Raw genomic sequence first — 71,032 nt, forward strand, 5'->3', positions numbered from 1 at the left:
CGCGGAATCGATTTTGAAAATTATTTTATCAAAAATATCAAATCAAATCAATATTTGTGAGGGTATATAGGCTATATTTTATCTCTGTATTCCCACAGAAACTGTAACTGTCACATACAATCAACGATTCATTGCATACAATGCAGTAATTTGAAAGCTGAAAGTGTGTTCTATAAAGTTGAAAGGGTCAGTCTACGCAGGCAACGTCGCGTGTGTCTGCTAGTACAGTAGGTACATTTATTACTGGGTATTTCCCGTTACCTATCTCAGATAAAAAGAATTGAAACACTTATTAATATAGAACACGTGCACTGTAAATAAATCATTTTATTTCCTGTTTTGATTTATTATTCAAAACCAAGTTACGTTTGCGGTGTTTTCAAATGTTATGTATGAAATTTAACGCATATCTATATTGGTTTTTGCATAGATAATAATTTTAGATATTTCTTACGTGATTGATCGTTACCGGATGTCATAGAACGTACCATGAACGTACTACTATAGTCAACACGTCATAATATAGTCTCCAATGGCTTACAAGATGACAAATACTTCGTCACCAGCCCATGGGCATCTACACAGGTTGTTAAAAACCAAAAATCAAAATGAAAATTCATGTTGCCTGGAAAAAATCGCTATGTAGCGATAAGGCCGCCTTTTGTATCCTACTTCTGTGCTATACTTTTTTTTCTTTCTTGTTATTTGTTTTTAACCGACTTCCAAAAAGGAGGAGGTTCTAAGTTCGGCTGTATGTATGTTTTTTCTTATGTTGTGGTGTACAAATGTGTGTGTTATATCTAAATAAGCTTTTAAACATAAATTAAAAAAATATTTAATAACTAAGCAGAAACAGAATTTTTGATCATAAAGTTCCAACATTTAATAGAGCTAAGTAGGCAGTTTTTTATTTTTATATTTTAGTTTTTAGTGTAATTTAGTACTTGTAGTGATTTTACTATTTTTAGGCATTGTTTATTTAGTAATATTTTATATTTTTGTAGTTATATTATTTTATGTCATTTTTTGCTTTTACTTATTTTATTATTTTTGATAACTGTTGTTTGCGCCCGTGATGTCACCCTTTTAAAGGCTTCCACTGAAAACCAGCGCTGCAGCTAGCTGCAGCTTTAAGCTGAGTGGGAGACCTTTATTTGGTCAGTGCTCTTTTACTTTCACTTTTCTTGTTCTTTGTAAAATATAAAAGCTTAGTTTTAAGTTTACTGACCAAATAAAAATATTTTTCTTTCTTCATTCTTTCTAAATAAAGTATAAATTATGTGATTAAGAAGTTACATCAATCAATTTTGTTTTGGTGCATCCAGATCCATCCGGATGCTGTAATCTGCTGCAGTGTCAGTATAGTATCTCGTTTTCGATGAATTTCCATTTCCATCACGTGCTTCGTGGATTAAATATGTAACAATGATAAATTCATTAAATGATGGACGACAATAACAAATTTTTCAAGGCCAGTGTTAGAATGTCGGACCGGAAATGAATGATATCTTTCTTATATCACAACGGAAATTACTTACTTATGTGTATTGAAATATTATGTAAAAATATTTTAATACGTATTACGTATACGTGTGTATTTTGACGACTCCGTGGCGCAGTGGTATGACGGTGGATTTACAAGACGGAGGTTCTGGGTTCTATCCCGGCTGGACCACTTGGAATTTTTCTTAATTGGTCCAGTTCGGGCTGGTGGGAGGCTTCTACCGAGGCTAGTTACCACCCCACCAAAAAGACGTACCGCTAAGTGATTTAGCGTTCCAGTACGGTTTCATGTAAAAACCGAAAGAGGAGTGGATTTCCATCCTCCTCCTAACAAGTTAGCCCGCTTTTATATTAGATTGCATCATCACTTACCATTAGGTGAGATTGTAGTCAAGGGCTAACTTAAAAGGGTAAAGAATAAATAAGAAAAAAACATTATGTAATCTATGAGATTAACATACTAATACATGAATACTTAGCACCTTCTACGAAGAACAAGTAGCAGAATATGTTCAACCATTAACAATATTTAATTTGTTTTTCTAAGAGTAGTGTACTCCTAAGAGTACAGACCAATTTGGGCTCAGCGCGTACCAGAAAAAAAAATACGAAAAGTCATAATTACCAATAATAACTAGAATTCATTTAGTTTTTATTTTGAGTTCCACATAGGTAATCCGAAACTACTAGTCTAATTTTTTGACCATTGAGGCAGTTTATTTTAATATACTTACTGGTACCTAGATAAATATCATAACAAGAACAAAAAAATATATTAAAACTATAAATATTTTTAACACATTTATTTTTATGATAAGTTTTACTCAAAATCTTATGCTAAAGTTATGATAATCGAGCCTTGACAAATACTGCCAGTTTGTTAGATCACACTTCTCAATCTTGCAGCCAGGTGACCCCTCAGTGCTCAACCAGTTAAGCCTGCAACAAAAAAAAAACATAGTAGGTATTATTATTTTTTGAAAATCGGTAGGGCTTTCAGGAGAATTTATGTTTTTTTTAATAAATGCCATATCTTTTTAAGTCGTGATAGCCTAGATAAATGCCATATTTTTTTGAGCCATGATAGCCCAGTGGATGTGACCTCTGCCTCCGTTTGCGGAGGGTGTGGGTTGACCTTTCGGTGGTTCAGGCAGGTGTTCACAACCTATTGGAAACTTCATAATAATCTTGAACTTTCAATAATTATACAAAGTATTAGTTTGTAAAACTAATTAAATGCTTGAAATAAGTAAGATGGGTTAGGTATATTCATGTAGTTAACTATTATAGCCCTCCTCATAGTGCGCAGGTGATCGATGACCACCAAGCGTCAAAATGTTCTTGACAGTACATAGTATATTGCTAAGATCCAAAAATACCTAATTAATTGAAAATGAAAGCTAAACATCAACCTTACCTTAACCTTAGATGTACCTTGGATTACTTCCAAATCTATTGATAACGTATAGATATTTACGTTCACTCACTAATTGCCTGTCAACGGTGCACGATAAACAATAGACAAGCATACCTATCTACATTATGTAGACCTTTACTCTATGGTGTGGGCGCCAGGTTGTTGTAGCAAAAAAAAATACGCGTCGATTTAGAAACCTCCTCCTTTATTTGAAGTCGGTTAAGAGCTGATTTCAGACTCAGGTAAAGGTAAAGGCATCTAGATTAACAAATGTAAATGTGACGTTTACTCACTTAACTTTTCTCATCCTTACTGTCAAGATTAAATAAGGCTTGGATAAAAAAAAACTAGTCCGCCATCTTAGATATGCCGCCATTTTGAATTTAGACTCACGTCACTTTATTTTTCTAATTATTCTTAGAAAACCCTTTATTTTGATACCCATATTGTAGAAATGCATTTAAAAAAATTAGTCCGCCACCTTACCACACCTTACATCCAGATACGAGTTCGATACAGCTTGGCATGATGGTAAAGTTGCTGAAAGAACATCTCCTTCCAGCAACTTTGTTGTGAATTATGTGAATATGTGTTGGAAGATAAGAACAACTTCAGACTGTGGAATTTCATGCTGTATTATTTTCATAATACAATTTAATAACTGATTTTGTGACCATGAATAACTTTCTGCACAGATTTTATGATAGATAGCTGTCTTCGATTCGGAGGCCATAGGTTCGACTCCGGTCAGGATGCACCTCCAACTTTTTGGTTATGGGTATTTTTAAGAAATTAAATGTCACGTGTCGGTGAAGGAAAAATATTGTGAAATGATTGTGACACGTGACGCATATAATTATGTGTAGCATATAATTATGAGAATTTTGTTAATTCTCTACCAATCCTCATTGGGCCAGCGTAATGGACTATTAGCCTAATCCCTCTCATTCTGATACTCTGATACGAATCTGGTTCGTGCTCAACAGTAAGTCCAATATGGGTTGTTAATGATGATAATGATCACTGATTTTATGAGATTTTAAGGCAACTTTTAGAACACCTAAATGATGGTGTACCTACTCAAATTTACGGCTTAAATATTTTTTGTGGTTAAATCCTTATTTGACTGGGGATGGGCTATATTGTCAGTAAATTAGTTGTTTTTTGAGTAAAATAAGCCTTATTATCTAAAAACAGCAATTCACTTTTTAGTCTTGCCCCATCCGATAATAAAATAAGAAAATTACTTACATAATATCAACATTCGCTTTGCAGCCCTGTATCTTGCCATAGATTGTGCCTCGTTTGGTATTCTTTACCCACCCGGTGATGCCGAGACTTTCAGCCAAATCTTTGCAGTACTTTGTGAAGAAACACCCTGGAAACAACAACATAAATCTAGGTATATTATGTTATTTAGGATTAGAGCTGGCACCAAACAAGTTGTTTATAACAACTAGCGGATCAAGCTTCTTCAATGTGCACGTACTTCCTTCCTACCCCTAACCTAAAACTTACCCTACCCCTACCATACCCCTACCCTACCCTACCCTAAAACGTACTCTACCTGCCACTACCCTACCATATTTTGGTGCGATTTTGAAGTCAGTTGAATTTTTTTCTAACTTTATATTTCCCTTTTAATGTTATTAAACTAATTAAACTTATCTACACTCTATATTAATATACAAAGCTGAAGAGTTTGTTTGTTTGTTTGAACGCGCTAATCTCAGTAGCTACTGGTCCGATTTGGAAAATTCTTATGGTGTTAAACAGCCCATTTATCGAGGAAGGCTATATATTATCCCCGTACTCCTACGGGAACGAGAACTACACGGGTGAAACCGCGCGACGTCAGCTAGTGTTAGTTATAGCGCTGCAACTATGATAATATTGCAATCATTCTAGATTGCCTAGTTGTTTTTAAGGACTGAGCTTGTCTATTATCGAAGTCACACAAAGAAAATAAAAATGGGGTCAACAACCTACAGCCCGTGCGAATTTACTTGACACCTGGATGATGATGTTGTTTGTTCGAATGAGTACTTTAGTTTGGTAGCCAGGTGTCAAGTTAATGTGCACGAGTTATAAGTAGTAGTCAAACAAAAATTCATCAAAATTGGAAAGTAGATGCTATAAATATATCTGCGGGATTCTTTAAAAAAATGATAAATTTAGAACCTCCTCCGTTTTTTTGTTGGTTAAAAATGAGTTTCATTTTTATTCATCGTTTTCATGCCCATGATACGACTACCGAGGTTACTACAAGCAAATCCATCAATTTTCGTAGACTCTGTTGGATCAGATCCAATTTTTAATCACATATGACCTACGAGAACATTCTACAGTGTTCTAAACAATATTAGGTAATAGAAAAAGTAAACAATACTTTTTATTCGTTATCAACCCATATTCGGCTCACTGCTGAACTCGAGTCTCCTCTCAGAATTACAGGGGTTAGGCCAATAGTCCACCACGCTGGCCCAATGCGGATTGGCAGACTTCACACACGCAGAGAATTAAAAAAAAATCTTTGGTATGCAGGTTTTCCTTCACCGTTAAAGATACGTGATATTTAATTTCTTAAAATGCACACAACTGAAAAGTTTGAGGTGCATGCCCCGGACCGCATTCGAACCCACACCCTCCGGAATCGGAGGCAGAGGTCATATCCACTGGGCTATCACGGCTCTTTATTTATTGCCATGGCATTATTCATTAACATTACAGTTGCTTTGTGTTTTAAGTTATTCATCACTAGCTAACACCCCGCGTTTTTACTCACTTAGTTCCCGTTCCTGTGAGAATACGGGGATTAAATATGACACTTACAAATAACGTGGCTTTCTAATAGTAAAAAAAAAATTAAAATCGGTTCAATAGATCCAGAAATTTCCCCTCAAACTACACAAACTTTATCATCATCATCATCATATCAGCTTTTGGACGTCCACTGCAGAACATAGGCCTTTTAGAGGGACTTCTAAACATCACGATCCTGAGCCGCCTGCATCCACAAACTTATAGCGCCGTGATAGTCCAGATATACCTTTGCCTCCGACTCTAAAAATGGACGACTTTCCATACAAACTTTCAACCCCTATTTCTCCCCCTTCTCTTCACATACATAAACCAGCATTGAAGCGGGAGCAGGGGAGGCTTGGCTATAATGGATCACTCAATCAAATGGACTGGCAATGATAAATTATGTAAATGTTTTGTTAAATAATAAAGTAGAATAAGGAAATTAACATTATCACACTTAATTGCCAATATTTAGCGACGATAGATATAATTATTAATATTTAATATAAGCTTCTCGATAAGGAACTTCCGTTTTGCAAATATATAAAGCGTGAGTCATCTATTTCATCAATACAATAGATAGGTGTCTGTGGACTTTATCGTGATCTGTTTATCTTCATAAGGAAATAGGTATATCGTCGCTAAGCCCAAGATTTGTGTGATCAATTCTGTTTTTTAACCTTTTATTGGGTGATAAATAAGTAATGGGATAACACTTCCGTCTTGGTTTTTTAAGTACATATTTTAAAAGGTTTAAATAAGTGCCTAAAAAATAAATAACAAGTTAGCCCCCTTCCATCTTAGACTACATCATTACCATCAGCTGAGATTGTAGTCAAGGGCTAACTTGTAAAATAGCTAGCATGTAAAATGTAGTTATAAATAAAACCCTATTTATACGGGAAGCAAAAACGACGTTAAACATACAAAAGTAATTAGACCCATTTTTTGGAAAATACTCAAGAATATACAATAAAATAAAAAAATCAATGTTTTTTTTAACTGAAACTACTATTTAAAAATTATTATTATTATCAAATTTATATCATAGCATAAAAGACGTTAAACATACAAAAGTAATTAGACCCATTTTTTGAAAAATACTCAAGAATATACAATAGAAGAAAAAAATCAAAGTTTCTTTAACTGAAAAAACTATTTAAAAATAATTATCAAATTTAAAATGTACTTAGTGATAAATAAATGGGGTTGAAAGCATAAAAGACGTTAAACATACAAAAGTAATTAAACCCATTTTTTGAAAAATACTCAAGAAAATAATAGAAGAAAATATCAAAGTTTCTTTAACTGAAACAACTAATAATTATCAAGTGTAAATTGTAAAATCAACGCTTAAGTAATATTTCAGCACATGTTAAGACTAAATTGCACTGAAAGTAAGGATTTTTGTATTTTGTACACAAATCAATATAACATAAAACCGTAAAATTAACAACATATATTGTGGTATTTTAGTAGCTATCAGTAGAGTATGTCGTAATATTTACGGGACATCCTGTATATCGACACATGTATCTGCAAATAAACATAATATGGATTGATTGATTGATTACGCATGTACTGCCCAGAGGAAGATGATGGGATCCAGACCACTTAAGAGCGCGCAGCGCGTCGTTACGATATGGATAAAATTCGAAGCGCAAACGAGACGCCGAATTATGACTTTCACGTGAGTGAAAAGTACAGAGCGATTGACGCGCGACGCAAATTTTATGGCGTGAGCGCCAAAACCATTTTTACCTTATTTACGGCAAGTAAATTAAACAACATAACGAAAAACAAAATGGCCATGTTCAAGATATATACCTAATTTTCTATACAAAACAAACATTTAAGAAAATAAGTTTGTTTTTCCTGAGATTGAAAACAAAATGTGAGCAAAACATGTATTTTTGAAAAAAATAAACTATCGAGAAAAGTTTTACAAATTGTGTATTTTGTAGTGTTTTAGTCATAACGAAGCTAACACTTTGAAATATCATTCACCAAAATATCAGGCTTCTAACTTTTCCAGAATCTGAGATCCAGAACCATTTGTAACCACCAAATTACGTATTGCACACTCTTAATATTCTACTGCCCTTATTTTTAACGAGAGACAGAAGAAGTAACAAGACAAGTTGAGATCTACATTGAAGTCAACGATATTTTATATTATAGATACGTTACTATAGAAACTACGCAAGTTAAACCGCTGTCCTCTTAGTGTGAAATAAATACGTAAATAATATTTAGGTTATTACTTGCAATAATAATAATTCATAATGCTGCCAAATTAATAATCCATTAACAATAATTGATTAAACTTTATTGCACTTATCTTTAATTATTATCTTGCAATAATCACTTTCGAACGTATCGAATGTATGTATGTATGAATGTATGTAATCAAATATAATTAATATCCAATTACCTACTTCAACAAAACCCACTTTTTTTAAGGTGTTACAAGGAACCTTCTTCCAGAGTTTCTCCATGACCATATACTGTGGTTAATTAGCTGAGAGACTCTAGTTCATGAACAACTCATGTTCGGCACACTATTGAGCACGAGTCTCCTCTCAGAATAAGAGGGGTCAGGCAATAAGGCCACGCAAGCACAATGCGGATTTGCAGACTTTACACACACAGAAAATAAAGAAAATTCTCAGGTATGCACGTTTCCTTCACCGTTTGAGACGCGTGATATTTAATATCTTAGCGTGATACTTAATTTCTTTCGAGACTTTGGTTGCTTTGTATTTAATACCTAGGGGTTACCTTAGTTACCCCTTTCTTACAAATGCCCCCCCTTGGTAATGCTCGTATATTGAGAGAGGTATCAACATTACAATTTTTTTGTACCTATACGATCTATTTATATGTATAATTATTATATATTTTTGTACCGCTCAGCGGCGTGCACTTCATAGATGCATGAACGCAATGCATATCCTGAGAATTCATTATTTAACTCTATTGGAGGTGCAATTTCCCATTTTGTACAATTTGTACGTATAGAGCTTACCCTGGTTAAGAACCTTGTGCACGCCATTCTACGCTACAACATCCGGAACGCTGAATGCCTACTGTTTTTACTGATATCGCGGTTGCTAGCCACGGCTCTACCACAGCCAAATCTTACCTCCAGATAACATACTTACCTGTAACCTACTTTTTATTTAAATAACTAATATAATTTTTATCATCATTATCAATGTATTTTGCGGCCCACATGGCCAGGTCTCTCTTCTTAAATAAGAGGGTATGGAGCTTAGGCCCACCGCCCAATGCTAAAATGCGGGTTGGCGGTATTAGGTTAATACTTTTTTTTTATTCTTTGGTTTAGCTAGTCCTTGACTACAATCTCACCTGATGGTAAATGATGCTGCAATTTAAGATGAAAGCAGCCAAGCTTGTTAGGTGGATGAAATTCAAAAATAAAAAAAATATATTTCAATTAGGCTTAGCTTACAAGCACTTTTAAAACATCAAGTTATAGCAGGACTTGATGGTGGTAAGTGAAGTCGAAAACTTAAAATTAAAGTCACGAGGGTTCCAAATGCGCCTTGGTCCGAGAAGAGTCACTGATGGATATAGGCCTATTGCATAGACTTCCAAACTCCACGGTCTCGAGCCACCACCATCCATATATACACCACCACCATCAATATTAGTATAGATTTATATACATATTTAAGTACTTTAGTTACTAGTGGACTTTTCGGAAATGAGGTCCAATCTCACTAACAAGGCTTAGATATATTTCCAAGCTATATTTTTTTTTATTCTCTACTAGTTATCCCTCGACTACAATCTCACCTGATGGTAAGTGATGCTATCTAAGATGGCAGCGGACTAACTTGTTAGGAGGAGGATGAAAATCCACACCCCTTTCGGTTTTTACACGACATCGTACCGGAACGCTAAATCGCTTGGCGGTACGTCTTTGTCGGTAGGGTGATAACTAGCCACGGCCGTCCCACCAGCCAAAAATTAAATTTTTAATTAATATACAAAATTAATTTACATAGAAACATCATAAAATCCGTTTAGTAATAAAATGAGTGTGAAGTGTGAACCACAGATTGGGTTTCGATAGATGGCACAGCACCAAAGAAAAAAAGCATATGAAAATTTCAACAACTTTGTATGCATTTTCAGCACGCCACCAAATTACCTACCTGCCTGAGCTGATAATATGCGTTTACGAGTACATAAATAAAAATAAAAATAATTTTGAGACAATCGCAGACATTCAAAGGTTTTAAACATTCAAACAAAAATCCAAAAAAGAATTTAATTTTTTTAGATCGGTGAAAAATATTTTGTATTCATGAAAACCTGAAACTTTGGTAATTAAATTCAAGTAGCTATTGCCGTTTTTGCCTACAGAAAATTCTAGCAACAATATCTTATATAGACACTCGTTTTCTACTCTTATATAATACACACAACAATTTATTTTTATTTACCTTGAACTTGGCCAAAAACTTCGAATTCTACTGCCATCAGAGTGTCCGGGTCTTCGGCGCCCATTTTTCAAAATTCACCTTTTATCACTCGATACAATAACCGGAATCCAAATTATAAATGTATTATTTAATTATATATTTTACATACGGATGTATTGAAGCAATGAACATATGTATTTATTTCTGCTCAACTTGTATGTGTACTAAATAGCTCAGCCGTCTCGACACTGCCCGCCCAAGTGCCAATGTTGTTGCCCGCCCTAGATATTTTTGTGCATGTTTAGCTGATAGATATAACACGTAAATAGGCGCAATACATTAGCCCAATGATAAGAGACGGTCGTAAAGTGCAATAAATCGGTCTGATTGCATTAATATATCTAACTATAGCATAGTACGAATATCGGCCGTTTTCAATAACCTATATATCCGTCAATTCGCTTACTAAAGTTAAAAAAACTATCTTTCTGTTCTTATCTGCTTTTCAATAACCTACTGACAGATAGTTTGACTATGTAAAGATAGTTTGACTGTTACTGATAATCGAGGATAGCTATCTATCCGTAATCTTGGGTAGGTTATTAAAACGGCCGTATATCAATGACCTATTGGTCATTAATGTACCGTATATTAATGAGGTATTTACTGGGACCCGCGTTTTTCTCGTTTCCGTGGGAATAAGATAAAATATTTCATGATTTGACGGCCTCCGTGGCGCAGTAGTATGCGCGGTAAATTTATAAAACGGTTCTGGGTTTGATTGAGATTTTTAATTGGTCCATGTCTGGCTGGTGGACGTCTTCGTCCTTGGCTAGTTACCAGTTACCACCCTACCGGCAAAGTAAAAACAGAAAAGGGGAGTGGATATTCATCGTCCTCCTAACAAGTTAGCCCGCTTCTATCTTGGACTGCAATCTTAGATTGCATCTTAGATACAATCTAAGATGCAATAAATTAGATTATAAGGGGTAAAAAATAAAAAAAATAAAATGATATGACACTCACAAATACCGTGATTTAGGTAAAAAAAAAAGGTTTAGTAGATCCATATATTACCCCGAAACGATACGAACAATACAAATTTGTCGATATTTATATTCGTGCAAAATGTTTGCTTTTCTGCGCCCATCGCTCCATCCACGGTCACAGGAGCGTCTAAGAGAGGGCCGAGTCACACAGGGGAAAGTACAGTTGTTCCGCCTATCTTCTGCTTCTGTCTTCGGGCTCCATCAGGCTTCTGCGAGCGCCCAAAACCCCAGGCGACGCCTGTGAAATCTAAGTCCAATTACGGGATTTACACAAACAAAATAGAAAAAAATACCTGCTGACTTCGCTCTGAAACGTAGGCAAAGCGTGTAATTACAACGGCAAGTTTAAATACTTACTCTTCAGAGTGAAAAGCAGCAAAATTCAGGTCATAGGCGAATATAGCGGGGGGAGGCCGGGTGGGCCGTGCCCACCCTAGGATTGTCCAGTCCAAAATTCTGGGCTACCGATTTAAAATTCTATGATAGACGCCAAAATACAAAATATACAAAGTAAAATCAATATAATCAGTAGACTCGTTTCAGAAGCCAGCGTCCACAAACATTGTAAACGAAATTTCTATGTCGAGTGCCGACTATCAGCGGCATGTCAGGAGCCGGGCCCACCCTAGGAAACAACCCTAGATACGCCAATGATACAGGTAGGTAGTAGGTACGAGAGCCGTGATAGCCCAGAGGATAAGACCTCTATTGGGAGGGCGTAAATTCAAGGTCCGAGGGTTGCACCTCCCAACAATTCAGGAATGTGCATTTTAAAGAAAAAATAATAGACGTTTTCAAACGATGGAAGAAAAACTTCGAGAGAAAACTTGCATACCGGAGATTTTTTTAAATTTTATTTGTGTGTGAAGCCAATCCACATTTGGCTAGCGTATTAGACTATAACCGCACTTATTCTGAGGGGATACTCATGCTCAACAGTAAGCTGAATGTGTTGTTAAATGTGAACCAAGCCTAAAATGAGCATCAAAGGAGTGGCTATTTAAAACAAAGCTCGTCCTCGAGCAACGGACGCGGAGGCCGCAGCGGAGGGAGCGGAGTGGACAGTTCCGGTAATAACAATTATGTGATTGCCCTGATTGGAAAATCTGCTTCCTAATCAACTGTCCGCCAGATCTTTGGGAACCCCTGCGCTTGGCTTATATATAAATATCTATTACCTAATAAGTTGGAGTACCTGGCATATTATGAGGACACCTGCAATTAATCATCCAGGAAAAGATACAAGGAAAAAGGATCATGGGAGAAAAAATCCTGGTTGAAAAATCTTCACTAGTCTACATCTTTGCTTATAAAAAATCTGTAGAGAGGTCAATTCTGTACATGAAATATATTTCCAAAATAACTATCAGGGGGTGTTTATGTTTAGTGATCGATACTGATGACAAAAATGCAATCAGTAACATTTTTCTCTGTCTGTCTGTATATTCGTTATAGAAATAAAAACTAGTCGACGGATTTTAACGAAACTTGGTACAATTATTCTTCATGCTCCTGGGCAGGTTATAGTATTCTTTTCATCACGCTACGATCAATAAGAGCAGAGCAGTGAAGGGAAATGTTAGGAAAACGGGAGAAGTTAATCCATTTTTACTGCGATAATACTGTAAGGGCTGAATTAAAGAGGTTTAAGTTGCGGGTGTCCGCTAGTAATAGTTGTTGAATAAAAGTCAGTCAATGGGTTTACTTGGTAGGTAAACAGATTTTATTATTATTTAAGCTTTAAAATTGTAGTAAATTGTATATACCTATGTAGCTACCGAGGTAGATAGCAGCGGCGAAGGGTCCATACAGTCCGATTCCCGCCAAGTTACCTACCTTTTAAAAATCCATACATACATATTCATTATTGTAATGATTGTGTATATAATATGTATGTATGAGAAACCGGAGTTTGTATCAAGCGTTATGAATTTCTTTTTCTTTTAGACGGCTTACTTTCGTCAAAATACCATTCTTCGTCACTGTCGGTAAAGGTAAACAATGTTTCAATATCTCATTCAATCATCTTTTTACTGGTATTTAGATAAGGTTGCACTCTGTTCTTTATCTGTGTCTTTTCCCAGAAAAGAAACCAAAAAAAACAAATTGTTTTTTTAAGAATAAAAAGGACGTAGATAGGACGCCTTCGTAGACAAAGAACAAAGTTCGCAGATATTATATTCACACAGAGATGTTTTTGTACATTACACAACTCTGTGCCTCCTACATACAGAGCGGACTCGAATCATCATTATCAACCTATATTCGGCTTACTGCTCAGCACGAGTCTCCTCTCAGAATGAGAGGGATTAAGCCAATAGTCCACCACGCTGGCACAATGCGGATTGGCAGACAGATTACACACACGCACAGAATTAGGGAAATTCTTTAGTATGCAGGTTTCCTCACGATGTTCATCATCGTTTGAGACACGTGATATTTAATTTCTTAAAAGTACACAACTGAAAAGTTTTCGTAAATAGAAAAAGGATTCTTACCCACACCTTCCGGAATCGGAGGCAGAGGTCATATTCTGGGCTATCACTTCTCTCCGGGCTCGAATGTTAGCGCATAACGCAAATTCTTGGTAATAAGGTTCTGAGTCGATCTATATCTATGTAGATTTTACATGTTTCTAAGAAATTCTCTGTGACAGCACATATAGCCAAATGCTCTTTTTATTGTAAAGAGTATGTAGCATTATGCTGAGTTGGATCCCTTTACTGGGTTGTGCCACACATCGCAGGATATTGTTAAAGAACAACTTCCGAACTGTCCACTGTCCGAACGGGTCCCCAGAACCGAACCTGTAAGCTCAAAAGTAACCTCTAATTTTTACCTACATTAACAAAAAATACTTTCAGGGCGCGACATCCAATGAATACGCGACTCAGATGGTAGTTACCTTTGCCACTGATTAACACCTGATGGTTGATCTTAACCGATTCAGACATTACTAGTTTAAGAATTAAGACCAACAAAACAACCCACATTGAAAGAGTGTTCGGTACATCTAAACTTAATAACCTAAACTTAACGTAATCCTAAACTTGATTACGAATAAACTCCGAAAGTAATCTAAGGGATTTGGATCAATTTTAAAAATCCTTTCACCGATTCAAAGATAACTTTTGACGGCCTCCGTGTCGCAGTGGTAAGCGCGGTGGATTAACAAGACGGAAGCCCTGGGTTCGATCCCCAGCTGGGCCGATTGAGGTTTTCGTAATTGGTCTAGGTCTGGCTGGTGGAAGGCTTCGGCCGTGGCTAGTTACCACCCTACCGACAAAGACGTACCGCCAAGCGATTTAGCGTTCCGGTACGATGTCATGTAGAAACCGAAAGGGGTGTGGATTTTCATCCTCCTCTTAACAAGTTATCCCGCTTCCATCTTAGATTGCATCGTCACTTACCATCAGGTGAGATTGCAGTCAAGGGCAAACTTGTAAAGAATAAAAAAAAAATAATAAACAGTAATGGGCTACCTGTTATCCCCCATATCCTACGCGGCAGGGGCATAGTTACAGGGACTCCTTACGTATGAAAACAAGGTTATTAAAATGTAATCACAATCTCGTTTTAATCTGGTGCTTCCCGGGAAAAAAAAACTCAAAAAATCTACAGACTTTTCACTTCTGAAATAACAAGAATTTCTTTTTTTCCAGGTTTATAAGCGTGCGGCCTACAAGTTGGAAACGTCATACAAAGGCCATGTCACTAAAATTCTATCATATTTATTTTAAACGAGCATTTCTGTATCTTTTGTGAGAAATCTTTAACCTTTGGGCCCAACTAATTTTGATACAGGGCCCCTTCAAGGCACGCTACGCGGAGTAGTACCTAAGTCATATTTTACGACCCCTTATTTGGTCTAATATTGGTATGTTGCATCTATTGCCCAACGAAATAAAATAGCAAAATCACTTGATAGCAAAAATCTATACTAATATTTAAAACTGAAGAGTTTGTTTGTTTGTTAGCTTGAACGCGCTAATCTCAGGAACTACTGGTCCAATTCGAAAAATTCTTCCAGTGTTAGATAGCCCATTTATCGAGGAAAGCTATAGGTTATATATTATCTCCGTATTCGTAAGGGAACGGGAACCACGCGGGTGAAACCGCGCGGCGTCAGCTAGTGTAAAATAATGCTTCCACAGAATTGTTAAATGACAATAGTACAGTGAAGTGTAATATGGTATTCATATATGTTACAAATAGTACCTGCTTCCCGCCTATTTCGTATAGATAAGTGTCGCCGCCTAGCGTATAGTAGCGTCATTTCATTTCATACTTTTATGACTTCCGGTTATTATAGTTAAATTTAATTAAGTCACAATGATTATCAATCCGAACAGTGGAGAGGTTATTATTAATTATTGATATAAATATAATTATTTATTTTACATGATATAAATTCATCATTGGTTATTTTACTCTTGACAACTATGACGTCACGTTATGATTTAGTTTGTATTTAATTTCTCAACTTTGTGTTTCGATATTTTAATATTATTTTACGATCGTTATAAATATCTTTTAATTATTAATGTGTTTTAGATAGAATTATAACGTTTGGTTTGTATAATAATACTCCGGAACTATTATTAAAACGTACTTGTATTGTTAACATATTCGTGCTACCAACAGTAGACACTAACTTTGCAAATATTATAAAATAGAGGGTTGTTTAGCAGATTCATTGATATACTACCATCAGCGTGTAATATTAACATTATAGCGGAAGCTATGCTGAAATTGTTATCGAATAAATTTGTGTACAGTGAAAATATTATTTTACTTCTCCCACCTTCTGTAACATATAGTATACAGTATGGAAACTACTGTATTTTCTACTGCATTTCGTTTTTCATTCGATAGCAACCGGTGGCACCGATGTATAGAAACGTATTCTGACTCGTAATGTTTTCACACTCGATACAATAGGGGCGGATTTACAAATTCGCATTTATAGTATTACTAGCTGCGCCCTGCGGTGTTACCCGCGAAAAATAAATAATTATGTTATTTTACAAGTTAGCCCTTGAATACAAACTCACCTGATGGTATGTGATGATGTAATCTAAGATGGAAGCGGACTAACTTGTTAGGAGGATATCGTACCGGAACGCTAAATCGCTTACACGTCTATGTCGGTAGGGTGGTAACTAGCCACGACTGAAGCCTCCCACCGGCTAGACCTGGACCAATTAAGAAAACCTCAATCGGCCCAGCCGGGAATCGAACCCAGGACCACCGTCATTAAATCCACCGCGTACCACTGCGCCACGGAGGCCGTCAAAAATTTGACTAGTCGTGCAAGTCCAGTATAGGCAGTGATAATCACTTACTAACAGGGTCCTTAAGTTTTAAGTAAGTTTTAAATAAATAATTGTTAGGAATAATTTTTATTTACATTAAAATAAAGTATTTATACAAATAAAACAACAGAATGTATCACACAATCACATTCATCCTCGCCGCTTCGGTATTTTAGCTTCGATTTTCTCCTGGGCCTGTCTAGTCACCTTCAAAACTGCTTCATTGATAGTTTTTATCTGGAATCACAAATTATTGCATATAAGACATTAAACTGAAAATACACAGATAAGCAAAACATATCCCATTGGATATAACCTCTGCCCCCAATTCCGGAGGGCGTAGGTTCGAATCCGGTCCGGGGCATGCACCTCCAACTTTTCAGTTGTATGCATTTTAAGAAATTAAATATCACGTGTCTCAAACGGTGAAGGAAAAACATCGTGAGGAAACCTGCATACCAGAGAATTTTCTTAATTCTCTGCGTGTGTGAAGTCTGCCAATCCACATTGGACCAGCGTGGTGGACTATTGGCCTAACCTCTCTCATTCTGAGAGGAGACTCGAGCTCAGCAGTGAGCCGAATATGGGTTGATAATGATGAAGCAATTATATAGGGTAGTTGACTCATACCAAATTTAATGTAAACAATATTAAATTCGTATAGTACATGGATTAAGGGTCCGAAATATATCGATATTGATTAATAAAAGTTAAGGATTTCTTAAAAAACTTAATTTAAAAATCATGTAATTTTTTAATTTTCCAAACGTCAAAAACGCTGTCACCCATTTTGTGACGCCACAATGTTACTTGATGTACTAAACGTCAAACTAATTGATATCAATTTTGTCAAACGCTCCGTTTGTAAGGGATTTGATAAAGTGACGTCATGAAACAGTTGAAATATAGACTGTCATGGCCGACAGCGTATTGGATGGTATTGTCAAAGAAATATTTAAAAATTGAAATTTTCATGTAATCACACCTCAAAACAAAATATGATATTTTTTTTTAATCTACCACAACGATAATGAACAATTTAAGACCATTTAAAAAAGTTTTACTAGCCAATTATTTGTAGAATTAGTTAAAAGTAGATAGTAACAGTAGGATGAAAATCCACACCCCTTTCGGTTTCTACACGACATCGTACTGAAACGCTAAATAACTTGGCGGTACGTCTTTACCGGTACGGTGGTAACTAGCCACGGCGGAAGCCTCCCACCAGCCAGACCTGGACCAATTAAGAAAACCTCAATCGGCCCAGCCGGGGATCAAACACAGGACCTTCATCTTGTAAATTCACTGCGCATATCGCTGCGCCACGGAGGTCGTCAGATTTTTTGGTGCGAAGTATACAATAAATAATCTTACTTGATTAGTATAATTTTCTTTCATATCCATTAGCATGTTAATCTTAGCCGTTTTTTCCTCTTCATACTGTGCTGTCAACTTTTGGAGTTCTATCACATTCTGTGCAGCTTTTTTGCATTTCTCGGCACCTTTCTTGTCAGTTTCTTCCATTTCTCGTAGATTACTGAAAAAACAATTGTATACTTAGTTACCAATAAAGAACATTGATTTTACTACTTCTTACTTTTTAACTGAGACAAACAGACAAAAAATTTAAAAAAGATCGTTTGTGTTTTAGTATCGAGTAATTATATCTATAACCACGAAAGCACAGTTATTATGAAATCACAGACAAACACTTAGATTTTATTTAAATCTATACTAATATTATACAGCTGAAGAGTTTGTTTGTTTGATTGAACGTGCTTATCTGACGGATTTGAAAAATTCTTTCAGTGTTAGATAGCCCATTTATCTAGGAAGGCTATGGACTATATATTATCCCCGTATTGCTACGGGAACGGGAACCACGCGGGTGAAACCGCGCGGCGTCAGCTGGTGCATTGATATAACAACGTACTATTTCGCTGTCTGCCTCTTTGCGATAAGGATCCAAAATCTACTGAACGTATTTTCATGCGGTTTTCACCAATATATAGAGTGAATCTCGAGAGAGGTCGATAATGTCAAGCTGCCTGGGGCTTTCAATGCATGCTTTTGTTCTATAAAATGTCTGCAATTGCATAATATGATAAGTAGTACATCTTTTAATTAAAGCTTACCATAAAAAAAAATAATTTGTTTGGTTTGGTAAATGTTCCATAACAATAAAAGGCCAAGATTCAATACTGTGAAAGTACATACAAGAGGCCTACGCCCAGCAGTGAACGTCCATCAGCTGATATCTAACGATGATAATGAATGAATAAATACCGGACAACCGTCAGAGAGAGAATATATATGGTACCTACACTTCCTTTCACGCACGCACGCACGCACGCACGCACGCACGCACGCACGCACGCAACCACGCACGCAATCACGCACGCAAGCACGCACGCACGCATTCACGCACGCACGCACGCACGAATTCACGCACGCACGCACGCACGCATTCACGCACGCACGCACGCACGCACGCACGCACGCACGCACTGCTCGCTCAGCACAGCTCAGTGTTCTCACCTCTGAGCCTTCGCCCGCTCCTGCTGGCGCCTCAAGCTGGCCTCCCGCCGCTTGCTGTCAGCCTCCGCGCGCGCGCTGGTCAGCTCCGCGAACTGAGCCTCCAGCTCACTCAGCTCAGCGGTGAGCTCGCCCAGCTCGTCCTCTTTGCTGTCCGCGTCTCCGGTCTCATAGTCCCTGTATCATAAATAATAATTAATTAATAAATATAAATATTTTTCCAATTGCCTTGACTATAATGCAGTGATTCCCTAAGTGGTCTATATCAACCCCTAGGGTCTATGACAAACTGCAAGAGGTCTATGTCAGCGAAAAAAAAATTGGAGGTGTATTAAGTGAAAATAGTTTCCACGATAGTGGATCATAACACATACACTGATAGTATCTATTTTTTACATCATATTATCTTATAATATCAAAACATATACATTATTTTAAAAGTAACTATGAAGTAAAAAAATATTATATATGTTAATAAAATTGTGTAAGTTGTAGGATACAGAAAATCAATATCAAATAAGTAGGGGGTCTACCCAACATGAAAAAACATGGCAAGGGGTCTACGACACAAAAAAGTTTGGGAAACTCTGCTTTAATGCATTGTTTTTCTAAATCAAATCAAATCAAATCAAATCATTTATTTGCTAGAATGTGGTACATGTTTTAGTCTTAAAATTATTGAGTCACCTATACATTCAACTGATTACAGTATGCAAAATTTTTACAATTAAAATATTAATTTCAATAATTTATCCTTATAACATAATTATATTTGATGTGAAAATTTACAATAAAAATTTCAACCTAAATTTAACATATATTTATTACAATTTTTATTATCAATTTTTATTATAATAAACCATAAATAAAATTTTGCTATTTACAGAACAAAACTTTAAATGAAAAAGAAAATGAAAAATAAATCGATGATGAAAATTAATAGATTAAATTGCTTATGTCATAATGTCATTATTTCATGAAATTGATAAATTCATTTATATTATAAAAACTCTTTTCGAGCAGCCATTTATTTAATTCTTTCCTAAAAGTTTGGAGAGGCATTGCTTGCAACTTACTGGGTAGCTTATTAAAGGCCGTTATAGCCATATAGTAAGCGTTGTTTTTGAATATAGTTAAGGTACATTTTGGCTGACATATTTTATGAGGGAATCTTTGGTTATTTCCGTCTTTATGCTTAAAGTAGTTAGGGTATTTCTTAACAATAATACAAATCTCTCTTACATACATACTAGGTAGCGGTAATATATTCAACTGTTTAAATAGTGATCTACAACTTACAAGCGGTCCTACACCAAAAATAGCTCGAATGCACTTTTTTTGTGTCCTAAAAACTCTTTCAACGTCAACAGAATTGCCCCAAATAGGAAGACCATAAGAGAGGACTGAAGATACATAGCCATGATAAGCAGTTATTGCAGCTTCCTTAGACACTGTCATTCTTAATCTCCTGAGTACATAAACGAATTTATTTAATTTACCGCACACAACATTGACATGTTGCTTCCAACTACAGTGCTTGTCATATATAATTCCTAAGAATTTACTCATATCAGTTTCGCTAATATTTATATTATCGTAGTGAACACTTAAAGGAGCCCTTTTTGAATGATAGGAGTGAAATTGCACAATTTTTGTTTTTCCTAAATTAACTTTTAAATAGTTTTGTCCCAACCATTCTATCACATTATTTAGTGCTTCATTTACAACCTGTTGATGATCAATGTTATTATTTTTTATTAATATTGTTGTATCATCTGCAAATAAAATGCAAGAATGATTTACACATTTTGGAAGATCGTTTATATAAATTAGAAATAAAAACGGACCCATTACACTGCCTTGTGGCACGCCTCTCTGAACTATTCTGAATTTAGATCTAAATTTGTTCTTAGCACTATTATTTATTTTACATATTTCAGTGCACTGCATTCTATCTTTTAGGTACGATTCAAGCCATTGATGAGCTTTACCTCTTATACCATATTTTTCTAGTTTTCTTAAAAGTAATTTATGATTTACATAGTCAAATGCCTTGGTCATATCTAGAAACATTGCAGTAATAGGTACCTTGTCATTCAAATTTTCTGTGATTAGTTTAATAAGATGAAAACATGCTAATGTAGTTGAACTTCCATCGCGAAAGCCAAATTGTTCTTTAATAATTATATTGTTTTTATCAAAAAAACATTTTAATCGTTTTAACATTACCTTCTCAAATATTTTAGCAAGAATGGGTATTAGAGTAATGGGTCGGTAATTGTTAATTTCTTTAGGATCATCCTTTTTGAACAATGGTTTCACTACTGATACTTTCAAACTAGTTGGGAAAATTCCTTGTTCAAATGATGTGTTTATTATATAAGACAATGGATCAATCAAGTAAATGGCACAGGATTTTAGTATGTCAGTGCGTATTTCGTCATATCCGACAGATTTAGTATTTTTTAGAGACTTTATTATTCCGAGTACCTCATATGGGTCTGTCGGGCTTAAGAATATGGTGTTATAATTACTAGTAATGTCATATGAATTAGGTGTACGTACAGAGTCTTTTATTTTATCGTCAAGTTCTATAAAATGATTATTAAATAATTCCGCTATTTTAATAGGATCATCAAAAGTCAAATTATCTTTACATATAATGTCAATATCTGAATTTCTTTTATCTGTACCAGTACTTTCTTGAATGATATCCCAAGCTGCTTTACATTTATTGTTATGATTTTTGATATATTTTAAATTTTGAAGTTGTTTAGATCTATAAATACATTTTTTTAGTAGCTGGTTATAATTTTTAAAGATTATTTTATTAGTATTTTTTAATTTGTGTGCCCCACACAATCTAAATCTTAAATATAGGCGCCGTTTATTAATGCAAGATTTTTTTATTCCCTGCGTTAACCATCGAAGTTTAGATCTAGTGCCAAACTCTATAAATTATGGAACTTAAAATGCATTAAAGCTCAAGATTTGAATTGTCTAATTTTTACCAGCAAATGACATCCTTAAAATAAAGATAATTTTATCCAAAAAATCTAAGTTCTATAATCTATAGAGTTTGGCACCCACTTAGATATCATTTCTTTTGTTGGCATAATCATATAAATTAAACATCTGTAATATAGTTCCGCTCCTTACACACAACTATAAATTTCAAATCGCAATACACACACGTGTAATTTTTAAGTATTGAAACATAAATTCTATAGATACAGTTTGTATGACCACGTTTGATCATGATCATATATTTTTGACAGAGGGGTCACCTCCAGTGAGGCAGATCCTATCGAAAGTAATTGATCTGAGGCTGTTAATGATGATGGACTCCTTACCTCAAACTATCCGATTGCTTCATGATATCGTACAACAAGTTGTTGGCAATGTCCAGGTTGGGTTTGATGGACTGCAGGTTCTTCAGGCTGTTCTCCTTCTGCATCAGCGTGGTCCGCAGCGTGTTCAGCTTCTCCTCGGCGTCTGTCACGTTCTTGGCGGCTTGCTCCACCTGGTACGTACAAATATTTTATACTAGCAGTACCCCGCGGTTTTATACGCGTAATTCCCATTCAAAAGACCATGACATCTGCCTTCGCTTTGGAAGACGTAGGTTCGAATCCGGTCCGGGGCATGCACCTCCAACTTTTCAGTTGTGTGCATTATAAGAAAATAAATATCACGTACCTCAAACGGTGAAAGAAAATCATTGTAAGCCTGCATGCATGCATACCTAAGAACTTTCTTACTTCTACGTGTGTGAAGTCTGTCAATCCGCATTGGGCCAGCGTGGTGGACTAAGGCCTAACCCCACTCATTCTGAGAGTAGAACTCAACTTCTCATGCTCAACAGTGAGCCGAATATGGGTTGTTGACTTTTTAATAAGTTTCCATTACCGCGGTTTTACGGGGATTAATACCGTCATTTTGTTCTAAGAATTATTGAAGGTAATGGCAAAAACCATAGCCGGCCGACTAGTCGGCTATTTGCAACCAACTAGACGGCTTCTTTGAAACCGAATAATCGACTAGTCGGCTTAGTCAGCCAAGGCCATAGTCCGCACATCTCTAGTTTGTATATACCTCACCTGAGGTATATACTCGTATGTCTGAATTATTCTACTCTAGCGTTACGTCTATGTCTGCACCATCTGTAAGACCTTGTCAGTTTGTATATACCAGTATATACCTCACCTTAGCCTTAATATCGTCAGCGTCATACACCCTCATGACGCGTTTCTTGTTCACTTCGGCCACGAGCGCGTCCCGTTATCCCTTCTGCTCTAACGCCACGTCTATGTCTGCACCATCTGTATGACCTTGTCAATTTGTATATACCTCACCTGAGCCTTCATATCGTCAGCGTCAAACCCCCTCATGACGCGTTTCTTGTTCACTTCGGCCACGAGCGCGTCCCGTTATCCCTTCTGCTCTAACGCCACGTCTATGTCTGCACCATCTGTATGACCTTGTCAATTTGTATATACCTCACCTGAGCCTTCAAATCGTCAGCGTCAAACCCCCTCATGACGCGCTTCTTGTTCACTTCGGCCACGAGCGCGTCCCGTTATCCCTTCTGCTCTAACGCCACGTCTATGTCTGCACCATCTGTATGACCTTGTCAGTTTGTATATACCTCACCTGAGCCTTAATATCGTCAGCGTCATACACCCTCAGGACGCGCTTCTTGTTCACTTCAGCCACGAGCGCGTCCCGTTGTCCCTTCTTCTGCTCTACCGTCGCGTCCAGTTGTCTGCACTCCATTTGTATCTCTTCCAGTTCCTGTTTCTCTTTGTCGAGGGCTTCTTTCTCTTGAGTAAGTTCCTCTTCATGTTGTTTCATTTCCCGATCTATCTATAAGATATTCATTTATTTATTAGTAACTACATATTTATATATTCAGGTACAAATAGACAAAGAGTAGTATTTTAACAATTGAAATTTACAGGGCACTGCTAATTAAATAAACACCTTTCGGTTCTAGGTATAACTGACAGTCCGCTGTGCAGAGCATGCATGGAGGAAGAAGAAACACAGAAACGTGTTATGCTTTGATCCAGAGGTGTATCTGAACAACGACGAGCATACTTTCGCTCCCCAGCAGTACTCCAAAAGGCATTCAGCAACCTGGGCGGCATGCTAAGTGTTACAATTTCCTCAACTACATGTGGTATTAACATTCATTATTTATGATATTGTGGAGGGGAGTACATACATACAGAAATAAGAGGGTATTTAATGACTTGAGCCAAGTTGTTTGTTAGGCAGCGTAGATACCGTCATGCTGATAGTCGCGTTAGTGATTTTATGCAATAATGGTTTGTGTTGTAATTATTGATAATGTTTTGTGTGGGCATGGAGAACACATCAGGCAGGGAAAGCAAGTGTATTTGCATTCTGAAAGGATCCTTTCTACTCTCAAGGTCACAAGTCCTGAGACATCAAATCAATTTAAAGAATGTCATTTACCTACTGTGTGATATCCACCAGTAAGCACCAAATAACATGTTTGATTTGAATTTTTATCTGTCAAATTCGTATATGTCAACTAACATAGTGAATAAGCCTGCAGGAAAGAAGAAGATACCTATTTAAAACTACTAACCTTCTTGAGTCTCCCAGCCCTTTCTGCTTTACCCGCAAATTGTTTGTTGATCATTTCTATCACAGAATTCTTTTTGTCTTTCAATGCTGTAACCTGAAAATTAAATATTTGTTAACTCTCGGCTAATTTTATTTTAGGTTAGGACCCATAAAATTAATGCAAATCCCAAGAAAGAAGAAATATTTTATTACTTTTTTTTCAGGAGACAGCTTTTTATCTAGTTTTAAGTCTGTGTTTAAAAGATTTTATCTTTTAAATACTTTCTTTTGGCTGCTGCTGTGCTTGTTCTTGCTAATGCTGTGGTTCTTTAAAAAGAGGACAAGGAGTCAATTCCCAGTTTGAGTCACTCTAGGACTTTATATTTTCGAAATGGACTTATATCTGCTCTGGAGATAGGTATCCGTTGTGGCTATTTACTAGCAAATAAATAAATAATTAAAGTTTTGCTACCTGCTGTAACAACACAGTATTATAGAATTGAGAGAAAAAAAAAAAGTCCAACCTTATCTGCCTGAGAGAACAGTTCTTGCTCAAAAGGTGCTATATGTGACACCCTCTCTTCACGAAATATAATAACATTGTACAAGATCAGCAGCAATGACTGGCTTGTGTTCAGGGTCGGTTGAAGCAACATTGTGATTGTGATTGAGTTTTGTGTGAGCATGATGAGGTGGTTGACAGCTCTGGTCGCGTTTATAACTGGTATTAGGTCCCAGTATAAGTTGAGGCTCTCGTTTCGCTCTTCTTCTGGTGGTGGCTGAAGCAGAACAAAATATTATTCTATTTATATAAGACTACCTGACGCCGCGCGGTTTCAGCCTCTTGGTTTCCGGTCCCTTAGAAATACGGGGATAATATATAGCCTATAGTCTTCCTCGATAAATGGGCTATCTAACACTGAAAGAATTTCTTAAATCGGACCAGTAGTTCCTGAGATTAGCAAACAAACAAACTCTTCAGCTTTGTAATATTACTACAGACTACAGTTTGACCTCCAACGACCTCTGTGGCGCAGTGGTATGCGCGGTGGATTTACAAGACAGAGGTCCTGAGGTTGATCCCCGGCTGGACCAATTGGAGTTTTCTTAATTAGTCCAGGTCTGGCTGATGGAAGGCTTGGCCGTGGCACTCATTGGGTGGAGACTTTTTTTGGTCGCTGATTGTGCATCCACTTTTTAATAGGAGATTGATGAGTATACCTCATTAATCACTATCTATTGCTGTAAACTACATGAAAATCAGTTCAGTAGTCTTTGAGTTAATCACAGACAGACAGACACAGTGGAGGACTTTATTGAAAAATATTCTAGCAGATGCCAAGCAGTTTCAGCCGCGTGGTTCCCGTTCCCATAGAAATATGGAGATAAAATATAGCCTTGAGGATAGTGTAGCTTCCCAACAGTGAATGAATTTTTCAAATCTGTTTAGTATTTTCAGACCAATGCATACACATAAACAAACAAACAATCAAATCTTTCCTCTTTATAATATTAATACAGATTCTAGGAAGAAATTAAAGTAGATGCTTAAAAGAGAAAAATTTCTGTGATAATGTTAAATAATGATACCCACTGAAACAATAGCCTCTGGATCAATGTTCAAAAGGTCAAACACTTGGAAAAGGGCTCCCATCATAGACTGAGGCTTCTTCAGGTCTTCTGTAGTCAGCGGGTATGTCGGAAAGTATTCATTCCACGTCGCTATGAGTAATTCAACTGTGAATTCTGAAAAATAGAGATAGAATGAGCTGTAGTAGTTGTTACTGTTAGTTCTAGATAAATTTGTAAAATGGTGATGGTGAAATAAATTAACTTTGACTTTTTGTAATCTTTACAAGTTAGCCCTTTACTAGAATCTCACCTGATGGTTAGTGTTGATGCAAGATGGAAGAGGGCTAACTTGTTAGGAGTAGAATGAAAATTCATATCCCTTTCAGTTTCTACACAACATTGTAAGGGAATGCTAAATAGCTTGGCGGTACATCTTTGCCAGTAGGGGACTACTTATAAGGTCAAGCTGCGTGAGAAGACAGAAATTGGATGGGAGGCGCTTACGGAGTGATGCCCTGCTGCCTTCTGCTCCTGTATTAGGTCCCCAGGTTATGGTGACACCTAAATCTTGTATTACACAGCTTAATGCACAATGTTTTACACATCATTAAGATTGCTTCAGATTATATAGGCTTAATTACACACACAAGAATAGATATAAAGAATCAAAGCATAAGGCACCCTGTTCACTAACAAATATGTTTGACTGTGTCCATAATAGAAGACAAAAACAAAATGTACAAAGGCAGTCTTATCTCTACAAGTTATATTGTTTAGACAACCATCAGTGAAATACAATGGTTAGTGCAAAAGCAATAACAAAATGAAAAATCATGTAGTATGTATTAATTTCTACGAATTGTTTGTTTGTAACTAATAAATTATTTTTATTCAATTTTACAAATAATTTTTAAACAGATATTAATTTATTAAAAGCAGGACTTTAAAACATTACCTGTAATTTAAAGTTTTAGGTAGGTTATTAACATACTATGAATTTGAAAGTTTGTTGTATGTATTTAGTTAATGTATAATCGCATTATATTTATATGTGTCTTTCACATATATAATTATAATATACACAAAGCAACAATTATCTCGTAAATAAATAAAACTTCTCTTACGTTTATCCATGTTTGGTTTCACTTGCAGCTGCTTTGAATCAAGATTTAGTATTCGGATTCTTTATTTTATTGGATTATAATATATGGTATGATCGGTAATTAACTAAACACTTCTATATTTTAAATAATATTTTGATTACTTCTCGTTTCCAGTTCCAGTTTTCAATTCAATTTCAAATTTCAAATAAAATTGCTCAACGCAACGGTTATGTCAATTTGAAATAAATACCACAGACGACAAATGAAGATAAATGCCAAAGTCAAACACGATGACATTCTTACAGACAACAAATGAATGAACATTCTTGTTACAATCACAAACGACTAAAAAGATAGTTACAATCACAGATCACTATACAGTTTACAATGTTGAATGATGAAAACATACAAATTACAATGTTGAATGATGAAAACATAAATACTTATATGTTCTCATAGCTCAAATGAATTTAAATTCAATTCTGTAGTAAAATATTGTATAGTAGTATTAATGTTTTATTCTTTATTATTATATTATTATTTAAAAAAACTAGAATATTTATTTGAAAAACATAGAAGTTACATTAAAGAACGTAACATTAAACGTTGTCATGTAACGTCAAAAACGTCAAAAAAATAACAATCGCAAACGTCACCTCTTGCAATCACTTGCTTTTTGTTTTGTCTCGATTTTTATGGCATTTTAATTTAAAATATAGGAAGTAAAAATGCGAATTACAAACTTGAGACGCGGTAGAATATTTCGTACGGCCGCAATATGTGTAATTCTAATAGTTTTAATTTACGCTTTGCATAGTTATACAAATTTAAACGGCGAGGACCCAATAAACACCGTACTTTCAAATGATCTGCCTGCCTATTATAAGTTTCACAGAGATGTTTATCCAACGTTAAAAACCGGTAAGCTATTGTTGATTTCTAGTATTAGAATAGCAGGCGTATAACGCATGCAAAGAACAGTTAAAGCGGAGCCTAAATCTAGGTAATCTAGGTAATGCAAGATATAGATCGTAGCCGGTAAGTAACTGATTGGTTTTTATATGCCACTTACACGCTACGTAAAACATTTCATGTGTTTGGCAGCGGAGAAAACTCTGATAACATCCATGTGTATTTATGGCGCAAATAACTATGATCCTATTATTTATATCCTATTATTTATATATTATTTATGATCCTATTAGTTATGATTATAAACAACAATTTGATTGTTTAATTACCACATTTTATATTTTAAGGTGATATATAAATTCTGGCAGATAATTAAATTAAGCTATTGGTGGAATCTATGCTGTGAATTCTGATCCATTTTTTAATAAAATACAAATCATTAAGTTCCCACATAAGCCACAAAGCCAGAGTCTCTGAACCTCTTCTTCTACAGTTAAATAACTGTAAATTCCATTGGAAAAGTTGGATTTATTATTTTTTCTTATTTGACTTTAATCAGACTTAATATTGTTATTGAGGTACTATGTTAAGTAGTTACTTTGTTTTGTCCATATGATAATTACCACCTTGTTGCTGACCTAGACCTTACAAGAGGTTCTACATATAACAGGTACCCAAATTACTCTAGTAGGATCCTACCTAAACAAATTGGCTGTGGATGCAAGCAGTGAATTGTTGATATCAAAACTCCCTAATCTAGTGCAATGTAAATGCACTGCCTTCCTTGAGACTCATTACAAACCTGTATTGGAGAAAAAGTTTTCTTTTTTTGTACAATTTGTAGTGCATACCCTAGTTAAAAATGTCGTGCACACTACTGCCTTAACCCTACACCGGGTCACAAGTCCAGGCTTTGCTATGGGATTTTCTCTGTCACACCTGCACTGGAAATCTATGGAATACTATCAGTCTCCCTTCTTCTTCTTCTAGTCTCCCTATGATAATTATCGAGATAAGTATCTTTGTAAAGTGACCAGTATGTATAAACCAGATTGAAATTTTGTTCAAGTGTGCTTAATAAGTTCAATGTTATTAAAAAATAAAGCAACAACCTGTTAAATGGTAACAGGTCTACATTATACACTTAAGTAACATTAGATTTTAATCTATCTGTAAAAATTATTTATTATTCATATTCATGTGCATGTTTCCTGTGATGTTGATAATGTTTTCATGTCCAAAACACAGATTATCAAAGTAATATTGTTAGATAATCATTATTCTTTAAAACTATTTATGATTTGTTTTTATCATAATGATAATGGTAATTGGTTTATGATGTAGGCTAAAATCAAGTTTTATAATTGCTGCAACCATTATGTGATTTGCAACCTGGTTATCATTTTCAATTAAAATAACTAATATCAGAGAATTAGAACTACTTACTGTTCAAGTAGATGTACTCTTTTTTAATTCTTTACAAATTAGATGCAATCTAAGATGGAAGCGGGCTAACTTGTTAGGAGGAGAATGAAAATCCACACCCCTTTCGGTTTCTACACAACATCTTACCGGAATGCTAAATTGCTTTGGCGGTACGTCTTTGTTGGTAGGGTGGTAACTAGCCTCGGCCGATGCCTCCCACCAGTCAGACCTGGACCAATTAAGAAAACTTCAATTGGCCCAGCCGGGGATCGAACCCAGGACCTCTGTTATGTAGCGATACTTGGACATCTTCAAAGGCTGCAGGCTTTTTGTGTTACAGACCATACTGTACCTAATATTTACATTTTTCAGAGCTGGGTAATTATGAACCTAAGAACAAAGTGTCAGTGAAAGGTCCAGGAGAAGATGGCCTCCCGTACCATATGCCACAAGAGCGCGCCAATGACGTGGCTGACTCTGAGAGCAAATATGGCATGAATATTGCTGCCTCAGACGATATTGCTATGAACAGGTAAATATTACGTCAACTTTTCAAAAATATTTTTTGTCACATCTACAACCCGCCCGCCACAAACTACAGTACAGGAGTAGGTACAACAAAGTCTGATGAACCCCTGATCTCTTGGAGTTGAGTAATGCTAATAACCTTGGACCTATTGAAGCTAAAAGGAAATAGCTTGGCAAATTCGTTTGTAACACTCCCGATGGTCCGCGAGGGCCAGGGGCGTGTAGTGAAATGAAAAGCCCACGACTGATGCACCTCACTTCCCCGCACGCACGATTTCACACCCGCGCAGTCTTTCGCCCCGTCGCCCGCATATCATGGGATTGTCATCAATGAAGTTGCCAGACTATAATCTCTACTATTTGATATGCATTAACATGAACCTTAAGATGGTGTGAGTTTAGGGTGACAAAAATTTGGTTAATTTTAATGCGACTAAGACTCACGCGTGTATATTTACTGCTAAAACGAGCATTTTTAGTTTGGCATATCTATTCCAATTAAATGACATGGATCTTGGGTATCCATCACATTTAACCTCAATTTCTGGGAATGAATCTAGTCTAAAGCTGAAATAAAAATAAAGAACACATCACGAAATATCGTAAACCGCTTGAACTTGAATCGCATACAAAGATGTAATTTGTATAGCAAAGGATGCGATAGCTAAACATAGAAAAGCTTTTTAAAAAAAAATTGTCGGTAAACTGATTTCTATGGAACTTTCACTGGAAGAATATAGGAGGTTATTGAATTTATTAATAGGCGGTTATTATTGCAATAATAGGCACTTTATCACAAAAATCCAGGGATCACAGAATTTGTCAAATACTGAATCGGTAGTCTACTAATAAAAATACACATCAAAATGAATGAATGAATGAATGAAATATACTTTATTGTACACCAAAAATAATAATTACAGGCAAGAAATTAACTTAAAAACTAATGTACAATTGGCGGCCTTATCGCTAATGAAAATGTTTGTGTGTAGATCTATACCAGACACGCGGTTGGAAGAATGCAGATTTTGGCATTACCCCCAAGACTTGCCCAGCACGTCGGTCATCATAGTATTCCACAACGAAGGCTTCACGGTTCTCATGCGGACGGTCCACAGCGTCATCGATCGCTCTCCCACACATGTGCTGCATGAAGTTGTATTGGTAAGTTGATTTTTAGGGTCTAAAGAGGGCTACAGACTTGCAGTTTCCTTCCCTCCTTTATCCTGAAGAACTGAAGGAACTCCAGTCATAGACAAAATCTATTTCCCAAACTGTCCACTCGAACTAAAACTAAACTCTTCTCTAATGTAATTGTACAAGTTTAGATATAATCTTTCGATTTTTTTGTGGCAGGTCTCTTGTATTCTTGACTGAGCATTGTTGATAAATGAGACGATATTGCGTATACTTTTTGCGGTTTACGAGTTGTGCTGTGCATGTTGTGTAAACATTTAGATTCCCAGTTCGGGTCAGTTTAGGATTTTATATTTTCTAAATTGGCTCAGATTTGTTCTGGTGGTAGGCATCGGCGATCAAGGCACCCTTGTTAGTTATCCTACCGGCAATGAAGTAACTACCAAGCGATTCCGGTACGATACCGCGTCAAAACCTTCAGAGGTATGGATGGAATAAACTGCCAACTAAGCCAGCTTCCATTTTAGACTGCATCAATTGAATCAACCCTTAACATCGCACAGATACGATCCCAGTCAGGGGCTAACTTTCATTGATTAAAAAATTAGAATGGTGTCATTTTGTCTCTGGTCAATGGTCTCATACAAGGTTTTGTTATAACTTGTATACATATATAACTGCACTGCGAGCGTAAATTGTATGGTGAGTTACGCTAGACTACTGCCGTTCGTATTAACTAGCTCAGTCCTTATACAGCCTTTATAGTATTGACTCTTTGATAATGACATGTAAACTTTTCAATTATAGGTAGATGACTTTTCTGACAAAGACGACTTAAAAGAAAATTTAGATAATTACATAAAAAGATGGCACGGCAAAGTGCGAGTAATAAGAAACACTGAAAGAGAAGGTCTCATACGTACCCGATCTAGAGGCGCCAAAGAAGCCACAGGAGACGTTATAGTGTTCCTAGATGCCCATTGCGAGGTCAATGTCAATTGGCTGCCTCCGTTACTTGCTCCCATCTACAGAGACTACAGAATCATGACTGTCCCGGTTATTGACGGCATTGATCATCGAACATTTGAATACAGACCGGTCTATCAACATGGGACAAACTACAGAGGCATATTCGAATGGGGAATGTTGTATAAAGAGAACGAAGTACCAGAACGGGAAGCGGATTTGCACAAGCATAAATCCGAGCCCTACAAAAGTCCAACACACGCTGGTGGACTTTTCGCTATAAATAGGCGGTACTTCCTTGAAATTGGCGCATACGATCCTGGTTTATTAGTATGGGGTGGTGAAAATTTCGAACTTAGTTTTAAAATTTGGCAATGCGGCGGCAGTATCGAATGGGTGCCTTGTTCAAAAGTGGGACACGTGTATCGAGCGTTTATGCCGTATTCCTTTGGTAATTTGGCGAAGAATCGTAAAGGATCGCTTATCACTATAAACTATAAAAGAGTTATAGAGACTTGGTTCGATGAAGAACACAAAGAATACTTCTACACGAGGGAACCTATGGCGAGATTTTTAGACATGGGAGACATAACCGATCAAGTGGCATTGAAGAAGAAGCTGCAGTGTAAAGACTTCGGTTGGTACATGGAAAATGTCGCTTACGACGTGTACGACAAATTCCCGAAGCTCCCGAAGAATGTGCACTGGGGTATGGTGAAGAATAAAGCATCTGGTTTGTGTCTAGACACTATGGGCAAAGCCGCACCAGCTTACATTAGTGAGTATTACGTTGTTTACATATATTTTTCTCGTCAATTTACACACACTTTTGTAAGACATCAATACTAAATTGTCGTTTTTAAAATCCTAAAATTCCTAACAACGCCAACTATATGTGGCTATATGTTATCTTTTTTTAAATAATTATTTTATGAATACTCAGAAACAAAGATGTTCTAGAGATCAAAATTACTTAAGCCTTTGCCTGTAACAAATGTAAATTTTTGGGTTTGAAAAAAAAAAACAAATACTAATTTGCTATGTTGTCTCTCGCTTCATAGTCAATTTTCTCTGAATCTTTATCCATGTCTCCAAGTTACTCAAGAAAAGAACTTTCTTCCAAAGAACATGGTAGCTTAACACCTTTTGGAACCCTTTTCACGCGAGTCAAACTCGCATTTGTCTTTTTTTTCATGTCCATGTTTTTAGCTCGCTGATTCCGCATATTTGTTGTGTAGGCACGTCATCATGCCACGGCGCGGGCAACAACCAGCTGTTCCGGCTGAACGAAGCGGGCCAGCTCGGAGTGGGCGAGCGCTGCGTGGAAGCCGACGCGGACAGCGTGAAGCAAGCTATCTGCAGGCTCGGCACTGTGGACGGGCCTTGGAGGTGAGCTATACAATAATCTAGCATAACTCTCGACATGGAGAAGTCATGTTTGGTCATTCGCTGACTTTAGACAATGAATTATATATACAAATAGTAATCATCCAGCACCAAAAGCAATTAGCAATGTCTGGATATTGAAATGAAATAAAATTTTATTGTTTTACCAAGTTTGCGACGGCCTCCGGGCGCAGTGGTATGCGCACTGGATTTACGAGACGGAGGTCCTGGGTTCGATCCCCGGCTGGGCCGATTGAGGTTTTCTTAATTAGTCCAGGTCTGGCTGGTAGGAGGCTTCGGCCGTGGCTAGTTACTAGCCTACCGACAAAGACGTACCGCCAAGCGATTTAGCGTTCCGGTACGATGTCGTGTGGAAACCGAAAGGGGTGCGGATTTTCCACCTCCTCCTAACAAGTTAGCCCGCTTCCATCTTAGACTGCATCATCACTTACCATCAGGTGAGATTGTAGTCAAGGGCTAACTTGTAAATAATAAAAAATTAAAAAAAAGTTTTCATAACTGATTGGGCTGGAACCTTCTATTAACCACTGGATCTCTGGACTTTGTAAAGAAAATCTTTGAATCGAAAAGAGAAATTCACACGTGTATCAGTCGTGGGGTTTTCATTCATCGCTACACGCCCCCCGGCCCGCGCGTAACTTCGGGAGTGTTACGAACGAAGTTGCCAAGCTATAGAGGATGTTTGCGTGAACTATCACAAATCCCACGGAAACAAGCCAAGATATTCTAAATATCTCTTCTAATTATAAAAAGAAAAATACTATAAAGAAAAGTAATAAGTAAGTCTTATCCAATTTTTTTTAGGTATGACGACCTACACAACCATTTAGTCCACCGTTTGCACAGCTACTGTCTCACTTTGCAACCCCATACAAGGACCCTGGGTCTCGCACCGTGTGACCCTAACAACACCTACCAACAGTGGACTATTACACACAAAAAACCTAATTGGTGAAAGTGACTGTAGATTTGTTAGGTTCAAAAAAAATTCGGTCAAACCAACGCGCAAATTGTGATACATTTCCAGATAAGATCCGCCATTTTGTGCTCGGCTCATTTCTACAAAATGGCGGACGTCCAAAATTAACATGAATTATTGAATTATTTGATTAATGTATTCTTTAACTAACCTACTCGTAGCTTTCAATTTTCAAAAGTTGTTAACAATAATTAAAATTAATTAAAATTTATTTTAAACTTTAAATCTCTAAAAAAGTTACGAGTACATAAAAAAAATAGGTTGGTTTGGCCTTTAAAATATAATCACAAACTGCCTGTATAACTTTAGAATTAAAATCTGCAATATTTTTATATATTTATATATCAAATATCAAATAACCATTATATTGCCCATACGAAAATTTATGTGTATACATTATTGTATACATTTGTCAAAAAACTGGAGTTATTATGTATATTAGTTATACATTTATGTAATACATAATTGTCCAGGTTCAAACCAATCGGTGCAACCTGTTGTAAACAATTGCTTACATATTATTTTTTGTAGAATAAAACAATGTATTTTTCATAATTCTAAATAAATATAAACACGAAAACGACTTGCAAATTAATTGAACAATATATAATTATTATTTATTTTATTTATAAAAACTAGACCAAGACGCATTTAATGGTTAATCTTTTACCTACCATTTTGATGATGAATTAACTGATTTATAAACTATAAAAAATATTTATGTTTTATTTATTATTAATGTATTTTTCACAATTCTAAATAAATATAAACACTTGCAAATTAATTTAAAAATATATAATTACTATTTATTTTGTTTATAAAATTAGACCAAGACGCATTTTATTGTTTATCTTTTACCTTTTTGATGATGAAATAACTAATTTATAACCAATAAAAAATATTTATGTATATACTTGAATATTATTTAATTATTATGTATTGTTTATTACAATTAAACAATCCTTTTTGAGATTAAATTGGAAACACAAAAGACATTGCATTTTTGTACTTAATCTGTACATACATTTGTAATTTGTTTTTAATTATAAAATATATATTGGATTTAAATTAAATTATAATAACTGCTAATTTAGTTGCAATATAACAAATTCAATTCGTTCACTCAATCACCAGTTTTACTAAAAGCAAAAAAAGAAAATTAAATTAGAATATTTGCTCATATACTTCATATATCTACTTTTGAACGTCTGGTTTGCTTTGTATGTAGTGGTAAGATGTACAGACTAGAGTTTGACTGTAGAAGGCGGTGCCAAAAGACAAAATATACTTTAAGAGCCTATTTAGCCTTCAAACCGATCAATGGAAATGACATAGGTGCGATGGTATTTTTCGCTTTTTAGAGAAATACATCTTTGAAGTCGATTATATATTATGTTGCTTATTTTTTGGGGGTAGGACGAGGTAAACTCACACATCGATTATAGTTAACACCAATAAATATTATTTGTGTTCTTACATTACACACAAACGCACTTGCTTCATCATCTTACCACTACATCGAAAGCCAAACGGAATTCCCGGAATAGATTGACTGTACTAAAGTCTCGATTTCCTAGTTTGTTATATCTACATCTGAATTAGCAACTCTAGTACTTATTTAAGAATATATTAGTGGTCGAAATGATATTTGTTTACCTTCACGTTTTATACCGTTTTTAATAACCTAGCTTACTTATACTGTGTCCCTAGTGGGACTTTTCAATATTTTCATACTTTTACTACCGCGTTACCCCTACTCTACCATACCCTGCCCTACCCCTACCCCTACCCTACCCCTATCTATCGATTTTTAGCTTTCTACTTTGAAAATTGCGGAATGCTCCATATAAACTTCCACCCCCATTATAGGGAAATGGGGGGTCAGAAAGTTACATAAAGTAGCCTATGTCTCTCTCCATCCTTTTAACTATCTCCACTTAAAAAATCACGTCAATTCGTCGCTCCGTTTTGCCGTGAAAGACGGACAAACAAACAGACACACACTTTCACATTTATAATATTAAGTATGGATTATACTTATACTTAAATAGACAGGTTATTAAAAACGGCCATTAGAATTGTAGCTGTATATTTTTATTAAACATTTATTTGTTCTATGATATTTGAAAATGTACTTTGGATATTAATATTGCCTTGTATAATATAACTAGATTTTAAAAAAAACATTTTAGGTAGGATTACTATAAGTTTACGTGGACTCGATAAATCCGATATTATTTATAACGATTTATGAAAAACTAATATTTCTATAGGTATGGCCTGACTAGAAAAATAAAATACATACTTGGATTGAGGGAACCACAAAAACCTACTTTTCAGTTGTCTGTGCATATTGTTATTGTTTTGTTTTTTTTGTGTTGTTATTGGAAGAAATGAAGTTTAAAAGAGCTGCAGATCAGAGCCGTAAAGCCAATTTAGTGATGACCGAAACATGGTGAGGGTTTTTTTTCTGGTCAGGCTACATTATTATACTCAGAGGTACAATTATCCACTTACTTTAACACACTCGTGTCAAAATAAAGCGGGCGGATAATGGTGCCTCTGAGTATATTAATTAGGCACTGCTTTATTAATTTTTATGGAACTTGACTTTTTTGCAGATTTATAGGTATAGTAAGTAATGATTATTTTGTATGTCTTTCACAATTTGGTCACAAAACTCAGCTCTCTCACGTATTATCTTTACTTTCAAATCTAGTTTGTCTCGACATGATCCAATTCTTACTAATATTATTACCAAAGGGGTAATTCACGCAAATCCTAAACGAGCATATCTAGTGCTATCCTTTTCACATCGTTCTCTATTGAAAGAGTCAGCACTAAGTACTTTTAGAGCGGTTAATTTTGTTTAGGTCTATTATTTATGTACAACTTATTTTATTAGCTATTCTACAAAAACAAAAAAGTCGACTAAAATACGTACTGATAAACCATTTTCTTACATGATTAAATTTAGTTTTATTTTAAGTTCGTTTCTCAGATTTTTTAATATTGTCTCGACACTAAAAAAATATTTTATAATTTTCAGACAGCATTTAACAATAGGTTTAGTATAGGTACGTTAAATCTTTTTTCCTTATTTTAATGAAATAGAAGTTAAGTTAAAGTTAATTTATGTTAATTATTATTATTATTAAAATGCACCTTCACTTAGCACATCAACTTGTATTATATGTATTTTGTTCTGCAATTTACTTAAATCTATTATATATTCCAGGGTTCACTTTTTTATACCTTTTCTCAACTTTTATATTATATTATTAATATATGAGTAAAAAGTTAATAATACTTAATCTATAATTAGGCCTGCAATATTTTTCAATAGTAGTATATTTAGTTTAATCTAATGTATTATTAGATACTTCTCAAACTCCTGTGTTCATGTATTATTGGTGATTTTGAAAATTGTAATTTATCTATAATTTTTATATATGTATTTAGATCCTATGATCGCTAAATACGATATGATTGAGTAAATTGCATTAATAATTGAGGTTAAAATATGTATTTTGAAATTAATTACGGAGGCGCCAATGCGTAAATGTCTCGCTGTTCTACCCTCTTTAATTAATTATTCGAACTCAGTAGCGAAATCGTTTTTCTCTCTCTCTATCTAACGCGATACTATAGATAGAGATAGACAATTTCGAAACCTAAAAGACGAATATCGAAGACTAAAATTTTTTTAACCACGAGTTCGCAAAAGGTCAAAAATATTGCATCTGACTATACTCGTATAATGTGTCTCTAAACTGGCGATCATTCGATCAAATCCATTGATAAATCGTGTTCAGTTTGTTTAACAACAAACTGTTGTTTGTTATAAAGTGGAAGTTTTGTATATATAGGTATGTATCACAATTCACGGTATGTAATTTTTTATTACAAAATAAATATTTATTGTTTAACTTTTGTATCAATTACCTGTAATCCTATAGCTAGTGGCGTGCGAACAATACAAGGAACTAAAAACTGATTTAATGTATCTTTCCTAAGTCTGCCTGGGTAGTGCATACCCTTGATTGGAAGCCTTATGTACGCCTCGATAACTTTCGTATTAAAATGTAAAACATTTGTCTACTCTGAGGACTCGTTACATATCCATATTGGAGAAGGAATTTTTTATTTTGTATATCAAGTGGAATTAAAATGTGTAAAATTAAAGGAGTCAAAATTAAAACCATATACAAATATTACAAAACTCTTTATTCATAAATATTAAATTTAATAAAAGCATCTATATTGTGTTAACTACGCAATTGTCTTTATATACCTACACAATTTATTCTAAATTATTGGTTACTGATGTAACATCTGACCAATTAACTAAGAAAGTTGATTACAATAAACCTTTTGGGCTGAGGGATAATAGTGTAAGAAAAGTTTATTATTAAAAAAAATTAAATGGAGTATAAAGGAGACCTCACATCTAATAGCAACGCTGACACATTTATCTTTAAACAAGCAGACGCCTTCAACTCGGCGTGAAATTCCGTTTTTTACAAATACTGGAATATATAAAAAACTTCAAATTAAAAAAAATCACAATTCATTTATTTTCAATAGTAGACAAATAGTCAAGTTTGACTATTTGTAGAGACTTCTGAACTGGTGGTAGTCACTAAAAATAGTCAAACTTGACGCTTTAAAAGTGTTTGTAAACGAAGCCAACATGAAATAAATTGATTTTTTTTTAATTTATCCCTGAAAATATAAATCTGAGACACGAAAATAAAAATTTAAAGTCATATCAATTATTCAAATTAGTCAAAGGTTAAGTTCACTTTGCCTAGATGCGTGAACGCGCAAAAAGTAGTTAATAATTTATAATTTATTAGTCGTGTGTGCTCTTAGATGTGCGGCCAGTTTAAATTTTAAGAGCACCCGTTCATAAAATACAAATATGTCGCAATTCAAAACTGCGTGTGAAAATTAAAAAAAAAAAATTATAGATATCCTTCACTAAGTATAAATATAAGAATTTTGTGATAGACACAAGGGTCTTTTTTTCAACATTTTTCTTCTGTAGTACAATTTCAATATATATTCGTCTTAATTATAAAATCTTGTAAACAAAATATATTAACAAAATGTTTTATTCTTCATGAACAGGTACTCTTAATTACATTTTTATAGATAATTAATTAATTTTTAAGTCTTATTCACAGACTAAGTTAGTCTTTGTGTGTTTTTTTTTAATCTTTAATACAAATCTGTCCTGTATTTGAATGTTATACAAATAAAATTAGGCACTGTGTATTTGCAATAATGTAATTCTTATCCAGTAAGGAAGATATCAAATCCAAAGGTTTAAATGAAAATTACTTCTACAATAAATATTATAATGGTGTTTTTGACCACCAATCATTCCAATTGCACACACGCTGCGAAATATCAAGAATTGACCAATTAGGCGAGGGAACGTCAGGTGCTAGCCAATTAAAATCGTCCAAACGATCCCAGTTATTGCTATTCCTATTTAACGAGGACATGTTGAAGTGCTTCTCGAGATCCTCATAATGCAAATTGTATGGTGCAGTGCGAATGTCTGAACAGTCCTCGACAATACCTTTACTCGTCACGTGCAAATAAATGTCACATTTCATTGAACTGTGCATCCTCAGCTGCTGACACGCCGTAACTATCTTACAATTTGTGCACTTCTCAATAAAAACTGACGACGTGACTGGTCCAGAAAGCACTATACAATTATCTAAGTTAGTTAAATGCAAAGTTCCCATAACTCCTTTCAAACCGATGGTACAGTTTTTCAAATTTCTCAATGCAACGTCACGTTGAAACAACTCCTCGTTTTCTAATGATAAAACTTTGTCCTCCTGAGAATCAAAACCAAACAGTTTATCGTCCCATTTGTTACTATCTGTCTTGCCTGCACCATCGTTCTCATCAATTGAAGTTTGTTTTTGATTGTGACTTTTGGGTAGTTTCTTTCTAGTGAAACCAAATTTCTTACGAGGGACATATCTATCTTCTAATTCGTAGCATTTTGTTTGCAAGTTAGCCACAATGCCTAAATATTTGCGCATGTTGAACTCTTTGAGGAAAAATGAGGATGTGACAACAAACTTCTGTAATTCGTTGACTTCATGCTTGATATTGTCGAAATGCTGAGGCAAGACGTGCGTTTCTAATGTGGGTATTTGCGATAATAGCTCTTCAATTGTCTCGGATCGTATTTTAAAGGCTCCTGAGAAGTAATCTTCATTTTCATTGGTAGCATCAACTTCCTCCCTCGCCTTGTGCGCTTTTTGCAGTTTCTCTAATCGCTGAGCATCACGCCTGCTCAGTCTTTCTAAAACAGCATTCTTGTCACTCATTTTCCCCTCTTTAGCAATTCTTCGACTTTCTTGTTAATATCAGAGTCAGGGTTGGCAGCTTCCTTCAAAACTTTCACAGTTTCGTGACTTACTCTTCTAGCATCGGTAAATTTAGAGCCTTCATCAAACTGAAAAGAAGAGAAAATGATATTTGCAAATGGAAATCATGAAGCTAATTTATCGTTAAACAATAATCAACTTTAAGGACAACACAAATAAGTATTAGAAACATAAAAATATATTCTAAAAGCTAAATTTTAAAGCTTTTAGCATAATATGACTCTCCCCATTACAATATCCCAATGCTCAAATATTATTTTTAAAGGTTTTAACAAATATTCACTAATCACTCTTTATTAATATGGGTATTGCTTAGTATAGGTGTTCTTAGAATCCAAAAAAATTTAAGTCAAATAAAAGGCAAGCCAGACAACAAATCCAATACTTCAAGCCTAATTATTTGAGTATTTGATGTTTATTTTTAACAGACAAATATCAAATGTGTTTGTTGATTGTCATGAAAAGTGTCGAAATTGATTCAATATTTAACAGGTATAATAAACTCCAAATTTTGAGTTCTCTCTGATATATTGCAACACACAGAACTATGCAGCTATAAAACCTGACTATAATTTAAGTCAGCAACCATGCGCCTCATGGTCAAATCTATGTCACACAGTCCACAGTCTATATCTAAGTGAGAGATAAATTAAATGTATTGATTAATTAAATAGTATCAACACTTGTGCTGAGGACCTAGTTTAAAAACCTTTGGCTCAGGGTCTCTGCTCTGAATTAAATAATTATCAAAAGTAAATTCACATATTAACCTCTTGATTACTATAAAAATCAAACATGATGAATGTTGTATGGTTTTTGAGATGTGAATGATTGATTTGTGTTGGACACTGACTATATTTTGAACTTAAGCATGATACAAAAAGAAGTTTTGTATGATATAATAAATTATATTGCATAATCGCTAGATGTAGACAAAAAAAGAAGAAATAAACCAGTATACAAAGCTGTGTTGAATATATCAACTCTGAAATTTCAAAAATTCTGAATGCAAATGGCAACCAATAGCTGTATTTTTCTTTATCTCATCTGGAAACATGTTGTAGTGCATATCTTATGCTGTTGATAAAGGACCATTAAAATAGGCTGTTAATGAGTATAAAGGCATGTTTAAATTACAAATTGTAATAGGCAGTGTATTATAGATATTCTTAATATTACACAAAGATGATTAAACAGATCTTGTTGTTTTCAGATAAGTATTTATGACTAAAATGTTATACAACCTTTAATTTTAATGTGAGATTAACTCTATAACACAAATATTAATTATTACTAATTGGTTGGTATTTGATGTGGTATTTACAATGATCCTAGACTAGAGGAATACTGAGACAAAAGTAAAAGAATGCCTTTTTGTTGTTCTAGTTTCCTTGTCTGCCAGTGAAAGTCTCATTAAAGTCAGTTCCATGGTAGCCAAACCTATCGATAAAAGCTATTAATGCTTGAGCAAAAATGATTTTCTTTGTGTTTTAGTATTGTGTAAATAAGAACTTGAGAAAACATGTTTTTTTTTTAAATCATGTTTTATTATAATGTTTTGATGTATTAATTATGGTCATGTTATTAGATAGGTAATTTAACAAAAAAAAACTTGCAAACAAAAGCAACATATAGTGAAGATTATAAAAACAAGTATAGATCAGTGACCACACACACAAATTTTTTATGAGTAAAACAAAATAATAATAATAATGACCTTTTTAAGAAGTTCATCATCAGGTTTGACAAATGTGAAGAGGCCGAAGCCAATTGTCCCAAAGGTGACAACCCAGAAGAGGGACCTAGCTGCAATGTTCATCTCACCGGGTTATATCTTGCCTTCGTTGGTCCAAACTTTGTAATCAAGATCTCTGGTTTTGTGCCCTCCGATCCTTTCACCGAGGGTGTAATAACCTTCCAGCACCCAGTTGTAGTTCTTGTGCATATACAAGCGGAAATCTGAAAGTACAGAATTCAAATAAGAAATAAATCAAAGGCTATTTTTCATCAACAAGCTTACAATCAAATAAAATTACTGTATGTAAAGTTTGTAGAGAGAATATAGGCAATCTGGAACTTCATAATGACTTATGTTGAATGTTTGCTCCTAATAATTGCTTTTATCTTGCACTTTGTAGAGTCAAAATCTCTCTGTTCTGGTTTCAGGGTGAAACATAAGTACAGAGACCTGGGTGACGTTGTTGCATGGTTTTGTCGGCTTTTCTCAGATGATAGCAAAATAAAGTCCCATCTCTAGTATTCCAACACAATGAAAGTGATAAAGAGAGAGAATGTAATGTCATGATACAGTTAAAATATAAACCATCATGACAAACAGATGTTTTAGGTAGAATAATCAAAAATATATTTAAAAATTAAAATTTTCATGTATTCAGGTCTCAAAAAAAATATGATAATTTTTTTTCAATCTAGCAGAACAATAATGAACAATTTAAGACCATTTAAAAAAAGAGTCAACTAGCCTATTAATACTATCAGACTTTGATTGGATTTTATTAAACTGACAGGAATATATGTTCTCTGAGATCTGTGTTTTGAAGAATGCAGCATGAAACTCTTTGGATATAACACCATTAACTATATTAATTAACTTACTTAATTTTTAATGTATTTAAATTAATTAATTACATTAATTAACCTCCTAACTGCAAACTGTTAGAGAATTACTTGAGAATTGAAGAGAAACTTGATAGCCCAAACCATGATTCAAACCAAGGTCCTCATAATCACATAGGTTACCCATTGACCTCTTATAATATAAAAGGACACACAATCATGTAGAAAATTTCACTTAAAATCTGGCCAATCATGCTTTGTCAGTGTTAGAATTATTGGTAAAGAAAATTATACATAAAGGCCTTTAAATATAGTCCAATATTCAATAAAATCCCAAATTTCTTAAGGATTGAGTTTAAGGTTGAATTTGCAAATGAGAATACTAGAATTGAGTGCCAAGAAGTTGTGTTTGGCACTCATTGATTGGGGATGTTTATTGGTTGCTGATTGTGCATCCACTTTTTAAAAGGAGATTGATGAGGTTACCTGACAAACCACCATACTGGTTTAAAAAACTAATTACTGAAGCAAAACTGTTAACAAGTCATGAGAAATTCATAAACTGATTTTTACATGTTGACATATTGACTTTCAAACTTTTGGTTTCCAATTATGCAAGTTTCCAACTAAAAGCAAAAGTAATGATACTATACCAATAATCGTGCTAAGAACTTAAATCTACATAAAAGGTGTTTTAATTTACTGTTCTGTTCCTCTTATCAATCAATATCACTTAATTTCCCAATTCTTGGACATTTATTATTATGTCTGTTTTTAGAATATTATACTCCCTCCTTTATGAAGGGAGGCCTGGCTCTTCAATGGGCAGTTTTAATAGACTGATTGTAAAACAACAATCGATTTTTTTCAAGATCTACCTCACAACAATCACTTGTTGAAAAGCAGTCTTGAAATGATTGAGTAAGTAATCAAAAAGAAGAAAAATTTTTTTTATAGAATTATTGAAATAATACACACCTCTTTCCGAATTCAATTTGTACCACAATCCGTAGGAGACGGCGAATCCGGCAGCTTCTACTACAAAAAAGGTCGCCGCAGTTAAGCCAAGTATACGTTTGAAGCCAGACTTTGGTTTCTTTTCCAGCATAATAACATTTATAATTTAGAATGATCGATTAAAAATCTTTTTAAAACATTTGCAGTTGAATTAATCATGAACCACAAAATGTCGCATTCGATTCGAATTCCGATGACCGATGACGTAAGGGCCTACGCCACAGACTATAGACTAATATGATTATCACAGACGGGTAATAAAACCACAGACGGTTAAAAAACCGGAATATAGAAACACATAAGACATCACTAGAGGAGCATAGACAAATACTTTTTTTACTTACAACCCGGATGGTTTCCGTTGCCGTTTCTTAAGTCTTTTTAGATAAGTAAATGAAATCTTTTTTCAAAAATAATTCAAAAATAATGGAGTTTAGCGGGAAAATCTTAGGAATCCCATGAGCTCTTGTTTTGTTTTCATTGATTTGCTGCAGTTTAGAGTTTTATTGCTGTACCTAACTAAAATGCATTTAATCAAAATAATTCTGTTTAGGTGCACAAGTGAAGTGGAGCAAGTGTTTTATGTGATTTTAAATAACTAATTCGATTTTCCCGGTGAACTCCATCAGTAGTTTCGTAAGGTTGCCTTCGTCTTAATAAAGCATGACATGACTTGACTAGGACTGACTGACGGACAACGACGCCTGGAGGTACATGCCACGGACCGGATTCAAACCTACACTTTCGAATCAGAAAGCAGACGTCATATCCACAGGGCTATCACATATAAATGTACATAATACGACAAAAATAAATTAATCACTTATTTAAAAAACATATTTTATTACTAAACTGTAACCTATTGTAAAAATATGATTTATTTATTATTTACTATAAATAAAATTAGTTGCTATAACGAATTACTGTTTCTTCTTCCTCACATTCTTCTTCACACGGTGCCGTTTCGTGGTCTGAGTATTTATTGAAGCATTCTTCAGGGACTTCAACGTCTGGACCCTGACAACATTAAAATTGAGTTTTTTTTAACTTTATCTGTTCTTTATTTATTATTTTATACATTATCAATAATTATGTACTTTTTTTAAAATGTAAACATTACTTATTTAACATACGAGTATATAGAAAATGATATTGTATTTTTCTTTCTATTTAATGAAAACTAATTTAAATAGTTGATGTCGAAGTCTTGTTTTTAGATAATCGAGACAAAGTTGTAAAAACAAAACTAGTTAATTATTTAAAAATAACGAAACTAAATAGAAAAGTAGATATACCTTGCGTCTTATTTTTTTTTATTGTATTGATATTACCACGGAAATCTTAAAAATGAATAATCGTGGCATGCATCTTCATAAAGCTGAAGATGCATGCGACGACATAATAGGCTAGTTGACCCTTTTTTTAATTTTAAATTGTTCATTATCGTTCTACTAGATTGAAAAAATAATCATATTTTTCTGAGATATAACGTGAAAATTTTAATTTTTAAATATTTTTGACAATACGAGCCAAAACGTCTGTCAGCCATGATGGTCATTATTTCAATCATGACGTCATTCATTATCTTAATTTCGAGAATCTTACATCTAGATCCTTGCCGACAGCTACGCCATCTACCAAGTAGTAGCGAGAACGTGTTTTATACCCGATGTAAACGTTGTCAATACATTCTCCCGCGCATGGTTCCCACTCCTCCCATGCTGTCATAGGGCACTCTTCCGAGGTATCCGGATCCGGAGAAAATTCCTCACTAGAAAAATATTCGCAAACTTAATAATAAAAAAGAAATCCACAAGTATTGTGTAGTCTATTCGAAGTTAACAATAAATATTGAATTTATAGATATCACTCTAAAGATCTACCTAATTTATGGTAATAATAGTATAGTTTAGGTGTGCGATATATGGACCACTGCCACTAGTAAAAGAGATAAAGCGAAAGTTATTTGAGAAATTCCGGTAGTCCATAATAGCTGACATAGTCCATAAAAGGTAGGTATATTATATACCTACCTTTTATGGACTATGTCACCTAAAGCAATCTTTTCTAGAGAATGTGCGGTATAAACCGTATGTACCGCACATTCTCTAGAAAAGATTGCTTTAGCTCATTACCTTACTGTGTTTAATACTGTTTAATATTTTATTTTAGTTACTAACAAACTATACTTCAAAATAATAATTATTATTAACATCTTCTTAGGTATACCTAATAAAATCGTATTCATAGTTTAATGTTTATTGAAATAATGTTGCGTAGGTAAATTCATAAATTAATCTTCACAGATTCCTCAAAATCCATTTTTAACTTTCCTTGAAAATATTTTTATAATCTTAGGAACTAGTACATAATATGTACTAGTTCCTAAGATTAGCGTGTTCAATCAAACAAACTCTTCAGCTTTATAATATTAGTAGGTATAGATATAAATTGAACTTACGTTGGAGGCGGTGCAGTAGTCGGCGATATTTCACTTGGTACATAGTGGATACTCACTTCTGGCTTTTCTTCATCTGAAATAGTGCATTTTACCCAAATTTTTAAATTACCCACTTGAATTACATATTCTGTTATTTTCATTAAGTATTTTGATTCCATAAGATTCCTAATAAAGATTCTTGCATGTAGGTACAATTATAATTATGCATGCTCAGTGTTAACAACAAAAATACACTTCACTTAACAGTTCAAAATACCACCCTCACCCATACCACCTTCTAAGTGTGCTCGCTCTCGGTATCTAAATGTTCTAGATTATTTTGTCACTTATCACGGTGAGATCGCAGTAAAGGGACAGTTTGTCACTGAATTAAAAAAAAACTATTACCTATTCAGATTATACTATTTACAGGTACTATTGTGATTTAAACTTACTGTCAGTAAACTCGTATACGGTCGTGGATGTCTCACAATCAATAGTTGGGTACGTCCTCATGAGGTTGAAATGTAATCTGGCGAACGGTTTGAACTGCTCTTTTGATACCGATTTGTTTATCACTGCCGAGGATATAGGCTTTGGTGGCATTGTGTCTTCATTTGGTGACTATAAATTTGAGACCAATTGTTAGTATAGTAAACCAAGTAAACGTGAGTAAACCAAGTAGCAGTTACAAATGTATAATTGATTATTAACTTCTGAGAAAACTGCGCCTCTATGCTCTGAGGTGGATCACCGAGCATTTAAATATATATTATAACTTCAATAGCTCAACAGTAAGAACGGTTGGATTCATCACCGAGGAGTAATAGCTCAACAGTAAGAACAATTGGATTCATCACCGAGGGCTGGTGGTTCGATCCCCGCCCCGTTGGTCTATTGTCGTACCCACTCCTAGCACAATCTTTCCCGACTAGTTGGAACTGGAGGGTAACGGGAGTATCGGTCATATTATAAAAGATATGGCAAATATTCTTTTATTTAAAAAAAAACACTATTTCGGTTGGATATGTATTTTGAATTATATACATTGAATTTAAATAATAAATTTTAAATCTTCGGCTATCTCATTCCAGTCAAGAGAATCTACTTACGTCAAACTTTATTCCACTATCAGTTCCAGCATCTAGTGGATAAAGATTCAGTGTTAAATTTGTTGCCCACTTGTTGGTATTAACCTCGCACAGCTCCATATTGGATACACCGAGGAACCAGTCAGGGGATGGAATTATGGCCGTGACAAGTGACACCAGATGATGCTCCCTGCTCACGCGAAATATGGAGTGCGTCACCATGTTTGGTCGCGGTTGTCCTGAAGCTTTTATCACAGTACGGACGGAGACACCAACCTAATTTAGAAATAAATAAATTTAGCAGCCAAGCCATAAGCGAATTACCTTGCAAGATAGACACCACTAAATTGTATACAGAACTCTATGAATGACCATAACAATATTAAATTTAACATACCAGATTTATCATTTCCATTTCCAATTTGGTTGTATTTCCTTGTTCCGCCAACATTTTCAACGCCTCACTCGCATCGGAGTAGACTTTGAACACGTTATAGTTTTTATTGTGCGAAGCTCCTACCACGTCGCTGAAGTGAGGCGACGCTGCAAGCTCGTGTTTTGGGAAGAGCAGTGGATGGGTGTGACAAGACCAAATGCCTTCGAAAGTCAGCTGAAATGAGGTAACTTGTTATCAATAAGCTCACTAACATTTAATATGGAGCTAATTCGCATTAGCAACAGCAGTTGACTAAGTCCAACCTAGGTTTTTACTTCCTTAACTCCTTGATCCTTGGACTTGGTAAAACAGCATTTGAGCCTAGGCTATATGGATCTGACGACAGCTTAGAGCTGGCTCAGCTAAACATAAACTAAGCTAGGGTTTAGGAAAGATAAGTTAATGGATGTGACCAAATATTTTCCAATATTAGCTAAAATGATTTCATTATCAGATTTAACGAATTTTAAGATATAACGAATTTAATCTTTCTTAGATAGGGAATGCCCCAATGTTAACAACGTGTCAATATCTCACTAGAACTCAAAAATCATCTCGACTGATTTCAATTATCTTTGTTTTGTTTTGCTCTATTAAAAAAACTTTATAAGCTACAAGTCTGGCCCTATTAAAATATGCTTCTGATGATGTTGACGAGTTTATATTATTTTAAAAACAAATTAAAGTAAGTAAAGTAATTTGAACAACAACGAAAATACATCCTACCAAGTACTGTGCGTCTTCGCACACTTCGCAGTTGCCATTCTCCATGGGTTGCATGTCCTCCATGTTGCGGCGATCCTCACACACCTGCTTTGACAGAGGACCCTCATAGTTGTACCACACGTCCGGCACAACGGCCAGGACTACGTATATCGTCACGCATTTCTGGTCTTTGGGTGGTGCTCGCCATTCCACCTAAAATATGATTAAACAAATAGAAGAACTGCTTTATTTGGTTGTCATAGAGAAACGCTCATATTATAACGCTTACAGAAACGTCAACATTCGGTTTGAACAAGCTTTGCCAGAAGTCTAGGACGTAACCGCTGTTTATTAGAGAGTTATGTCCAGGTGACTAAAAAATTGGGAACCTTAGTTTGGATGATACCTATAGAGATGGACGATGTTTAAACTACAACTGTATGTAAACCACAAAAGGAGGTTGCATATAATCAAGAAAAATCTTTAAAAAGTTATGATATTTACTTGTATTTACCTGATTTCGACCACATATTTTGGATTCTACTTAGTACTCGTAGGTAGGGCTATGTACCTATGTAAATGGCAAGTTGCCAACCTACGTTACCGATTTAATTAACGACATTTGTTTACCTGCACAGAAGTTTTTGCTGTGACATCCTTTTGAATAACCGTGTTCTCACAAATAGAACTCCAAACGGCGTGCGAGTCGGGATAGGGTCGTATTTGTCCCGGACTCAGTGGAATTGGCTTTCGGTGATTCCTTTCGTTTGGCTTAGTGTCGCCACGCGCCGATATTGTAAAAGCAATGAATGTGGATACTCCATCCATTGAAAATAAACGCACTGAAATTTTTAGTCAAACCTCCAATAATTTGTTTCTTATAACAATGTAAAAACTGTGTTTTTTTAGTTGTTCGTTGTTAATTTTTACATTGACTATTATTAGTTCCATGATTGTTGATGGGATGGGCCTGTACAGTGAGCTATAAAAAATTATATTGCGTGTAGATGAACTGATGTAGATGAAAATGTGTCCACTTTACCATACTACAAGAGAGCCAAGGGTTGGGGTAAGACGGCGCACATCGACTTGATACATCAAACGATAGGTATCTAGAAATATCGTTGGCCCAAATTACAAACACATATTAAAATCTCATTTCATATAAGTATAACAAACTACACAATATCACCTACTTACTTAATGTACATCTATGATTTATACAAAATCATGGCTCTACATAATTTAAAAAAAATCTTTTCACTATCCTATATTCCATATTTTTAGCGCAATTTTATTTTCATATGAAATAAAGGCAGAAAAACGTTTGCCAGATCAGCTAGATTTATTATAGAAAAGTGCCATACCGGTGTAGTTTTTGTTTGGAATATACTGATTATTATAAATATCTAGGATTTCAATTTGGAACCGGTTGTCAGGTGGTAGCGGCTCCGTCTTGGTTCCCAGCGGTCGGCGGTCGCATACCTCATCGCAACCACATACCCGAAGAACAACCAACCAGCAAATCAATTGTTTGTAATATCCTAGAAAAATAAAAAACCGTAGTCTTACCATATAAATCCCTTTCAACAGTGACGGATTGGCAGGCTAATAAATTTGGCCCAAAAAATTTCCTCTTACAGAAATAAAAAAAAAACATACAATAAATTAATTATTTTTCGTTAACGTGTGCGTAACCAAAAACTATTGTTTGTGTAATCTTCATTATATTGCGAGACAATAGTCTTAATTAAACTGGTACAACGAAATCAGCGTATTCGTATAGCGTATACATCATATACAGAGCCGTGATAGCCCAGTGGATATGACATATCTGCCTCCGATTCCGGAGGGTGTGGGTTCGAATCCGGTCCGGGGCATGCACCTCCAACTTTTCAGTTGTGTGCATTTTAAGAAATTAAATATAACGTGTCTCAAACGGTGAAGGAAAACATCGTGAAGAAATATGCATACCAGAGAATTTTCTTAATTCTCTGCGTGTGTGAAGTCTACCACTCAGCCTTGGGCCAGCGTGGTGGGTTATTTGGCCTAACCCCTCTCATTCTGAGAGGTGACTCGAGCGCAGCAGTGAGCCGAATATGGGTTGATAATGATAATAGTGCATAGCCTAGTTAAGCACTTTGTGGACACCACTGTGCAACTGACTGTAAGACAAAAGTCGTCATTTAATACGAGTACTCACCAGAAATATTGAGTCTGGTTTTCATTTCACAGATGAAACTTGAATCACGTAACACTAGAAGATTAACTGGAGTATGTCGGTCAATTGTCGCTTGCCGACTGAATTTGAGCTAATTAAGAACTTAGTTCGCTGACGTGTTGGATTACACCTACGTTTTAATGTTCATTGCAATGATGCGAACGTTTTAAATGGTTGTGGGTACTAAGCTGTTCCTATTTATGTATCTAATGAGATGAGGAAGGTACTCGTAGGTAGATGACCTATTGAATATGAATAAAAAATTGCATAGGAAACTTAAGCTAGCTATCCTAATATACAAATCATGCCCACGTGGAATGGTGGCAAGAATACTGGCTGTATTTCCGTTTTGGACAGCCAAGCTGATCCTTTGCTCGAAAAATGTGCCAGCCCTTCTGTCACCAGTTGAGGCAGCTTGTCGCAGACGCCACGCAGTTTCACCCGCGTAGTTCCTGTTCCCGTAGAAATACGGGGAAATATAGCCTATAGCATCCGAGGATAGTGTAGTTTCATCAACAGTAAATGATTTTTTTTAAATCGGTTCAGTGGTTTTGGAGCCTATTCAATGCAAACAAACAAACAATCAAATCTTTCTTTATATAATATTAGTATAGATATTTTATTGCAGAAGAGTTGGTTTGGTTTGTTTAAATGCGTTAATCTCTGGAAGTAGGTATTTTCCAGTAGGATAGGAAAAGAGACAACTGTCTACCTACTTAGTATGATTAATTAAATGATAAACAAAAGAAAATTCAAAAAGTTTATTTATTATACTACACTTTATATAATACATACCTATTAATCTTAAATTTTAAATTACATATTCTTACAATAAATTTTCTTAATTAATTTACACAAGAACCTACTTAAGAATCGTTTTTTTAAAAATATATTTGTTTTTATAAATATCTCCGTTTGGATAAATGCCTTTTAGAGGTCCAAGAATGGCCGGGCGCTACTGGTTCCATAATTCGTCTTTCAGCTGAAAAATAATAACAGAAAATGAATTTAATGGATATAATGAAGGTAAGAAACTTAAAATTATACTTTCTTTTTTAAATAATTACGTTAAATTTTTTTGATTATTTTTGTAAATGCTTAACCTTATTTACAAATATCCCGATATTTTTTATTTTATTTTAAAAGGTATTTAATTTTTTTAGTGGTCAAATACCGTACCGTACATACAGTAGCGACTTCAGTTTTTTTTGTATGGCAGTAGGTAGGTACTTGTACTAAGTATTATGAATTCTGTCTAATAATTACGTACATATCAAGTCTTCCTTTTCCTCGGCTTCACAGTCGTCTTCACATTCGTCCCGCTCAAAATCTTCGTAGTGGTTCTTGCAAAATCGCGGCACTTCTTTTTTTGTCGATGGATCCGCCTGGAAGGAACATTGATATTTATTAAGGAGATGATTCGTGCTATCCAGAGCACGGAGGTGAATCAGAACAAACAGTGACAACAGACAAAAAAGAAACCGACCCCTGGCTGCTACTGAAAATATTTGGAAGGAAGTAAATGTAGATAATGATTTTTTTCGGTTCAAATTTAGAATTTCATACTTCGTAGTCGCACAAGCTAAAATTAATTGGACCTACCTAACCTAACCTAACCAAACACTTATACCAAACTGATACAAAAAATGGTACCTATCTAGTCTTTATTAAAAGCAACATAATACCTACTTTTACAGCTTACATTTGTTCCTCAGTAACAATCCATACGACTATCGGCGGCCCAGTCGCCTACTAACATGCGTGAAGACAAATCGACCAATAACAACGAACCTTCTATAACTATCTTTTTCTGGAGCGAGCACGGTTGGATATGCATGATGGAGTAGTCCAGTAGAACCTGAACCCACGCACAGCAGTCAACAACCTGGTTAAGTGTAGAAAAGGGCCTAACAAGAGAAAGTAAGAGAGAAATCTACACAGGAATATAAAATCAAAGCAATTCTTACATCTGGATCATACTTCTCAACAGCAATACCGTCCACAAGATGGTACCTCTCTCTCCACTTGTACCCATGAAGTCTTCCATTGTCACAATTGCCGTCGCAGGGACTCCATTCTTGCCATTGAGACATCGGGCAGTCTTCCGATGAGTCAGGATCAGTCACTATTGGGGCTTCACTATAAATGGCAAACCTTTTAGCATTTTAAATTTTTAAATATTAGATCAAATGTTGATATTACCAGGGAATAACTGGGCATTACGGTATTTTCTTTATTTTAAGCAGACATTTGACGTTTACAGTGGTAGACAGGTGTAATGTCACACGCAATAATCGTTAACGGTAACATATACAGGGGCCAGTAAGCTCGATGTGAGTAACGATTTAAATACATGCATGAGGTCTTTAGTCGGTCATGTCGCACGAGCTCTTTGTCGGAAGGCAAATAAATCAATATTGTGTGGTACCTATAAATCTTAAATTATAAATAAAAAGCGAAAGGTCACTTCATTCACTTCATTACGATATTTTGAAAACCTGCCAAATTTCAAATCATCTCAAACGATGATTTGGCAGGAAGGTAGTTTAGTAGACGTCCGCTAAGAACAGATTTTGCGACAAGGCAGATTAAGGAGGTCTAAGGGGTGACGAAAGTTAATGTGGTTCAAAATAAGTATGAATAGTAATTCTGGTCCAATAATAACACAAGCTCTCCAAATAATTAAACAAATAATAAGTCAGTGATATAATGTCGCGTGCTTAAAAATATTGGTACGGTTTGACTGGTTTACTTGCCTTGTTTAAGTTTTCCTAGCTGAAACTTATCTTATCTTCGTAAGATAAGTTTCAGCTAGGAAACTTATCTTACGAAGACGCAAAAAGATATATTTTATGACCATTCACATTGATTTTTGCAATGAGGGTCAGAAACAGTTAGTGGGTCTACTAAACCTTTTCAAGATTAGTAGATACTCAAAGAAATAGGTTGTTCGCATTGTCTTAATCTCTTCGAGTCGTTGATCTAAATTAGTATACAGTATCACTTGTGAAATTATTGCATCAGATATTTATAATGACGTTTGCTTGCTCTCGTATTTTGATGGTCTGGGTGATTGTATTAATCATTAAGCCTCACCCCCGCCGTCGGGCTAGATCGGATCGGTACCTGGAAGGCTCTTCGGGCTCAGAAGGCTCCTCGCCTCCTTCTGTAGTCGTCTCTTCTGTAGACGTTTGTGTTTCTTCTATTGGATTGAGAAAAAGATATAAATAACTTCTGAATGTTCAAACATATTTTGATATCTACACCACCAAATTGATTTATTTCAAGTAGGCTTCACAGCATACAAGCAAGATTCTGCCGAGAAGTATTGGCTCGAAACTAAGCAGTTGCTCTTTTTAAGGAAATATGAATATTACAATTATTTTAAAGTTTTACTGTTCATGACTGTTCAGCTGTGCCTTCCAATATTTATGGTTTATCAAACCAAAGGCTTCAAGCAAAGCCTTCTACGTGATTTCATACAATTGTCAAGCCATTATATGAACTATACTTACCAGTAGAATCAGGTTCCTGTTCTTCACAATCTCTGTGATAAGTTCGGATCAACTTAATATGCAGTCTACCGAAAGGGTGTAAATCTTTTATGTCCATTTCATAAAAAGGTGAATTTTTATCATATGTGCTCATTTGTACTCTGGCAACAGCGTCTTGAGGAAACGTTTCGAAATTTGGAGACTGCATAATAACATTAAAATTAAAAACAAAGTTTATCAACAAAAAAAACCATATTTCCTAGCGGGTCTGATTAAAAATTGTATGATGATAATGCCCTTGTAGTCTCAGCTTTCCACACCAGTTATTAAGTAAGTACCCCCAAATTCTAAAGTGAAATACATCATCCTCTGCATCATGACGATTAGACGACAACCTGCCATGTTGGGATCTCAAGGTGTTGGAACGATGATCCCGCAGCGGAAAGCGCAGTTTTGGTAGACCCCCTACTAGTTGGACCGACGATATCAAGCAGATTACAGAAAGCCGTTGCATGATTCTCAAAAGAGGCCTATGTTCAGCTATGGACGTCCATCGGCTGATGATGAGGATGCGCTGTCTACTGTCCAATTAAAAATACTCACTTCATAAGAAACACCACTGTCTGTTCCAGCATCCCAAGGATACAAATTCAACTCTCTCTCATTTAACCATGTGTTATCTTCTTGGCATAACTCAAACCTGGTCACTCCTAGAAACCAGTCGGGGGAAGGGTGAATAGCGATCGCCACAGTGAAGAGATGATTTGTTTTGTCCGTACGGAAGAAAGAGAACGTGGGGTTGCTCATTTTACGGTACCCATGGCCTTTGCCTTTTATCAGAGTACGGATTCCATCGCCAATCTTCAACATAACAGAAAAAAAAATCATTTAAAAAAAAACAGAAAAAAATAGGTGGAAGCAATATTAAGGAATTTTAAGGTCAGATTTCACCACCGTTCGTCAAGCATCGGATCGGATAGTAAGTTCAAGTTTTATCACTTTCTAACTTTATCTAATAACTAGCGGACGCCCGCGACTTCGTCCGCGTAAAATTCGATGTCAACTTTACTACTACCCTTACACTGCCCTACCACTACCCTACCCTACCACTACCCCAACCCTACCACTACCCAACTCCTACCTCTACCCTACCCCTACCCCTACCCCCACCCTACCCCTACCCTACCCCTACCCCAAACTTACCCCTACTCTACCCCTACCTTACCTACCCCCTACCTCCATTCTACCCCTACCCTCCCCGTACCCTATCCCTTTCCACCCACCCGTATCCCTATCTCACGCCTATCTTACCCCTACCCTACCACTTCCGTATCCTACCCGTACCTCTACCCTACCCCTACCCTACCTTTACCCCTAGCCTACCCCTACCCTACCCCGGCCCTACCCCTACCCTATCCCTATACTACCTCTACGCTTCCCTATCCGTACCCTACCCTTAGCAATAACCCTAATCAGTCCAGCCCTATGAGCGTGGTGCGATGACAAAGGAAAATAGAGACTTCTATGCTAAAATTATAATCTTTGGATCTACTGGACCGATTTGAAAGATTGTTTTACCAATAGAAAGCTACGTTATTTGCGAGTGTCATAGGCTATGTTTGATTCCCATATTCCCACAGGAACGGGAACTACGTAATTGAAAGCGCGGGGCGTCATGTAGCGGAATTTCTGCGTCTTTTAGAAATTTTGTATTATCTCCGAAACTATTTAACTAATTAACATACTATAAAGGGCAAATCTTATCTCCATAATATCCTTGTGATTATTAAATAATTTATTTTGATAAGGATTTAAGTTAAGTAGCATAAATAATGACGCATACCTAAGTATATAAAATTTATAATTTTAAAAACACAAAAGGTACTATCTGCTAATATATAGAACATAGATATATAGTGTCGCGGACTTTTTTGTAGAACTTTTAAAGATACATAAAGCCTCCATACATTAATTTCAATTTTACACAATGGTTAAGGCAGCGCATGCGAATAAGTCTGCTTAAGAGGATTTTCGGTCCGACCTGTATGACAAAAACTGTGTTAACTCGGCGAATATATATCATACTAATATAAAAATAGCCTATAGCACTCCCCGATAATGTAGCATTCTACTGGTGAAAAAATTTTTGAAATCGGACCAGTAGTTCCGAAGATTACCCCATTTAAAAAATGTGACAAACTTACAAACTTACAAACTTTACCTCTTTATAATATTAGTATAGATGTGACAAACTTACAAACTTACAAACTTTACCTCTTTATAATATTAGTATAGATAAAACAACCAGAAAGCCGGTGGTGTTATAACCAGCCCATAAATGATACTGTTTCAAGTCTGCCCGACTGTCACTAGATTTAAGTGACGTTTCAGTATTTGAAAAGGTAGAATTTGGATTAAAATCCAAGTTCTGAACTAGTTCCACACTAAGGTATTGAAGATAATAAAAGGTAAGTACGAGTATTCTTAATGATTTTCTATAAATATATTAGAATCACCTTTTCTCTAATTTCCCCTTCTAGTTTGCTGCCATTTGCATGTTCTGCGAAGTCCCGGAATCCATCAGTGGCTAGGGAGCCAGGAGCCCATAGGATGAAATCAGCAGCATGTGAGGCGCCGATCATATCACTGTATCGCGGTAACCAATCGTTTTCAGGATAGAGGCGAGGATGTGTATTTCGTGACCAAATTCCTGTGAAAGCAATCTGTAAAAACATCATCTTATCAGCCTATATCAATAGTCAATACAGGGCCAGGCGTCCGTCCTTATAGGAGAGGGAGTTTTGGAGGCACAGTATGCTGCTCAAGTGTGTATTGGGAGGCTTAAGGTGAACGTTCCTGGACCATCTAGGCCAGGTCAAGAGTACCATAAACCAACGAGCTTTAATGAAAAGATTGATGAGAATGGAATAAGCAAGGGAATATGCAAGGATCATGACAATTGGAAGGACTCTGATGGGAATGATTTCATGGTATACAGATTATACGTAGTAATATATCTGTGGCTACCCACCTCATACTTCGCCTCGTCACAAATCTGGCATTCATAGTTCAGCTGTGGCGTGACATCGTCCGGTTGTCGCATATCCTCACATAGTATCTGGGTTAATGGTGCGCCGTCTTCAAACCAGACATCATCACTTTCGATAACCATCGCCCTTAATGTGACACAACCATTTCCAGACTGAGGAGCTTGCCAATATACCTGCCAATAATTTCAATTAGAGCATGATTTGTAGCCAACATTAATTTATAGAAAACGTTTGGTCTTATCATTGGCCATAAGCTGATGAATATTGAATATCTGGGACAATTTTCTTCAGATTTCTTATGTCACTAAGCCTTCAGTCAACTTATGTGGAAAACGATAGGTAAAAGGCTAATAAAATATGTCGAGGACAAATTTTCCCACATTTCTTAGGTCACCCGGACATGGATTTCAACCACGCTTATCAGAAGTCAGGAAAAATTTTGTTAAGCCTACCACAAATCCCATTTAGTACCAAGGCCTCTCCTTAGTTTTCGATGACGCTCCGGTCAACCTATGTCTATAAATCCTTTTGGAGTTATCAGTGAAACAAGTATTTCTACATTGACATTGACTTATTAGTCTTGATGTGAGAAGAATTGAATTTCTACATTTCTAGACAAATTAATTACAAATGAAAAACAAATGAATTTTTACCTCGACAGAAGATTTAGGAGACGACATGGTATGCTCAACGGAATATAAGCAACGGTCACTAAACTTCGCAGTGAGTGGGTTAAGAGGTCTTAACTCTCCGGGATATAGAGCTAATGCTCTTCTAGGATTTTTTGGATCTGGTTTAATTTCGCCTTCGGCAGATATCATGAACCCCGTGAATCTCGATTCGTCGTCTGTTTCGACTATTTTCACTACAAATAATTAATACATATTTTTTTACTATACATTTTGAATAAGTTCTTGTAAGCACTTAGGAGTAGCCTGTAAGTTGAACCATGCAAAGTGTTAACGACGCTCGGTAATCGGTGCAACGAGTAATCATAGCATGTTGACGCCTTTAAAATCGCGTACGAAAATGATTAGTTTGTAAGTTCATTTTATCTCCGCGTTGTTTATATTATAGGGAATAGAAACTCCTCAGGTGAAACTGCGAGGCGTCTGCTAGTCTATCATATTTACATATTCAACAAAAATATCAAGTTTCTTTTCTGTAGATATCTTTGAATATAGATTGGTATTTAGATAAGCATGACGATATGATGAGCATTTTAATAATTCAATCACGGAAAATAATATAATATCGAAAACGTTAAAGCTTTATCACACTAACTTTTCTAATAAGGTGTAAAATTCCGTTAAATTACATACAGAAACATTACCTATATACAGTTGGTCTGGAATGTATGTACCCTCGCTTCCGGCCACTATCAACTTAAAGCGTCCATCGGAGGCCTGCGATTGTGTGGTTGTTGCGTACGGTTTTCTGTCGCAGCGGAAACCATAAACCTCATTGTTTATACACAACAGAAGCACAATATACCAGGAGATCTGCTTCACCATGATGATGTTTAGCTAAACATAAATAATTGTATTAGGTACCTACTTAAAATATTTGGAACTGTTATTGTCCCAATAGTCGTTTTGTTGTTGCTGTCTTAGAGCGAAAAGCTTCGACGAACACCATTGAAGCTTTCGCATATGGATCAAAGGTCGGATACAGAAAGCAGTGATTCTTCAGACGGCGCGTATTATGATGAGGTTCCTCACAATGGAGCCCTGACCACGTAACTTCATCCCCTAGAAATTCAATTCCATATTCACAAATCCCGTGGAATCCAAAGATTTTTCGGTGACTAAAAGAAGCCGAAATGTTAATGTGAATTACATTTAAGCCAAATCCATGTTTTTTGCGTGGAAGACTAACAATCATCCATACAAAGTTTCTCGTTAACATAAACATACATACGGTTTTTATTAAAAACTAGCTGACTCCCGCGATTTCGTACGCGTGAAATTCTGTTATTAAGAAATCCCACGGGAACCATGTATTTTTCAGAATAAAAAATAGCCCATAATTATGTTGCTCCATAGGATCCTCTATCTTTTAGTGAGATTCCCATTAAAATTGGTTCAGCCAGGACAAACAGAAAGACAGACAGACATGACGGAAATTTAAAAATGTTTGATTGTTTTAGTATCGTGTAAATAATAGAGAATTTGACAAAAACAGACGTAACTCACAGACGGTCACTTCTGGGATGGGAATTTACATATAGAGTGGTAGGTATATAGCGAGTAAATAAAAAAATAACTTACAGCTTTAGGATTAATTTTGTAGTGATCATAACGAACGCTATGCAATAATGAACACCACAGAACAAAATGCAGTAATTATAACAGAAATGCCCTTAGGATATCAAATAACTAGTCGTGTTGCCTTTCATTAAATTAATAAAACCCTAGAAAGTTGACCTCATCTGTTATTGAGGCAATTAGTACGGGAATAATTAATTATCTTGTGGACTAAAATGCCCGGTTCACACGACCGAAACTGCACAACCGAGCTGCAGACTTGCGATACTCTTGCCTATTTTGATCAAAAAGAAAAAAATGAAGATAACGTAGTGTGTACTGTGAAGACTGGCTAAATAAGCTATACTTTCGTACGAGTGCATTCTATAAATCTCCGGCATTATCGCGTGTATTTCGTGCACATTTTAAAATATTTTAGGTAGGTACAATGAAATATTTACACTGCGTCGTTGGTAAAAACTGCAAAAGATTAGGCTATGTGGATCACTAAGTCGGGTTCGAGTCCTGGGTCAGGCTTAAATATAAAAAAAACTGATGTAAATCACTTAAGCTTTTCTGAAAATTCTTTCACCAATACTATATTATTAGGGAGTAAGGGTAGGGTAGGGGTCATCCCCTGTATGGTAGGGTAGCTGTGAGTGAAAGTAGTATAGGATAGTAGTAAGGTTTCACGCGGACGAAGTCGCGGGCGTCCCCTAGTTCTATACTAATATTATAAAGCTGAAGAGTTTGTTTGTTTGTTTGAACGCGCTAATCTCAGGAACTATTTTTTTTTTGCTCAATAAATCATTTATTATTTTTTATTATTATTTTATTGGTCCGATTTAAAGAATTATTTAAGTGGTAGATAGCCCATTTATCGAGGAAGGCTATTTATAGTATCCCCTTATTTGTATGGGAACGGGAACTGGGGCGTAGCTACCGCCGTATCAACCGTATCAATGATACAGGGACCCCGAACTACAGAGGCCCCTTACGTGTGAAAGCAAAAACGAGTAAAATGTAGGTAATCCACAATCTCTTTTTTCAAGCGTCTCTCTCTCTCTTTCTTTAGTCTCTTTTTTGGTAAGCGTGCGGCTCTAAATTAATTTAATCTTTGGCGTGCGCCCAAAAGTCGAAAACATCATATTATAAAGGTCACTGTCCTAGGTAGTAACTGTCATATTTGTTTTAAACGAGCATTGTTGTTCCTTTTGTCCTTGATTTAGGCCCCTCAACTTATTTTGTTACAGGGCCCCTCCAAGGCACGCTACGCCACTGAACGAGAACCACGCGGGTGAAACCGCGCGGCGTCAGCTAGTCTGTGAATAAAACACATCTTACTCTACAGACGACAAATGAAATGAATCAGACCTTTGACTCAGAACAAAGCTTTATGCTGGTTTGATTTTTTGAATTTGTGTATTTTTTCTATTCGTGAGAAAAATATAAATGTGGAGGGGAAAGGAAAGTCCTATCTCTTTCATAATCAACATAGGACCTAAAATTAGGGATGTAGAAAAACCGGACTTAGAGAAATTAGTGCTTTATACAACTTCCTGTTGAAGATTTTTCAATTTCCGATTTCAGAAATTTTCGGTTTTCTCCTACTCTATGATAAAAACCACAGACTAATTAAAATAGGATGAAAGGATGTTTTTATCTTTGGGGTTTAGGACAAAAAAAAATATTTGTTGTTGAATGTTGATTGAATAAATTGAGGTTTGCCTTTTTGGACAAAATTATAAATTCTGATTTATTGGAGGCGCGTTCGTGTCAAGGAAGTGTTTGTCAAATGGTGAATAAATGTCTATGAAGCCAATAAAAATGCCGTCGGCGACGAAAGACTCAACCATTTTAAAGATTGCGGTGGAAATGCTCAATGCCCACGACAAGGTGCCACAGTTAATTGAATTCGACCAGAGTCAGCCTCTCTCCAGTATTATTCAGCTCCTATGCAAGGCGTGGGGTCTTCCCGATCCCGTCAACTATGCTTTACAGTTCTCCGAAAGCAACAATCAGAATTACATCACCGAAAAAAATCGTAACGAAATCAAGAACGGTTCAGTTTTGCGACTAGAGCAATCCCCTGCTAAGACGGTTCAAGACATACTGGCGAAGATCAACACGGGCACGGAAGCCGAACAGACTGTTGCGCTAACTAAACTATCCACCGTTAGCAGCGATCTCACGTTCGCTCTGGAGTTTATCAACAAAAAAGGTTTGTCTCTAATCATACACAATATAGAGTCAGGAAAGTTTAAAGGAGACAGCTTCAAGTATGCCTTAGTTACGTTTGTCGAACTCATGGACCACGGTATAATATCTTGGGATATCTTACAGAATCAGTTTATAAATAAAGTCGTCAGTTTTGTAAGCAACCAAACAAATGCACAAGACCCGAAGATAATTCAATCGTGCCTCTCTATTCTCGAGAATATTGTTCTCAATAGCTCCGGAAAGAATTCCCATGTTGAAAAAGAAATAACAATACCAAGTCTCATTTCACATTTAGAGAATCAGGATATTATTATACAACAAAATGCTATAGCACTAATTAATGCAATATTTTCAAAAGCAGACTTGACAAAAAAGAAGGCCATATCTGCTACATTGTGTTCAAAACAGGTCAGAAATAAGATTTATGACAATCTTATCACAAAACATGTATCAAAAGAAGGCTTGGGAACTGAGCTAGCACATCAGCTTTATGTTTTACAAACTTTAATATTAGGTTTATTGGAGACTAAAATGCGAACGAGAGCGGATAGCCAAGAACAAGAATCACAGGAAAAAATTAAGGAACTCAGAAAGTTTGCTTTTGAAAATGACAATAACACCAACATTGAAGTTACGACCCGACGTCAAACAGGCAGCCTGTCTAAAGACTTCAAAAAGCTTGGTTTCAAATGTGAAATTGATCCTATTAAAGACTTCAACGAGACACCACCAGGCATCCTAGCATTAGATTGCATGCTGTACTTTGCTAGAAACCAACGAGAAGATTACACTAAGATTGTTTTACGAAACAGCTGTAGGGCAGATGAGCAGGAATGTCCATTCGGTAAAACTAGCGTAGAATTAGTGAAGCTCTTATGTGACATCCTGCATATTGGAGAAACACCAAGTGAACAGGGACAGACATATCATCCCCTATTTTTCACTCATGATCATCCATTTGAGGAACTTTTTTGCATTTGTATAGTAATACTTAACAAGACATGGAAAGAAATGAGAGCTACAACAGAAGATTTTATCAAAGTCCTGAGTGTTGTTAGAGAGCAGATAATTAGGGCTCTAGCTTCATCCCCAAAAAGTTTTGATAAGTTCAAACAAAAGATCAAAGAATTGACCTACAATGAAATAACACATTTATGGCAGCAAGAACGCACTAACAGGGAAGTGTGGGAGTCTCATGCAAGACCAATAGTAGAGTTAAAAGAGAAAATAACCCCTGAAATTATTGATCTCATCCAGCAGCAAAGACTGGGAGTTTTGGTTGGCGGCACAAGGTTTAAGAAGTATATGAAAATTAATAGAAAAGACAGATTTTGGTTTGTTCGATTATCACCGAATCACAAAATACTGCACTATGGGGAGTGTGACGAGAAAAGTACACCAAGTTTGGAAGAATTGGGGACCAAGCTAGCTGTTGCAGATATTAAATGTGTTGTTGTTGGTAAAGAATGCCCACATATGAAGGATTTGAAAGGAAAAATAAGCAGTCCACATTTGGCATTTTCCCTCATACTAAAGGCTGCTGAAGTTCCATCCTTAGACTTTGTAGCACCAGATGAACAGATTTTTGATTATTGGACAGATGGAGTCAACGCTTTGTTAAAAGAAAAGATGACAAGCAAATCTTTTGAGAATGATTTGGAAACTCTGCTCTCTATGGACATTAAGGTCAGGTTGCTTGATGCTGAGGGTATAGATATACCGCAAGATCCTCCGCAGATCCCACCAGAACCTGAGGATTATGATTTTTATTATGATAATAACTAATCATACACGTGCCATAAATGTAACTTATAGAAGACAGCAGAAAACAAATATACAAATATGTAACACATATGCCACAACTAACAAAGAACTGAGTAAAACAACAAGTCACCAATGCATTAGAAATAAAAAGGTTAGATTAAAACATTGTTGAATGTTGGAATTGTGCTGCAGCCAATAATTTCACCAGTCTCTTGTACCTTTATATAAATTAAATAAGGGTACAGTCACATTAGTAAGCTGAAACAATTAATCCTTGGTAACTCTGGCCAAGTATATGAAGTGATTTACTGCCTTGCAATTTGTATAGAGTAACTTAAAACATAATTATATTAACAAGCTGCCTATGACTTAGTTCACTTCAATTTGGGATTATTACTTTACTAAAGGAACTCTGCTTAGGGGATGAATTTAGAATAACCAGATGCCCATGTCATAACCATCTGTGTACCAATCAACACAATCCATTCAGTGTATAGATCAGTCATTAATGGTTGCCTTTTAGATACTCATAGACAGATATGGAACAGAATTGTCTTATGCAGTTAATTTAAGTAACCATGTTTTTTCTGTTTCATTATCTTTTTAATTCAGCTCAAATGTAATAGATTTTGCAATATGAATGAATAAATGAGAAGCAAACGAATGAAATATTTTGATATATTGCCAAAATACTCATAACTAGCTCAAAAATTGTACCCAAGTGAAACAGTGATAAGCTATAGGACCATTGTATTCATTCCGTATAAATTTAATTTCAATTATGTATACCAATTGTTATTAAGTATTTTGTTTATTATTAACTTGTTTAAGAACTTGTTTAAGATTCTGTTAACAGTTAAGTGATAGTAGAGTTATAATTTTTAATAATTATACATTTATTATTATAATCAATTTAATTTAAATGTAGTTATTATTATTATGTGTGTATTAAAAGGACTGTGTCTTATTATCTTTTTACACCAATGTTATTGGAACTCCATTTTAAAGTTGAATGTTTATGTTATTAACAAAATAGCAAGTTAGACACCAAAGATGATAAATAGATAAGATATCAATAATTTTACAATATTAAACAAAATATATATTTCAAATAGTTGTATCATTTACATACTAACTTATTATCTAAGATTTGTCTTTTAGATGGATGTTCTTTACTTGGATTTCCAGTTTTATTCAATTCAATAAGATATTATATTAGTAAGAGCTGTGATAGCTCAGTGGATATGACCTTTATTTACGATTATATTATTTACGATTTATTTATTTACGATTATATTATATCACGATTCTGGAGGGTGTCAGTTCGAATCTGGCCCGGGGCATGCACCTCCAACTTTTCATTTGTGTGCATTTTAAGAAATTAAATATCACGTGTCTCAAACGGTGAAGGAAAACATCGTGAGGAAACCTGCATACCAGAGAATTTTTCTAATTATCTGCGTGTGTGAAGTCTGCTAATCCGCATTGGGCCAGCGTGGTGGACTATTGGCCTAACCCCTCTCATTCTGAGAGGAGACTTGAGCTCAGCAGTGAGCCGAATATGGGTTGACAATGATTATATTAGCATTCAATCAGATAACAGCTGGATGCTTGCAGCTCAAGACACCTCGGTGTTTGGAAGTTCCTGCCCTTTGCCTAATAGTGGAAATCCACTAGCTCATAACGATTACCATTTAGTACCAGTTTTAGGTTTGTGAGAGGTACTTTCATTTCGTTTCATATAAACAAACCCAGATAAGTACACACTTGGACCATTAAGCGCCTAGTCTAGGCGCTTAATGATCAAAGTTTAAAAGGGTTAGGGTATGTCGGTTGTAAAACAAAAAAATCATAACTACTGTAAGCGTACGAAACATTAACTTTATTAAATAAAACGCATAATCACAGTGACATAAATTAATATAATACACAACACTAGGCAGAGACAGTTTAATCTAAAATTGAACGTCCCTACACGAAACTGCGGTTTGAATTCTGTGAGAAGAAATACAAGTCCGTATTTCTTTCGTCAATGGGAACAGGAAAAAAATATTTATTTTTTGGTTTAATATACAATAAAGGAATTTTCGTCATTTATTTGCTTCTGTAACGTGCTGAGCCTAATAATTTAAAACTTTCATATTATTTCACCATGAATATTACATTACATATACACAAAATTTGAGCAATATGATCATAAATAAATATTTTGTTCGAGGCCCCAATGACCAATACACATACCAATATTCTTTATATGCATAGCTGAGCATTAACTCGTTAATCCGTTAATCGTTAATTAACGAAGTTAACATTTTGAGTAACGGATTAACTTTTAAGTTAACTTTTATAAATGTTAACGGACACGTTAACTTCCGTTAATATACAGAAGTCCGTTAATCGTTATTTCAATGCCTACTATTTACCGCGCAACGCGAAAAGCAGATTCAGACAAGTGAGAAATGATGACTGATTTTTTTTTCAAAGAAATCAACAAATTACTATATTTATGTGAAATATAGATAAAATCAACTAAAAACAAATTATGGCACTTTTCCCCAGTGCTCATCCTTATTTTTCAATGGTGATCTCACACATTGATATAAAAATGTAGTATTACAGTCATATTAACGGATTAACGTTAACTTGCGTTAATTCTTCCGGAATGTAACGCTTTAACGTTTAACGAAGCTAACTTTTTTTGGTAGCGGATTAACGATTAACGAAGTTAACTATTTTATTAACGGTGCCCAGCTATGTTTATATGTATGTCATTTGCACTTATATGTCAATTAATAGTCTGGATATAGCTTGGCAACTTCGTTCATAACACTAACCGATGTTGCGCGCGGGCCGAGGGACGTGTAGCGATGAATGAAAACCCACGACTGACGTACCTCAATTCCCCGCACGCCATTTCACACCCGCGCAGTTTTTCCCCCCGTCGCTCGCATATCATAGTAGTGTCATCAACGAACTTGCCAGACTATAGAGTGAGCGCACGATAAGTTTGCGCGTGGCCAAAATCGGAACTAATCAAAATTGCCACCATTTTATCGTCTATCTCTATCCATTTCTTGGCGGGTAAAAGAGATCACTAACGCTAACATAATTGTCGCGCGCAGCTTACCTTGCACGCACTCTAATAGTGTTCGTTGTAGGATGGTGCGAGTAGCAAGTGCCAGTGACAAAAAGTTTGACGTAACTAATTACACATTTCATCTGACCTACTAGCGGTTGGCCCTGACTTCGTTCGCTTTTAGACCTCCTTAATATGGCCCTCCCAAAATCCATTCTTAGCGGACGTCTACCAACTATAAACTACGTCCCTACCAAATTTCAACTTTGTACGTCCAGCGGTTTTCTAGATATCGTGATGTGTTCCTTTCGCTTTTATATATTTATTTAGATTGTAACCAGCCAGGTAATAGTAAGTAAGTAGTAAAGAGTAATTACAAACAACTGTGTTATAGATAATTGCAATCACTAAGTTTAATATTTACAAAATTAACTTAATTCACTAAAACTATAAAAGTATTTTATGTCAAAGTATTGGCGAATCTGTAATTGTACTGTGTCACATACATATTACATAATGAAGTACATTATGAGGGTACTTTAATCAATTATGAATTATGATTATTGATTATTTGTCATTTTTCATACATTTTACCATACAATCATACATACATATACATCGTGAAGTTGCCTTTGTCTTAAACCAAAATCCAACTTATTGTACCCAATGTATATTATCCCTAAGTGTTATTATATATAAAAAAGTGTGCGTCAGCTCCGACGCACGAATGGACTGATAAGTGAAAGGTGCGCAACCGAGGTGCAGCAGGCCGCGGCGCACGCATGTGCACGCTGTCGGCAGCACACGGTGAAAAGTGCGCAAAATAGGTTGCGCACAAAAACGTATCGCTGTCATTTGTTCATAAAATTTTATTGCCCATTTTTTTTTCATTCTGATTAACGACATAATCGATTCTTAAGTAAACTCCAAAAAACAAAGTACGATTGTAACAATATTCATTTTAAAACATCCTGCATTTTCAAACACCAGAGGTCATTCACTTTAAAGTCAGCCATTGACGGTCAATTATTCCCACGTTTCTGCAGCGAAGACGTTTCATAAGTCGAGTCGTAATGCACGCAGCGACCAATACACGATCAGTTATACTCGTGGGTGCTGCAGAAACGTGAGAATAATTGATCGTCAATGGCGGGCATAGCCTAAACTAGTACAATGACTTCATACTTACGAAACATAATTAAACAGGATGTTTATTTTTCATAATTTTTTTTTTGCTACCATATGAATTAGCTTGAGGTCATTTTTAATATTGTTAAGGGGCTTCTTGTATTGGACTTATAAATGGCAGGGCGGCGAAACTAGCACGGCGTTTATTAATACAACCCTACCGTCAAAGACATACCGCCAAGCGATTTAGCGTTCCGGTACGATGCCGTGTAGAAACCGAAAGGAGTGTGGATTTTCACCCTCCTCCTAACAAGTTAGCCCGCTTCCATCTTAGATCGCATCATCACTCACCATCTGGTGAGATTGTAGTCAAAAAAAAAAGTCGAACTATACATGTTGACCGCACCATCCTATAATTAACAATGAATCCATACATCCAATTTATTAGTCTGTCCGTGTATTTACTTTGTATGTATTGCAAATGGTGGAAGGGAATTCATTTTTACTTTAAACAATCTCAATTACTGCATTTTGGAGACTTCGAACTTTGTGTTAATGATTTCCTCATCTGAATCCAGTAGTGGTAGGGAACTGGTGGGGATGTTCTCTTCAACCCAACGAAGGTCAGAGTCCAGGGTGTTGGTGTTTTGTTCTGGTTCCCTTTGTGTGTCTGGACTCTCGATGTTGGTCGAACGCATTTTGACCCCATACGCGTTGTTGACGAATTGTTCCTCCTCTTCTGTAATGAATGTGGAATTTAGTTGGTTTTGATGAATAGGGTAGTTGACTCATATCAAAGGAGATGGTCCATTTTAGGTCAACTCTTGTACCCCGTATCGTTAAAATTTTAAAAATACAAGGAATTTATTAAAATTTATAAAAGTGAATAAATCTAAATAAAAAGAAATAAATAAAATAAAAACCCAAGTTTTTGAGTTATATCAAGATGGCGCCCACAGAGCAACTGTGACATGACAATTGACAGCAAACCTCAAATCGATTAATGCATTGAAAACGTCATCTATCCGCCATTATTACCCGTAATAATGTTGCATTTCTTGGGAGATAATATCGAAAGAATTAAAGCAAATTCGTAGATTTGTATAATCAAAAAATTAAAAAAAAAAATATCTTCTTTTATTTCCGCCAGGGTACAATGACTGATAACGGGCTCCATACAATTTTGGACCATCTCCTCCATATTCTTCCATATTAGATTGCCTCATCACTTACCATCAGGTGAGATTGTAGTCAAGAGCTAGCTTGTAAAGAATAAAAAAAAAATACCGTCGTCATCCTCGGCGTTGTCGAGCAGCGGCGTGAAGGCGTAGCGCTGGTTGTTGTTGGTGGGCCGCCACAGCACCATGATGACGGCAAGCACGCCCGCGAACAGGATGTGCCAGTACGCCTCGTCCACCCACACGTCCTTCCACTCCTGCGGCACAACAACGACAATATCATTCATATCATCACAACAATTTGATATCAAATGAAACATAAATCATATTCAAAAGACATAATAAAAAAATCGGAAGAAATAATCTATACTTATAATAAATCTAAAAAATCTTAAAATTAAGATAAAAGAAAGGCGTTCGTCAACTGTGCTTTTACGGGTCTTAAAGTTCTTTGGACACATCTCCAGAAATCATGATTCTATAGAACGGTTGGTAGTGCAAGGGCAAGTCCAAGGCAAAACATCCAGAGGCCGATCTCCAACCCGCTGGACGGATTTAGTTAAGGCTGCTACACAGTCATCTTTGGTGGGGTGTACTCAAAATGCAGCCAATCGCCAAAAGTGGAGGAGCATTGCACAGAAGGCGTCTCTCATCGCTGCAACAACGACCACTCTGCCAAGAGTGTACGATTAAGAAGAAGAATAATAAATCTGTAGAGGTCAATTCTGTACATTAAATACATTTCCAAAAATCAGATATCAGATAACTGATACAGTCGATGATATTTTATACTAGAGATAGGGCACTAACGCATCAAAACTGATGCGAACAAATGTGCATAACTGTCATTTAGTCGCTTAAACGACGAAATTTATTTAAACACATAATACCTAAATATTGTCTACAATGTTGAGTTGAGTGTTTAGGAAGTTTCAAAACTATATATACATAAATATATAATGTAGTTGCTAAATTCGGATCACTTTTCGCGGTGGCACGTATATCTATAGTATAAAATAATCATTGCTGATAGTAAATATCACATAACCAAACTTCGTCATCATGTGCCCGCCACACCGTATTGAAGCAGCGTGATGGGTATAAGCTCCTATCTACTCTAAGGAAGGGATATACTCACCGTGATGCAATACATGATCCGGTAAGACTTGAGCGAGTACACCATGAATATAACGGACGCGATCACAGCGAATATCAGCGTGTTAGTGAAGTGCCGGTACAAAGACAGCTTTATCGTGTTCCTGCAATAA

General features: G+C 35.6%; 8 protein-coding genes across 10 annotated transcripts in view; 2 read left to right on the top strand and 6 right to left on the bottom strand.

Moving 5' to 3' along the window:
- Positions 1-2,291: 2,291 nt before the first annotated feature.
- On the bottom strand, positions 2,292-10,452 carry LOC112058486 (acylphosphatase-2). The gene is made up of 3 exons (XM_024099353.2): positions 10,201-10,452; positions 4,172-4,298; positions 2,292-2,442 (listed from the first exon to the last, which is right to left on the bottom strand). Exons 1-3 carry the CDS (start codon positions 10,262-10,264, stop codon positions 2,328-2,330), a joined length of 306 nt encoding a protein of 101 aa, XP_023955121.2. The 5' UTR covers positions 10,265-10,452; the 3' UTR covers positions 2,292-2,327.
- A 6,162-nt stretch (positions 10,453-16,614) lies between these two features.
- Positions 16,615-27,583, bottom strand: LOC112058512 (golgin subfamily A member 6-like protein 7). Its single transcript, XM_024099394.2, has 9 exons — positions 27,370-27,583; positions 26,268-26,419; positions 25,198-25,452; positions 24,696-24,788; positions 23,732-23,944; positions 22,432-22,601; positions 19,082-19,255; positions 17,918-18,080; positions 16,615-16,780 (listed from the first exon to the last, which is right to left on the bottom strand). The coding sequence occupies exons 1-9, from the start codon at positions 27,377-27,379 to the stop codon at positions 16,694-16,696; spliced, it is 1,317 nt and encodes a 438-aa protein (XP_023955162.2). The 5' UTR covers positions 27,380-27,583; the 3' UTR covers positions 16,615-16,693.
- A 407-nt stretch (positions 27,584-27,990) lies between these two features.
- LOC112058485 (N-acetylgalactosaminyltransferase 7) lies at positions 27,991-38,631 on the top strand. Its single transcript, XM_052883347.1, has 6 exons — positions 27,991-28,269; positions 30,058-30,217; positions 31,206-31,377; positions 32,158-33,094; positions 33,555-33,705; positions 34,528-38,631. The coding sequence occupies exons 1-6, from the start codon at positions 28,077-28,079 to the stop codon at positions 34,676-34,678; spliced, it is 1,764 nt and encodes a 587-aa protein (XP_052739307.1). The 5' UTR covers positions 27,991-28,076; the 3' UTR covers positions 34,679-38,631.
- Positions 38,632-38,912: 281 nt separating this feature from the next.
- LOC112058484 (tubulin-specific chaperone C) lies at positions 38,913-43,080 on the bottom strand. Of its 2 annotated transcripts, XM_024099351.2 has the most exons (3): positions 42,839-43,074; positions 41,096-41,189; positions 38,913-41,036 (listed from the first exon to the last, which is right to left on the bottom strand). In XM_024099351.2, the coding sequence occupies exons 1-3, from the start codon at positions 42,938-42,940 to the stop codon at positions 40,063-40,065; spliced, it is 1,170 nt and encodes a 389-aa protein (XP_023955119.2). In that variant the 5' UTR covers positions 42,941-43,074; the 3' UTR covers positions 38,913-40,062. The 2 variants fall into 2 exon arrangements, with proteins under 2 accessions (XP_023955119.2, XP_052739308.1); XM_052883348.1 differs by having other exon boundaries at positions 38,913-41,189; positions 42,946-43,080.
- A 2,460-nt stretch (positions 43,081-45,540) lies between these two features.
- LOC112058483 (spondin-2-like) lies at positions 45,541-51,686 on the bottom strand. Its single transcript, XM_024099347.2, has 10 exons — positions 51,591-51,686; positions 50,755-50,931; positions 50,018-50,229; positions 49,409-49,600; positions 48,644-48,856; positions 48,268-48,522; positions 47,611-47,779; positions 47,177-47,249; positions 46,321-46,486; positions 45,541-45,732 (listed from the first exon to the last, which is right to left on the bottom strand). The coding sequence occupies exons 1-10, from the start codon at positions 51,613-51,615 to the stop codon at positions 45,619-45,621; spliced, it is 1,596 nt and encodes a 531-aa protein (XP_023955115.2). The 5' UTR covers positions 51,616-51,686; the 3' UTR covers positions 45,541-45,618.
- Positions 51,687-52,360: 674 nt separating this feature from the next.
- Positions 52,361-60,564, bottom strand: LOC112058482 (spondin-1-like). Of its 2 annotated transcripts, none has more exons than XM_024099346.2 (11): positions 60,423-60,564; positions 59,486-59,678; positions 58,806-59,017; positions 58,134-58,325; positions 57,619-57,825; positions 55,706-55,963; positions 55,124-55,304; positions 54,735-54,810; positions 53,576-53,747; positions 52,879-52,993; positions 52,361-52,590 (listed from the first exon to the last, which is right to left on the bottom strand). In XM_024099346.2, the coding sequence occupies exons 2-11, from the start codon at positions 59,664-59,666 to the stop codon at positions 52,508-52,510; spliced, it is 1,677 nt and encodes a 558-aa protein (XP_023955114.2). In that variant the 5' UTR covers positions 59,667-59,678; positions 60,423-60,564; the 3' UTR covers positions 52,361-52,507. The 2 variants fall into 2 exon arrangements, with proteins under 2 accessions (XP_023955114.2, XP_023955113.2); XM_024099345.2 differs by having other exon boundaries at positions 54,705-54,810.
- A 1,503-nt stretch (positions 60,565-62,067) lies between these two features.
- LOC112058480 (engulfment and cell motility protein 1) lies at positions 62,068-65,494 on the top strand. The gene has a single exon (XM_024099344.2). It carries the CDS (start codon positions 62,205-62,207, stop codon positions 64,401-64,403), a length of 2,199 nt encoding a protein of 732 aa, XP_023955112.1. The 5' UTR covers positions 62,068-62,204; the 3' UTR covers positions 64,404-65,494.
- Positions 65,495-66,238: 744 nt separating this feature from the next.
- Positions 66,239-71,032, bottom strand: part of LOC112058479 (transmembrane protein 87A) — a 12,474-nt gene continuing 7,680 nt past the window's right edge. Inside the window, exons 9-11 of the mRNA XM_024099343.2 lie at positions 70,903-71,023; positions 69,874-70,021; positions 66,239-69,325 (exon numbers count right to left, since the gene is read on the bottom strand). Of these exons, the coding sequence (XP_023955111.2) occupies positions 69,108-69,325; positions 69,874-70,021; positions 70,903-71,023 (487 nt within the window). The 3' untranslated portion in view covers positions 66,239-69,107. The remainder of the gene's footprint in view (positions 69,326-69,873; positions 70,022-70,902; positions 71,024-71,032) is intronic.

The sequence above is a fragment of the Bicyclus anynana genome, chromosome 9 (genome assembly GCF_947172395.1).
Source record: "Bicyclus anynana chromosome 9, ilBicAnyn1.1, whole genome shotgun sequence".
In the NCBI taxonomy this organism is placed as follows: domain Eukaryota; kingdom Metazoa; phylum Arthropoda; class Insecta; order Lepidoptera; family Nymphalidae; genus Bicyclus; species Bicyclus anynana.

Bases quoted from the DNA above. Each gene is read 5' to 3' on its own strand.
- LOC112058480 (XM_024099344.2), top strand. From the start codon at position 62,205: ATGTCTATGAAGCCAATAAAAATGCCGTCGGCGACGAAAGACTCAACC.
- LOC112058512 (XM_024099394.2), bottom strand. The intron at 23,945-24,695 runs GTTAGTAGTTTT...AATATCTTATAG, and splicing joins GGGCTGGGAGACTCAAGAAG to ATAGATCGGGAAATGAAACA. The intron at 16,781-17,917 runs GTAAGATTATTT...TTGTGATTCCAG, and splicing joins AAGAAAATTATACTAATCAA to ATAAAAACTATCAATGAAGC.
- LOC112058485 (XM_052883347.1), top strand. From the start codon at position 28,077: ATGCGAATTACAAACTTGAGACGCGGTAGAATATTTCGTACGGCCGCA. The intron at 31,378-32,157 runs GTAAGTTGATTT...TTTCAATTATAG, and splicing joins TGCTGCATGAAGTTGTATTG to GTAGATGACTTTTCTGACAA. The intron at 33,706-34,527 runs GTGAGCTATACA...AATTTTTTTTAG, and splicing joins ACTGTGGACGGGCCTTGGAG to GTATGACGACCTACACAACC.
- LOC112058482 (XM_024099345.2), bottom strand. From the start codon at position 59,666: ATGGTGAAGCAGATCTCCTGGTATATTGTGCTTCTGTTGTGTATAAAC. The intron at 58,326-58,805 runs GTAAAAATTCAT...AATTATTGGCAG, and splicing joins CTCCTAAATCTTCTGTCGAG to GTATATTGGCAAGCTCCTCA. The intron at 52,994-53,575 runs GTAAGAATTGCT...TGTTCCTTCCAG, and splicing joins TTGAGAAGTATGATCCAGAT to GCGGATCCATCGACAAAAAA.
- LOC112058486 (XM_024099353.2), bottom strand. From the start codon at position 10,264: ATGGGCGCCGAAGACCCGGACACTCTGATGGCAGTAGAATTCGAAGTT. The intron at 4,299-10,200 runs GTAAATAAAAAT...TGTTGTTTCCAG, and splicing joins AGTTTTTGGCCAAGTTCAAG to GGTGTTTCTTCACAAAGTAC. The intron at 2,443-4,171 runs GTAAGTAATTTT...TTTTTGTTGCAG, and splicing joins AAAGCGAATGTTGATATTAT to GCTTAACTGGTTGAGCACTG.
- LOC112058484 (XM_024099351.2), bottom strand. From the start codon at position 42,940: ATGAACATTGCAGCTAGGTCCCTCTTCTGGGTTGTCACCTTTGGGACA. The intron at 41,190-42,838 runs GTCATTATTATT...TCTTCTTTTCAG, and splicing joins ATGATGAACTTCTTAAAAAG to TTTGATGAAGGCTCTAAATT. The intron at 41,037-41,095 runs ACAAGAAAGTCG...ATGCTGTTTTAG, and splicing joins CAACCCTGACTCTGATATTA to AAAGACTGAGCAGGCGTGAT.
- LOC112058483 (XM_024099347.2), bottom strand. From the start codon at position 51,615: ATGAAAACCAGACTCAATATTTCTG. The intron at 47,780-48,267 runs GTAAGTAGATTC...TCAAATTTATAG, and splicing joins ATAGTGGAATAAAGTTTGAC to TCACCAAATGAAGACACAAT. The intron at 46,487-47,176 runs GTAAGTTCAATT...ATATTTTTCTAG, and splicing joins ACTACTGCACCGCCTCCAAC to TGAGGAATTTTCTCCGGATC.